The 72,089-nt window shown below is 34.0% G+C and overlaps 1 protein-coding gene, 2 non-coding genes and 1 pseudogene across 3 annotated transcripts; 3 read left to right on the forward strand and 1 right to left on the reverse strand.

Annotated features, from left to right (window-relative positions):
* The first annotated feature begins 13,612 nt into the window (after positions 1-13,612).
* Positions 13,613-13,719, forward strand: LOC148760357 (small nucleolar RNA R71). Its single transcript, XR_016023265.1, has one exon. It is a non-coding gene; the product is annotated as a small nucleolar RNA R71 (small nucleolar RNA).
* Positions 13,720-45,260: 31,541 nt separating this feature from the next.
* Positions 45,261-47,642, forward strand: LOC18586678 (pentatricopeptide repeat-containing protein At2g27610-like). The gene is made up of 2 exons (XM_088810585.1): positions 45,261-47,449; positions 47,544-47,642. The coding sequence occupies exons 1-2, from the start codon at positions 45,491-45,493 to the stop codon at positions 47,598-47,600; spliced, it is 2,016 nt and encodes a 671-aa protein (XP_088666711.1). The 5' UTR covers positions 45,261-45,490; the 3' UTR covers positions 47,601-47,642.
* Positions 47,643-65,534: 17,892 nt separating this feature from the next.
* LOC148760358 (uncharacterized) lies at positions 65,535-66,557 on the reverse strand (annotated as a pseudogene).
* Positions 66,558-67,451: 894 nt separating this feature from the next.
* On the forward strand, positions 67,452-67,558 carry LOC148760359 (small nucleolar RNA R71). The gene has a single exon (XR_016023303.1). It is a non-coding gene; the product is annotated as a small nucleolar RNA R71 (small nucleolar RNA).
* Positions 67,559-72,089: the final 4,531 nt, after the last annotated feature.

Here is a 72,089-nt window from a genome sequence, read left to right on the forward strand (position 1 = left end):
GAGATTTTTGACCAAGTTTAACTATTTGGAGCATAATTTGAAATTGTGGAGTGAAAAATTTCAATTCCAACATTTTTCGAATATAAAGGCAAAACGGTCATTTCACGTGTCCATGAGGACGTAATTGATTACTTGGTGCTGGTTGTATGCATCATGGAATGGTTGATTACTTGGCCAATATTGATGGATTTCCCTGTCATAATGGCATAGAGAAAAATCGCCCTATCCCTTGTAACACCACTAATGTGTAAACACGGGAGCATCTTTGATGCCACAAAATACCACCACACCTTCGACATTTGCTTCATGACATTGTACTTGAAAGATACTAGTTCATCCATTGATATTTTCCATTGAGAACCCTCTTCATAAAGTACCGTAATAATTTCGCTCCAATTTTGATGCTCTGCTAGATATTGTCGATAGCGATCATTCTCAATATTGGGAATTTCATAGAAAGCATTGATGGCTTGGTTGTGGAAAGACACTTGTTTACCTCGCACATAAAGCAACACCATTAATATGTTTAGGAACATTAGCATAAAATTTCCTTACCACTATGATAACGGCCGTTTCCGGTAAAGCATAGAATCTTTGCCAATGTTTTTCTTCAATTCGTGCTTGAATTCTAAGGTGTCAAACTAAAGCAACATCAAGACCTCTATCCTGAATCAAAACCTTTGTTTAGGAAGGAACTAGTGTGTTTGTCAATGACATCTACAGACACAAATTTTGTTCTATTGAAGGAACTATTTGCACTAGCCCTTAATCTCTTTGGTTGAATTTCCTGCAATATACTCACCCAAAACCAAAGCAAAGCAATCACAACAAAGCCCAAATAACAATTTCCAATAATTCCCCAATACCCAATTATCTCTCAACAATTTTCACCAAATCACAAGTAGGAATAACTTAACTTCTCAATGTATGACTAAGTTTCAACAATTAATAATATTTAAACAAGAAGTTAATTGAATTACCCGCTAATCAAATCCACAATTAAATATAGATTCTAACTATCCAACTCAAAATTTTCAATAATTTCTAGAAACCCACTATTTTCTAAACATAAATATCTTAAAAATAAAAAATTTCATCAACAACTATCAGCAAAACAAGATATCAAGATGCAGCCCAATTGTTTGTTGAAGGATTTGATAAAGTTTGAATAGGTTTTGATGGGTTTTGAAGGCAAGAAATTAAGAGAGTTTAAGTAGGTATGGAGATTTTAGAGGGAGAAGGTGTTTTCATGGAGTTGGAAGACTAGAGAGAGTTTAATTTGTTTTTGGTGGCTAGTGGGGGAGAAAATTAGGTTTAAATAAGGAGGGAAGAAGGCTAAAAATCTTGGTGTTATGTATCAGGAAGATCGAGCACGAGATAGATCCAAAAGAGAAAGAGACAAGGTTGCTAATGAGACAAGGCAAAATGAAGTTACAACCTAATTAGAAGATCTTTCTTGTGACTTAGGTTCAAATCGATTAGAAGGTAGAGGAATAGGAAATGGGAATAAAAACTGTGGTCATAGAAAGCAAAAGGCGGGAATTGGAAAACTTGGATGAAGGAAACTTTGTGCCAAAATACTCTAATCTCAACTTTCCCCATTATGATGGCTTTTATGACCCCTAAGGATGGTTGAGTCGCTACTAAAATTTCTTTCATCACTAGAGAATATTAGCAGAGGAAAAGGTGGGGGTTAGTGTCCTTCCACTTGGAAGAAGACGCTCAACTGTGGTTTTTTAAGTTGGAGAAGGACTGACCACAATTGTCTTGGGAAGATTATAAAGCCAACTACAACCTGTATTTTGGGTCCCTAATCAGAAGCAACAAACTAGGAGAGCTGTTTAAGCTTCGTCAAATAAGCATAATGGAGGATTACTAATGGCACTTTGAATAACTTGCAGCATGTGCCAACACTCTTACCCAAGAATAGGAAGTTGACATTTTCATCAGTGAATTGAAAGAGGCAATAACAATAGAGGTTAAGCTGTAACAACCTCAAGATTTATCCAGCGCTATGAGCTTAGCCTGGTTGTATGAACGCCAAGGGAATAGACATCGGGAAGAATCAAATGGCTCGTGAAGGAGCAAAACAAATGGTTCTTGTTGTTAATTTTCTTCAAGCAAGTGCATGTATCGCAACAAGTAATATAAAAGTAAGTAGAGTGTCGAATTCCACAGGGAATTGCTCCAACTAAAGCTAAGTACTAAAATTTTGGCAAACTAATCTTATCCAAGTAATGAAAATTAAAAGATTATTTAAAAGCTAAATTAAACTAACAAATTAAAACTAACAATTGAAGGCAAAAATTATTATAAAAACACTTAATTAAAGCTTAGGATTATGATATCCCTCAACACTTCATTTGAATCCTCTTTCTTTCTCAAAACTTACGTCAACAGATTGAGTTGCTAACCTAGAGTCCCAAGCTATTTACAAGTATCTATTAAGGTGCTCATAAAAATATCTATACAAGTATCTATCAAGGTGCTCATAAAAATATCTATCTTAATTAATTTACTATATGTCTATATAAATTAAACTAAAGACAAATTCATTAAGTTTGGGCTCTAATCTTGGCTATAAGCGACACATAGTTATATGTCTATCTTATATGCAAATCAAATCATCTAATCAACTAAGTGATTTTGAACACATGTTATTATGTTCATATCCTAATCTAAACTCCCTTCATCAAGTTATATTTAGATATCCAAATTAATCTAATTGGTGATCAAGCAATTAGAAGCACTAAACACAGAATTGGATTAAACAACTCATATTCCATTGAAAATAAGCAAAAGAGAAATTAAAAATCCAAATTACATGTTGAGTTCCATCATAATCTTAGAAAAAGTAAATTAGTTCATAATATTAACTAAATACATCATCCAAAGAAGATTAACTTTTGATCCAAGTCAAAGAAAATAAGAGATATACAAAAGTAGAGAGAAAAACTATATTTTGAAGCTTTGTTGATCTTAATTCTCCCTCGAATACTCTAACTTTGTTTTTGGCCTCTTTTTCTCCAGAATAATTGCTTGCTATCTCTTCTTGAAAACCTCTAAAAAGGGTCCCTTAAATAGTCCTCGAAAGTCCTAGTTTTGAAAATCCCATCAAAGAAGATTTTTGGTAACTCGTCTAACACCGAGGCGTTGCCTTGGAGTCGTGGCGCCATGGCCTCGGGTGCTTGTATGGTGCACCAACTTTAGCCAGGGCAACAGCCTCCCTTTACCAGTACCACTGTGCTGGGCTCTCTTGTGTTACTATGAGTTGCTGGTGCATCGTGGCGCTGCAGCCTTGAGCAACTCAAGGCCACGGCCTTCACTTCCATTTGCTGCCTTGTGCAGAACTACTACAGTCCAGCCTTTTCCAATGCAATTTTCACCTCAATCTGATCAGAAATGGGCAAAGTTATAAACATGAAAGTTGTATTGCTATCTCTTAGATTTCCAATCAATCAAGAATCATATCAATTTGACTACTGTAGCTCAAGTTATGATCAAAATACTACAGCATGTATGAACAAAGCCATCACCATACTTGCACTGATTTTCATCAACTAAGGTCTTTTCATCGATTTTCCTACAAAACAATGAAAGAGATAAACAATAATTAAACTTAAAATAATTTAAAGTAAAATAACATAAAATTAAACTAAACTAACTTAAACTAAACTAATTAACATATATTAAACTAAATTAAAAAAAAATAACTAAATTACTTAAATTTCGAACATAAAATCTAAAAAACTTAGCTATTTAAGCCCTCAAAATGTAACAAAATAACTCTATGTAATAGAGTTATCACACCCCCAAACTTTAGATTTTGCTAGTCCTCAAGTAAAACATAAACTAAAATTGCAATAACATAAATGAAGAAAACAACTTAACTAGAAATAGATTGCACCAACTCAATAATCACCTTTAATATCCTCATAAGTGATTCAATAATCTCAATTCTAAGCAACAAATAAATATTATTCAAGATCATGTTTCAATTCAAATGCAAGCTCATCATCAAGTAGATTTTTGTGTGTGTGTGTAATCTTTTCACCAAGAACATCATACAATCTGGATAAGTTTATAGGCATGCAAAATTCAAATTTGTACTTGAATTCCATAAGTTTTCTTTTCCTCTCTCTCTCCACTAATGTAGACTAATACTAAATTAAGGATCATTAGGTCTTTATAACACTTGTAATGTATGGCTAGGGAGGTACGATATGGGATATTATATAGCTCAAATCACTTTAAGCACATAGTCATTCTAGGACTTATAAAGAGCTTTATTTTCCTTCACCAAATACACCCTTTTTTCATCAAATTTTCCTTTTGTTCAACACTTCATTCTTTTTGTTCCCTTTTCCTTTTCCTTTTTCTTTTAATCACACCTCTAAACTTATTTCTTTTATTGGGTAGAAAAATGAATATAATCATACTTTTGATCGTTTAATCATTTTTCATCTTTATTAGGTTTCTCACTATCTAGCTTATTACATTTTCTAAATTGACTTGTGCACTTAGGAATGAGGGATGCAAAGATTAGAATTTTTTTGTGCTAGGGTTTAGGCTGATAATTAAGTGTTAAAACAAAGAAAAGGTTACCTTAGGCTCAAAAGGAAATTTTAAGGATAAATATATAAGAGGGTGGCTTGAAAGGCTTAATTGGCCCAAGGATGGCCTAAATCATTTCTTTAATTAAGTATAGCCTAGGATTTTGCCAAGAGAGAGAATCAAACAAATTCTAAAACTCAGTACATATTCAAAATTTCACATTCACATACACCTTCTCAAGATATGCACAATTTGAATCTAAGTAAAAGACACAATGCTCAAATCATAGAAATTACATCTTAACAATGAAGCTTAGCATAAGAATTTACATAATACTCAAACAAAATTCACATGTTTTAAAGAATCAAGATGAGAATATAACTAGGTTCTTATCATTGGATAGGTAACTTGAAAGAACTTGACATAATTAAATCTAACTCAAATTCTTAAAACATGCAACAAATTAAATGATCAATAACTTAACTAAACTTAAGGTTTAAAACCATAAATGCAAAATAAAGAAACAAAGCTTAAAAACTGAAAATTCTCCCCAAACTTAAAAATAACATTGTTCCCGATGTTACTAAAAGTAGGGAAAAAAATACTCCTCTTGCTTGTTCTCAACCTCTATTGGTCATCCGCCTCTTTATCTGCATTATGGTCTTCCATGGTGGGATCATTTAGCAGAGTGGGGAAAACAGCCATGTTTATGCCAACATGCTTAGCATAAGCTCTCATCATTTGCTTAATTAATTGCATATACGCCGCTTGGTGGTCCGTGTGTAGCTCAAGCCTTTCCATTCTCTAGACATGGAAAAATGTTAAGGGCACACTTGCTACGGTGGATGACATAGAGCTGATGAAGAACTTCCTCTGCCAGCTAAATGCTCACGAGCATAAAGTTGATGCATAATTCCTATATCCAAAAGAACTTTAGGATGCAAGATTTCTTCACTTTTTTCCCAAATCGCTCCCACTTTCTTGCACAAAGTCGTGATCAAGGATGGATACCAAAGTCCATCATGAGGTGAGCGAGTAGCTTGAACAATACTATTGAACACCAAATAACCCACATTGATCGACATCCTAGAAACCATTACATAAAGTAAAATGGCTGTCCCTTGTCACATCTCTAAGATGCTTCAAAGGGAGTAATCTTACAGCCAAAAAATGATACCATAACTTATAATCCTTCTTCATGGCACTAGCTTTAAAAGACAATAGCACACCTTTGTTCATTTTCCATTTTGTGCCCTCATTATAGAGCAACACGATAACTTCATGTAAATCAACATTGATAGCCAAATATTGACCATACTCATCACTTTTAATGTTAGGTAAGTTGTAGAATTGATTAATCGTCTGACTATCAAAACATACCTGACACAATCGGACAAAAACTTGCCTATTCTCATGTTCAGTAGCATTGGCATAAAATTCTTGAACTATAAGTAATACTACCACCTCAGGTTGCTCAAAAAATTTTTCCCACTTCCACTCTGTGATATTCTTATGAACAAAATCATAAAGTCTGAAATGAAGATCAATGCCTCGCTCCTGAATAAGGACTTTTGCATAAGGGACTACAAATGCCTTGTAGCTGCCTTAGCAAAAACAAACTTACTCCTATCGAAATGGGTCAGAGTTACACTACCTCTAGCTCTTTTCTTAGTTTCCATAAAAACTTAACAAATTTATAGCAATTTAAACTTAAGTGTCAACAAAAATATGCAATAACTTTCTCAATTCAATCCACGAATATTTCCACCAAATTCACTAATCCACAAATACTCCCACTACCACAAGTTACTATTTAATGCAGAATTTTTGTACTATTCACAACTTCTTAGCATCCAATTTTTCAAATAATCAATGTAGAAGCATTAATTAGCAAGCACACATACTACAATCTCAAATTAGTCACAAACCCACTAATCAACAATCACAAATTCTTCTTCAATAGCTAAATTTACCAAAAAGGAAAAATCTTCAAAGAACAAAACCACTTACATAAACTCTTTGCACTTAAATTTGTTTATTGATGTGTGGAATAAGATTTGCTTGCTTCAAAGGAGGAATTTGGTGCCAAAGTTGAATTTTGGGAGTGATTTGGAGTGGGTGGAAGGTAAAGAGAGAAAATATAGAGGTAGAAAGAGAATGAAAACCTAAAGTTGAAAAAGGATGGGAAAATAAAAAGGGGTTAGGGATTTTAAAATATGGTAGCTTGAGCTAGAGCCACGGCGTTGGCCATTGGGCATCGTTGTGTTGTGGCCTTGGGCCTTACCATGGGGGATGTGGGCACCACAACACTGCACTCCCTTGTTTTTGTATGGGAGAAGGCATCAATTGTAGCCATGGCCTTCACATTAAAGGTGCCACAATGCCATTTTGAATTTTTTTAGGATAACTACCTACAAGACAAAAATACCAAAAAGAAAAATTAGTACAAAACAATAAAATTAAAGCCTAAACTTAATAATTTCAAAGAACATAAATAAAAAAATGAGGGGAAATAATTAAGTTAAAAAAAAACTAGGGTTGCCTCCTAAGTAGCGCTTCTTTATAGTCATTAGCTTGATTCCTTTTTAACCTTATTTGGGATCGAAAGGATTAATGAAGGATCGTTAATGATCAATGTCACCTCCCCAATAGTGCTTTAACTGTTACTTGTTCACTTTGAATGTTTCATTTGTTGTACCATTCATTACCTACATTGTTCCATGTGGAACACCTTTGATACAATGAAAGGTCCCGACCATCGTGATTTCAACTTGCCCAAAAATAACTTCAAGCTCGAGTTAAACAATTGCACATGTTGACCAAGCTCAAAATGACACTCAACAATATTGAGATCATGCCATCTATTTGTCTTTTCCTTGTAAATCTTGGCATTTTCATAGGCATTAAGTTGAAATTCATCCATCTCATTTGGTTGAGATAGACGTTTCTCACTAATAGCGTCAAGATCAAAATTCAACTTCTAAATGGCCTAATACGCATTATGTTCCAACTCTAGTGGAAGATGGCATGCTTTATCAAAAACCAATCTATAAGGAGACATACTTATTGGTGTTTTGTAGGTAGTCTTATAAGCCCATAATGCATCATCTAGTCTTTTAGCCCACTCCTTTCTTGAAGGAGATACAATCTTTTCCAAATTTGCTTGATCTCTCTATTAGAGACTTCAACTTGTCCACTAGTCTGTGGATGATAGGCAATTGCAATTTTGTGTTTGACTTCATACTTAGTAAGAATTGCTTCCAAATACTTGTTGTAAAAATGGTTGCCTTCATCACTTATAATCACTCTTGGTATGCCAAATCTAGTGAATATGTTCTTTTTTTAAGAATTTTGACACCACCTTAGCATCATTTGTAGGTAAAGCTAAAGCTTCCACTCAATTGGAGACATAGTCCACTACCACCAAAATGTAATAATTGTTGAAAGAAGAGATAAATGGTCCCATGAAATCTATACCCTGAACATAAAAAATCTGCACTTCAAAGATGCTATTGAGCAATATCTCAAGTTTTTTGGAAATGTTCCCCACTCTTTGACACCTATCACAATCCAAAACAAAATTATGAGCATCCTTATAAAGTGTAGGCCAACACAAACCTGATTGAAGAACTTTTTTTCTCCTCTAAAATGGCCCCCATAGTCTAAAGAATGATAGTGCCTCAAGATGCTCCTCCTCTGGAATACACCTTCTCAAAATTTTGTTTACACATTGCTTGAACAAGAACGGTTAATCCCATACATTAAATTTAACATCATGGAAAAATTTCTTTCTTTAATGGCTATTTGAACTAGGAGGGAGAGGTTTACTTATATTGTAATTTACGTAGTCAACGTACCAAGGTAATTTTTTATTACCAACAAGCAATCATTGTTTATTGGGAAAATTTCATTAATCAAAATTGAATCCTCACCTTCGTTGTCATTTTCTAACTTGGATAGATGGTTTGTTAAATGATTTTTTATACCTTTTCTGTCTCTGATTTCAATATCAAATTCTTAAAGCACTAAAATCCATCGTATCAATCTTGGCTTAACATCTTTCTTAGCAATCAAATACTTAATTGCAGCATGATCAGTGTACACAATGCCAACCAAATTTGCACAGAATTTATTAAATGCATAAATAGCAGCTCATAATTCTTTTTAGTGGTAGTATAATGCATTCGAATTTCAGTCAAGGTCTGACTAGCATAATAAATAGAATGAAAAATTTTCATTTCCTCTAACTTAACACTGCACTTATAGTATAGTCACTAGTATCACACATAAGCTCAAATGGAAGTGTCCAATCAAGAACTATAATGATGGGTGTAGATACTAATTTCTTTTTCAAATTTACAAATGTTGTATGACATGTATCATCAAATTTAAAAGGAACATCCTTTTCCAACAAGTTACGTAAAGGTTTAGAGATTTTAGCAAAGTCCTTAATAAACTCCTATAACAACCTACATGACTAAGAAAACCTCTAATACCTTTTCCCGAAGAAGGTAGTGGAAGTTTCTCGATGGTCTCTATCTTGGCTTTATCTACCTCTAGTCCTTTGCTTGAAACCTTGTGGCCAAGTACAATGCCTTCTTGCACCATGAAATGGCATTTCTCCTAAATTCAGCACTAGGTTCATTTTTTCACACCTTCTCAAAACCCTATCAAGATTCAACAAACATTCATCAAATTTGTTACCAAATACAATGAAATTATCCATAAATACCTCTAAGATCTATTCCACCATATTAAAGAAGATGGCCATCATGTATCTTTGTAAAGCGGTTGGGGCATTGCATAATTCAAATGACATCCTTTTGAAGGCAAAAGTACAATAAAGGCATGTAATGGTGCTATTTTCTTTATCCTCCGGATCTATAGCAATTTGATTGTATCCCAAATATCCATCCAAGAAAAAATAAAATTCCTTGCCAGTCAACTTATCCAACATTTGATCAATAAACAGTAAAGAAAAAGGATCTTTCCTCATGGCCTTGTTGAGCTTCCGATAGTCCATACACACTCTCCATCCAGTCACTATCTTCTAAAGGATGAGTTCATTGTTCTCATTCTCTACCACAATCATCCCACCTTTCTTCTGAACACATTGCACCGAACTTACCCTTTCATTGTTTGATATAGGATAGATGATGCCAGCATCTAACTATTTGATGATATCTTTCTTCACCACTTCTTTCATGATTGGTTTGAGTATTCTCTGGTGTTTAATGGTGGCTCTATGGTCATCTTCCAAGGGAATGTAATGCATATATATCAAATGACTAATCCCTTTTATGTTTGTAATTGTCCATCCCAATACCTTCTTATGCTCTCATAGAACTCTCAAAAGCTTATCTTTCTGCATGTTAGTAAAAGTAAAAGAAATAATCACAAAAAGAGTAGACAAGTTACCAAGGTATGCATCCAAGTGATTTGACAAAGGTTTAAGCTCTAACTTAGGTGGCTCTTCAATAGATGGCTTTGATAATGAAGATGAAGAAGATGGGAACTCTAGTGTCTCAAATTGTGTTCTCATGACACAGGATGGGCCATCCAACAAATTCACACATTCAATGACATCTTCATCATGTCTTTTAAAATCAGTTACTAAGGAAGCTACAAGACGGTCATTAGGTTGGTTTTCCGTAAACACTTCACTTATGACTTTATCAACTACACTTACTACAAAACACTCATCATGATCATTAGTAAACTTTAAAGCTCTAAAAATATTGAAAGTTACCTCTTGATCTTACACTTTCAAGGTAAACTTTCATTTCTCCACATCAATGAATGCTCTAGCAATTCATAACAAAGGTCTTTCCAAGATGATTGGAACTTCTCTATCATCCTTTATATTAAGAACAATGAAATTGACTGGCAAGATAAACTTGTCGGCTTTCACTAGCACATCTTTGACAATACCTCTAGTATGTAAAGGTTTGATCAACAAGTTGTAAAGTCATTTTTAATAAATTGACAATGGCATCAAGGTAATACTAGCTCCCAAGTCATTCAAAGCCTTGGCAAAAAATATCGCACCAATAATGCAAGCAATGGTAAAGTTGCCAAGATCCTTAAGTTTTAGAGGAAGCTTATTTTGAATGATTGCACTGCACTCCTTAATGGATGCCATTATCTCACACTCACCCAATTTTCTTTCCTTGGTTAAAATGTTTTTCAAAAACTTTACATAAGTAGGCATTTGTTCTAAAGCTTTAGTAAAATGTATATTGATATGGAGCTTCTTAAATACCTCTACAAACTTCTGAAATTGGATGTCAAACTTTTATTTCTAGAAGCACTTAAGAAAGGGTGGTGGTGGGTTTACCTTTGCTTCCTCATCTTGACTCTACTTGTCCTCATTCACACTCATAGTCTCATTTGCCATTGACTTACCTTTCTTTTCAGCTTGCTTAGGAGTGTTTCAACCTTTTTTCTGCTCCTTAGAGTAATGGCCTTAACATGTTCCTTACCTTTTCTCATAAGATTAGTTTTTGTGTCACTCAAAAAGGTCACTTGAGCTTTGTTGTTTACTGTGCTAGCAAGTTGACCAACTTGAGTCTCAAAGCTTCTCAACGAAGTTGCCTAGCTATGAATGAAAAAGTCAGTCTTGGCCATACATTGCATAAGTAACTTCTCCATAGTTAGTTTCTTTTCTAGCATAGGAGGTTTTGCTTGCTGTTGAAAACCAAGAGGTATATTAGGCCTTGGAGATAAAGAAGACCCTTGATTACCACCCCAAGAAAAGTTTGGATGATTCCTCCACCCATGATTATAGGTGTTAAAATAGGGGTTGTTTCCTATTCCCTACAAATTGAACTGATTTTGAACTATTTGAACACTAATAACTTGAATTCCAATTTCCACAATAATCACAAGATACAAATGATAATTCTATCATATAGAGTTATTTAGCTACATTTTGGGATGATAAAATAGCTAAGTCGTCATGTTTTGAGTCAATTTTAGATAGTTTATAGGTTTTTAGTTAATTAGTTCAAAGAATGTTGGTAGACTTTAATTTTAGTAATTTAACTCAAATTCATGTTGAAAGTCTCTATTTAAGTCAATGTTGATTTGGTCTTTGATATTGTAGGTTCACATGTGCTTAAAGTTGAATGTTGGTGAACAAGGCAATGGAGACCAAGTGCAAACTTGTACTAAACATGCCTTGGTGTTTTGGTTATAACTTGAGCTACAGAGATCCAATCAACGTGATTCTTTGACCATTGCAAAGATGAGATGCAGGCCTATAACTTTCATGTTTAACATTTCAACCAGATGAACTTGAAGTTAAGAGAAAATCACATTACAATATAAGGCACTGCATCAGACTACACCAAGGCAACACAAAAGTTGGTAGCGCCATGGCCTTGTAGAGATCAAGGCCGTAATGTCCAAGGGTGCACCATGGCATCCATACAAAAACCCAAGAGCTCAACATTGTAGTGCCCAAGGAAGAGCACCGCGTCACCAATTGGAAGACAGACAAAAAAATTTTATAAGTCAGGAGCATCGCGACACCCCTAGAGCAAGGCCGTGGCACTCTAACTTGGATTAATGATATGTAGCCAATTGAGAATGAGTTTTTAAGGTTTTTTGGTGGCTATAAATAGGTCTTTTTCAAAATTTGAGGAGAAAGGTTCGGAGAAGAAAAGAACAGTGGGTTTTGAGAGAAAAAAAAAGTTTTCAATGAGAGAAACAAGAAGAAATAGAAGGAATCGAGGATCAAGAATCGAAAAAGGATTTGATATTTCTTTACTCTTCATTTCCTTCTTGTTGTTTTGCTGTAGAAATGATCTTTTATATTGATTTAATCATGCTTGCTATAAATACAATGATGAACAAATTTTGTATTCTAGAATTATGGGATATTTCATTATGTAGTTTGAATATTTGATTTTTCTTGCTAAGCATTAATGGAAATCACATGGTTTATTCATTTCTGCACTTAATGCTTTTCACTACCTGATCACCAATTGAAATGTAGTGGGTCTCTAATAACTCTATTATATAGAGTTATTTTGACACATTTTGGGGCCTTAAGTAGCTAGATCTTTGAGTTTTTTAGGTTCGATTTTAGCCTTTTTGGTGTTTTTCTAGTTTAAGTTAGATTACATGTTGATTAGTTAAATTAAGTTATTTTAGTTTAATTTTACTTTATTTTGCTTTAATTTATTTTAGAATAGACCTTATTTTTGAATAGCCTTTGTTCAATTCACTATGGAGTTAGGTGATAGCTTCATGTTTAGGATAGACATATACTTCAATATAGTTTCATGTTTAGGATAGACATATACTTCAATACCTTAGGCCACCATATTAGAACACGAACCAAATGAACTTTTTCTAATTAATTTGCATAGACATATGGGATTGGTTTTGGAAAGGTATGTGTGCATGATCTCAATAAAGACGTGTAAATAATTTGGATTCTAGGTTAGCCATGTATTCCATTAATCTAAGTTAAGGAGAATGATTTAATTCATATGAAGCTTTGAAAAACACCATAATCCTAGGTTTTGAGTAAATATTTCTTTTAGTGACATTTTATGCTTCATTAGTTATTTAATTAATTAATTATCTTTAATTTAATTAATCGTTTGAAATCAAATGCTTGGATAAGATTATTTTGTTAGAAGTTTAGTACTCAGTAAGAATAGATACAAATTTCTATGGATAACGATACTCGATTTATTTTATATTACTAATACTGCCACGTGCACTTGCATGTATAATCCAAGCAACAACGAAAGCAATTTGAATTGAATGAATTAGTTGAACTCCAAAAGAATCAAATTTCTTAGTAAATGCAGGTACTTGTGCGATTAATGCATTGATAGAATCAAGCTCATGAACATCAGCTACTCTTCTAGTCATTGTTCTTTCAAATGGCCATTGATAAGTATTTAATGCCATTTCTTCTAGAAAATCATACAACTTATCAATAGACTTAGCCATGAGAGCTCCTCAAGCTACTGTATTAATAGTAGTTCAAATATGACTAGTCAAACTATTGTAAAATGTTTGTACCTGAAGCCACTTTGATAAACCATGATAAGGGTAGCACCGAAGTAAATCCTTGTATCTTTCCTAGGCCTCATGTAATAATTCAAAGTTAAGTTGCATGAAAGAAGTAATGTCATTCCTCATCTTCGCTGTCTTGGTTGGGGGAGAGAAGTTGACTAAGAACTTCTAAGCAAGATCATCCCAAGTTGTAATGGAGCACATAAGAAGAGAATTCAACCAAACCTTCGCCTTGTTCTGCAATGAGAAAGGGAAAAGTCGTAATTTAATAGCATCATCAGTCACTCCATTATGCTTAAAGGTGTCATAGATTTCCTAAAACTTTGAAATATGAGCATCGGGGTCATCATTAGGTAGACCTCCAAATTGTACTAAAGTCTAGATCATTTGGATGATAGTTGACTTAATTTCAAAGTTGTTAGCTTGAATGGTCAGCTTCCGAATGCTCAAATGTAGTCCTTGCCTTAGCGAAACAGCGTAATCTCTCAAAGATTGATGATTTTCTACTAATTGCTCTTGAATTTGCTATTCCCTTTGTTCAGCTAGTGGTTTATATGAGTTGATGTTTGTAAATTCTCTCTTTGAAGTCTTCGAAAAGTTTTCTCGATTTTCAGATGAAGAGGTAAAAACTCCAAACTTCTTATCCGTCACTTACAATGATTCAAAGTACCCGAAATAAAGAAAAATAAAACTTGAATTAAGACTAGTTTGCTTGGTATTAACATTAGCTAAAACGAGGAAAAATACATCTCTAGCAACGGTGCCAAAAACATGTTCATTTTCTTCACGCAAGTGCACATATCGCAACAAGTAATATAAAAGTAAGTAAGGTGTTAAATCCCACAAGGAATTGGTCAAACTAAAGCTAAGTACTAAAATTATGACAAACTAATTTTATTCATGTAATCAAAATTAAAAGATTATTTAAAAGCTAAATTAAACTAACAAATTAAAACTAACAATTGAAGGCTAAAATTACTATAAAAACACTTGATTAAAAGCCTAAGATTATGATATCCCTCAACACTTCATTTGAATCCTCTTTTTCTCTTTAAAATTACTTCAACGGATTGAGTTGCTAACGTAGAGTCCCAAGCTATTTACAAGTCTCTGTTGAGGTGCTCATAAAAATATTTTTTTCAATTAAGTTACTAGATGATTATGTAAATTAAATTGAAGATAGATTCATTAAGTTTGTGCTCTAATCTTGGCTACATATGACACATAGGTATATTTCTATCCTATATGCAAATCAAATCACCTAATCAACTAAGTGATTTTGAGAACATGTTATTCTATTCATGGCTATTGTCAGTTTAATACATGCAAGTGCACGTGGCCGTACAAGTAATATAAAAGTAAGTCGAGTATTGTTTTCCACAAAGATTTGTACCTATTCTTACTAAGTACTAAATTTATAACAAAATCTATCTTATCCAAGCACTCAATTTTTGAATGATTAGTTGAACTAAAAATAATTATTAAACAAAGTAATTAAGGAAGAATAGAATTTCACTACGAAAAATATTAATTCAAAACCTAAGATTATGGTATCTTTCTAAACATCATCTTAATTTAATCATTCTCCTTAGATTAATAGGATACATGGCTAACCTAGAATCCATATTATGTACAAGTCTCTGTCGAGATCGTTCGCACATACCTTTCAAAACTAACTCCATATGTCTATGTAAATTAATTAGAAAAAGTTCATTACGTTTGTGTTGTAATTTGGCTACCTAAGGTATTTAGATATATGTCTATCCTAAATATGAAATTATCACCTAACACCAAAGTGAATTGAACATAGGCTATTCAAAACTATGGTTTATTCTAAACTCCCTTCGTCGAGTTGTATTTAGAGACCCAAGACATTTCAATTGGCAATCAAGCACCAAAAAGCAATAAATACAGAATTGAATAAACCATACATCATCCATTAATACTAAGCAAAGAGAAATCATATCTTCAAACTACATAAAATAAAATAACCCATAATTCTACAGCAGATATAATCATTTCAAAAGAGAAAAATCATTTCTACAGCAAAACAACAAGAAAGAATTAAAGAGTAATAGGAATATCAAAGCCTTTTTTAATTCTCGATCTTCGGTTGCCTTCGATTTCTTCTTGTTTCTTTTGTTGAAGAGCCTTTTTCTTTTCTCTCAAAAACTACCGTTCATTTACTCTCCAAGCCCCCCCTCTCAACTACAGAAAATAACCTATTTATAGCCACTAGAAAACCCTAGAAAATCATTTCTCGATTGGGTGCACTTTAATAATTCACATCAAAGTGCCACGACCTTGCTCCATGGGTGCCACAAAACTGTTAGACTTGTATATTTTTTCCTTGTTTTTCAATCGACATCACGGTGCTCCTCCTTGGGTGCTATGGTACTGGCCTCTCAAGTTTTTTGTATGGGAGCGACGATGCTCCCTTGGGCACTGCAGCCTTGAGTTTTGCAAGGCTGCGACATTGCTCCTTGGGCTGCCTTGTTTCAGAACTGATGAAATACCTCATCTTGCAACATTATTTTCTCCTACTTCAAAGCTGATCTCGATGAAATAGTAAACATGAAAGTTGTAGGTCTGCCTCTTAGCCTTTCAATGCTCCAAGAATCACATTAATTGGATCTCTGTAGCTCAAGTTATATAAGAATTACCGTAACATGTTAAGTTAAAATTTACACTTAGTCTCCATTGCATAGTCATCATTATTGAACTTTATGCATTTGAAAACCTACAACCATAAGAACTAAATCAGCATTAGCTTAAAATAGGACTTTCAACATGAAAATGAACTAGAATTACTTGAATTAACTAAGTTAACATGCTTTAAAACTAATTAACTAAAAACATAAAAACTATCTAAAAACTATTTATAACACAAGGACTTAGCTACATTAACATCTCAAAATGTGGCTAAATAACTTTATATAAATTTAAACTCCCTTCGTCAAGTTATATTTAGATATCTAAATTAATCTAATTGGTGATCAAGCAATTAGAAGCATTAAACACGGAATTGGAATAAACAACTCATATTCCATTGAAAATAAACAAAAGAGGAATTAAAAATCAAAATTATAGGTTGAGTTTTGTCATTGTAACGACCCCTCCTCGGTCACTATCGGCGTCCGAGACCTTCAAGAAAAACTCGTCAAGACTCAAACAAGCCTTACTCGAAATTCCCATTAGTTCACTACATACAATCACCATTCCATATTGATACTTAAAACAATATACTCTCATATCATGACTTGAACCATAACAATACTAATCGATTCAAGCTTTAAACCATTTAATCACAAGTTTATACATTAAAATCCACAATCTTCAATTATTTTCTTATATCAACATCAATATCTGTTTACAACTTAATGAACAAAGAGCTACGACTTGACCTTTAACAGCGGAGCGACTCGGGATAAAATGCTAGAAGATGCCTTTACCTATCTGCAGTGGACTGAACGCGCCGATGATTACATGCTAGGCTGATTCTAGTTTGCAAAAGGAGAAATGAAAGGGGTGTCAGTCTCATAGACTTAGTGATCATCGGCTTTGTGAGTAGGGTATAGATGGGAAACAAGCAATAAAGTAGAGATTTTGAATAATAAAAATTACAAGAGTAGATAAAAAAATTAATTCAAACGGACATTTGTGCCTTATATATATAAAAGAAAATATCAAGAATCTCTTGTAAGTCGTACTCAACCATAATGTATATCAAATCAAGTAAGTAAACTTTTGTGCATCAAGAAGGTTAATAACCATTTTCAAACTAGATCAATAAAATATCATTATAAACCTCATGTTCATAAAAGATTTCTGCAGTCAAAATTATCTCATGTAATACTCAAATCAAATTAATAAAATTGGGCAAGCTCTCACGAAACCAAATAGTAACCAGGTTTATACACAGTTCGTAAATCGCCTCTCACGTAAAGGTAAAACTCATATAACAGTAAAACTAGGGGGAGCTACAGAAAATCGTATAATTTCGTTTTCACCATGCAAGAACTAAGAGTTTGAAAACCCAAAGAGATTTTTGTCTCGAGTAAGAAATCAAATAAAATCCATGATGCTGCTACCACGTAATAACCTCCAAGAGCCTCGCTCCACCGAATCCCACAGGCCATGGCAATCTCAACGATGTTGGTTGACATCGGAGAATCAAGCGATCGCAACCCCGTAATCATCTGGTGGCCTAGCCATGCATACATATGTCAGAGGCCGTGGCCCCCACCACATGTCAAACCATGTTATATAAAATAATTACGACGTCATTTACATGCACAATAGAATGTTTGCATATTTAGGAAGTTCAAGAAATTGTTAAAAGACGATATTGCTCTTAATGGTACCACTAAGTCGATTAAGCCTCGAACTAGTTCAAATAGGAATTTTAAGGTAAAATTAAGAGTTTCATAGCCCATGAATGATTTAAAATGGTGATTTGGAGTTCGAGGATCAATTTGGAGTCAAACCGAAATTTTCAATATTTAGGGGCAAAATGGTCATTTGCACCTGGGGACAAAATGGAGATTTTAGAAAAGATTTTTTTTGGCCCCATTTGACTTATTGGAGTATGATTTGAGATTTAGAAGTGAAAAATTTTAATTTTTGGTATAATTTGGAGTATAGGGGCGAAATGGTAATTTTGCCACCCCGGGGGCAAATAGGTAAATTTTCACCCCCGACACTTGTCAAGACCAAGGAATTTTATTCATCATGGAAATGGATAAACATGAGAAATGTGTGGTGGAGAATTAAGAATTAAAAGTCAAATATTTAAAATTTGAACCAATAAGGAAATGCCATGTGTCATGCTTTTATTATTTTATTATTTCTTTATAAAAAGGTAAAAAATCAGCCCATTTCTCCCATAGTGATCAGCCAAATCAGAAGAGAAGAGAAACCAAGGAAGAATAGACCCTAGGTGGGAAAAATCAAAGAGAAAGTGTTGGAATTCAAGGATTTAATCAAGCAAAGGTAAAATTTCTTTGATTTTGCTAGTGATTTACCTTACCCATGCATTTTCCCTTAATTTCCATGGTTAAATTACATGTTTTCATGATGAATTCATGTCTGGTCAAAATGGGTATGGAGAGAGAATGATGTTAGATTGATTTGATTTTAAGTTATGTTAGTGTTTTTAGTTAGTTAAGCATGTTTAGAAATAAAACAATAAGAAAAAAATCCATTTTCCCATGAACCTTCAATGGCCGAACCCTATGTGAAGTGTAAAAGTAATGAATTGATTTTGTGATCAAGTGATTTGGTTGAAAAATTGATGAAATGATGATATTATGGTGAGAAAATTGAATGGAAAATTTTTTAGTGATAGTGCACCACAATGGTCGAAATTTTCAAGAAGAATTGTGAGGGTTGTTAGGCTGAATTTTAGATTATTGGAATTGTATTTAGTGAATTGAAATATTAGAAATGAAATGGAGCAATTTGGAGCTAATGCGGACAAAATTGTCATTTAGTAGGGTAATAGGTCGAATTAGGTCAGCATCGCATTTAAGCGGTAGTCGGATAAGTTGCATATCATATCATGCATATACACCAAGCCTGAATTGATTTTATAATGGTCAAGCATTAATGTGGTGAATTATGTATTGTACATTGTGGATAGGTGGTGAATAAATTACACTGGTAAAAGTACAAAGATTGTGCTTGAAGACTGGGATTAGGAGTACATCGACTCCTAGAACTGTGAGTAAACTTATTATCGTCTTAATTATCTAGAGTAGTTTTATACAATTGTGTGATTTTATAGAAAATGGATTTAAATAGTAAATTGCTATGTTTTAGGAGAAATTGTGATTTTATAAAATGATTTTATAAATTTTCTGAAAAATTGAATACTGATTTTGAAAAAAGAGTAATTGGAGACTGCCTGCTTGTGTTATAAATTGTGTTTTAAATTATATGGCTTATAGCAATATGTGAGCATGAATGGCAAAGTTGGTATTTGTATCAAAATTATATATATACTATGTATTCAGCCTTGAGAGGCTAGATTGCGATAAATTACCATATCATGCAGATAAAGATTTTATAAATCAGGTGGTATATAAAATAATCCATAATCTCTACAGTGGAGGTTCTGTGGACCAGCCTAAGAGAGGGGGCACAGAATCAGATATACCTTACCTCGATCGGAGAGCTGTGTGGAGGGTTCCTCTGGAGGTAAAGATTTGAGTGCACTTCACGTGGACCACCGCGTGAGAGTGAGACTCAGCCAACGCCAAGGCATGGCTAGAATTTCGGATGTAAAGATATTTAATAGCCTTGGTGATCTCGGTCAGATGCCTAGGCCAAGACATCCCCGGGAATGATTTTGGCAAGAGCTAAGGTTTGTGAGATATATAAGCCATGTTGATTAATTGAGTAAACTGAATATTCATGTTATGAAACATATATTGGAAAAGAATATTTTAATTCGTCTCCATTTACTCGCCTTTAGATGGTTTAGATGGTGTCTGCTTACTCACTGGGATTTTATAATCTCACCACTCTCATTTTCTCATATTTCAAGCTCAGGGAATTCCATAGTTAGCTGACTTTGACAAGGACCTTCATTTGGACTTAAATCAGTAAAAGTTGTAGGTTTTCAGCTTCCGATGCATTTTGATCAGTTGGGGGCCCACGTGTCACTGTAAAAGTAATTTTATACTTCAGTTATCTGATTTAAAGTATGTATGAACATATTTAGCTTTTACACCATGTTTTTGACGGGTTTCAGTATTTAAAAAAAAAAAGACGAAAATGCCCCCGTGAGCTAGAAAATAATATTTTATTGTTTTGATTTGGAAACGACTTATGATTTCTTGAAATAAGAGATTTAATAATTGTCGCTCACCGGGGAGTTTCGAAAGCTGATGCTAAGCCTTGCGGGGTTCCGATCGACATTCGGGGTAATGAGTGCCTATCGAGACGTCGCGACAGTTGTCATGGGCCCGATGAGAGTTTCGGGTCGTGACAATTAAAGTGGTATCAGAGCATGGTTTAAAGATCAAAGATTTTGGTTTTAAAGCTTCGGATTTTAAAGTTTTTTGTTTTAAAGTTGTTTTAAGAAATCAACACTAACACTGCGTGGCCTCGGATTAAGTTACGTTAAGTCGAATAGAATGCATGAGTTTGCATATAGAGACCTATTTGTTTTTAGGGTATATAAGAGATTAAGTAATTGTCGTTAGACATTCTCCCCCAGGCTGTGGGAGCAATGTAAGTAAATGGCAAGAGAAGAAAAAAGGAAAACTTGAAACGGACTCGAAAAAGGATCAAGATGATAATGATCCTAAAGATGTTTAGTGCCTTGTTGAAGCTTGTAATACTGTAATCCTAGACAGATGTAGTATAAGAAGGATAATAATCCCCTGTATAAAAGGCTTAAGAATTGACTTTTGTCTTGTATAATATAAACGGATGATGGAATAGTTGTTTAAATGACAGAATGAGTATAAAAATCTTTTAGTATGACAAAGGTAGATTAGTAATATAAGTATCGATGATGAATAATTATCTTAGTGGCAAGATCGATTTTTTAAATAAGTACTGAAGGTTGAAACAGGAAGCCATTAATGGTTCCAACAATTATTAGATTTAATAACGATTAAACCTTGCAGTACTATAAATTGATCATCAGTTAACGGGGTTAAGTTAAGGATTATAAATTTGAATATAGAGGGAATTAGAAGGTGATACCGTAAAATTTTAAGATGAGAAATATAATCGGTTACGATTATGAAAATACCGGGATACTATAAATAATGAATCATTAGGCTTGTGATGAAGTTATGATCTATTAAACCATATGGGAAGACTGTCCTAAGGTGGGACATAGGGCATGAGGATTTTTGGATATGCTTATAGAGGGAGATATCAATTGTAAAGTATGTTTTCCCCCACAAGTTTTAATTTATTCAAGAAATTATCATGGTAAAGATATGTCACGACCTGGAACTCCCATCGGGCCCGTGACAATCGCCTTGACGTCTCGATAGGCACTCATTACCTCGATTGCCGATCAAAACCTCGCAAGGCTTAGTATCAGCTTCCACATCTCCTCGGTGAGTGACAGTTATTAAATCTCACATTTCAAAAAAATTATAAGTCGTTTCCAAATCAAAATAATAAAATATTTTTTTTTGGCTCACAGGGGCATTTTCGTAAGTTTTCTTCAAAAATACCAAAACCCGTCAAAAACATGGTGTAAAAGATAAATATGTTCATACATACTTTAAATCAGATAACTGAAGTATAAAATTACTTTTATAGTGACACGTGGGCCCCCAACTGACCAAGAAAGTGTAGGGCTACGAACCCTTACTTTATAGGATGAAACACCGAGATTAATTCTCGTCTTAATCAACTATCAACAAACTGTCCTGAGCCTGAAAAATGGATAGGAAGAGGGGTGGGATTATGATTACATAATCCCAGTGAGTAAACAGACACCATCTAAACTATCTAAAGGCGAGTAAATGGAGACAAGTAAGATATTCCATTTCAGTATGTTTTTCATAACATCAGTAATCAATTTACTCAAATAATCAACTTGGCTTATGTATTTCACAAAACTTGGCTCCTGCCAAAATCATTCTCGCGGGTACCTTCGTCAAGGTATCCCACTGAGACTGCCAAGGCTGTTAAATGTCCCATATCCATAAACATGTTTTTGCATCTGACACACAGTCGCTCCTTGACGTTGGCTGAGTCCCACTCTCATGCGGTGGTTAACGTGAAGTGCACTCAAAAAGCCCACCTCAGGAGATACCCTACGCGTCTCTACAACCGAGGTGAGAATATAAAAGAGTTTACCCTGCCCCTCTAATAGGCTGGTCCACGGAACCCCCCACCACTGCAGTAGCTAATCTTTAATCCATCAATTGATCAAATCTCAATGGCATAGAATGGCAATTACATTGCTAACAAATTTATCAGGGCAAAACAGACAGTTCATATTTTTCAACACAAGTATAAATTCAGCCAATCATGCCAATTTATCACAAGCCATCTAATTCAAATCATAATTTTACAACACAAGTAGGCAGTCTCCAATTACTCTATTTTCAAAACCAGTATTCGATTTTCCAGAAAATTTATAAAATCAGTTTATAAAATCACAATTTCTCCTAAAACATAGAAATTTACCATTTAAACCCATTTTCCATAAAATCACACAAGTGTATAAAACTACTCTAGATAATTAAGACGATAATAAGTTCATTCATAGTATTAAGAGTAGAAATACTCCTATTTTCAGTCTGCGGGTACAGTCTTTTACCCGTATCCAATGGCTCACCACCTAGCCATAATCCATGACACATATTCCAATTAAATTGTGTCTAACAGTCATAAGCTATTTCAGGCTCAATATATATGCATGTTATGAAATGAAAAATGCACGGGTAGCCATCTAGACTCGATATTGGCCTAAGTCAATTTTTCATCCGATAAATTGGCCAATGCGTCCAATTTCACTCCAACTTGCTCCATTTCTTTTCCAATCCCTCAATTCACCAAGCACAACTAATTAACACACAATTAGGCAAAATTTATCTTCACTTTTCTTCTTGGAACTTTTGGCCAACAATGGTACACTAACTCCGTGATTTTTCCTACTTAATTTTCTCTCCATAATTCATTAATTCCTACACCAAAAACTATTATTTCTTAATCAAATCACCTAGAATAACATCCCATTCTTCCTCATTATTCACTTAGAGAATTCGGCTATTGATGGGTTCCAAACCTTTGGTGGTTTTCTTCACTTGTTTTCATGCTACACATCATTAATCACCTAAAAACACTAACATACCTAAAAATCAAACCAATCCAAGATCATTCTCTCTCCATACCCATTTTGACCAGCCATGAATTCATCATGAAAACATGTAATTTAACCATGGAAATTAAGGAAAAATGCATGGGTAAGGTAAATCACTAGCAAAATCAAAGAAATTTTACCTTTGCTTGATCAAATCCTTGAATTCCAACACTTTCTCTTTGATTTTTCCCACCTAGGGTTTGTTCTTTCTTGGTTTCTCTTCTCTTCTGGTTTGGCTGACCACTATGGGAGAAATGGGCTGATTTTTTTCCTTTTTATAAAGAAATAATAAAATAAAAACAACATGACACATGGCATTTCCTTATTGGCTCAAATTTTAAATATTTGACTTTTAATTCTTTAATTCTCTACCACACATTTCTCATGTTTATCCATTTCCATGATGAATAAAATCCCTTGGTCTTGACAAGTGTCAAGGGTGAAAATTTACCGATTTGCCCCCAGGGTGGCAAAATTACTATTTCACCCCTATAGTCCAAATTATACCGAAATTAAAATTTTTCACTTCTAAACTTCAAATCATACTCCAATACTCAAATCATACTCCAATAAGTCAAATGGAGCCAAAAAATCTTTTCTAAAAATTTCCATTTTGTCCCCAAGTGGTAAATGACCATTTTGCCCCTAGATAGTAAAAATTTCGGTTTGACTCCAAATTGATCCTCGAACTCCGAATTACCATTTTGAGTCATCCCTGAACTGTGAAACTCTTAATTTCACCTTAAAATTCCTATTTGAACTAGCTCAAGGCTTAATCGACTTAATGGTACCATTAGGGGCAATATCATTTTTTAACGATTCCTCGAACTTCCTAAATATGCAAATATTCTATTGAGCATGTAAATGACATCGTAATTATTTTATAGAACAAGGTTTGACAAGATATGTGAATATTGATAGTGAAATATGCCCTAAGGGATAACTGTGGCATATCACATAGATAATTTAGATATGTTGGGGTCAGTGTCAGGATCATGCATCTGTGATAGAGAATTTACTTTGCTAATTGTGGTATAGACTCAAAAAGGAGTCAAGCCGTCAAGAACGACTAAGGTAGTAACTCCAAAAGTAAAAGATTTGTTTTAATTAAGTAGATTTCAACGGCTACATTGAAATAAATTACCTTGTGGAGTATTAAGATCAATAATGTATTGATCAAAGTCAAATCTTAAGAAATAAAGAGGATGAGAGATTAATGAGAAGGGGCATCAATGTTAAGTAACGAATTTGTGAATAAAGGATTACAATGGTGGCATAGAAAATAAGTATTATAAAGGATTACTGTGAGGATTTATAATTCTTGTATTAACTCAGTTGAATGAAAAGTAATTAAATGAAGCAACTCTTGTGGTAAACAGCAAAATAGTGAAGTTGACGTAGAGTCTTGTTTATAGTCAGTGACTGCAGCACCGATTATAAATAGGAGGCTGCGTAGACTCTTTATCTTGGGAAACTACCTAGTGAAATCCTAAATGACATAAAGACTCATGATTGAGAGGATTATTGCTGATCAAATTCTAAAGGGTAATAATAGATATAAGTGAAGTATTCAAGTTGAGTTGGAAATAAATACGAGGAGCAACTCAAGATTCCCTATAAATGAGATAACAGGAGAAGTTGAGCATCGAATAAAAGATAATACCCCGCCTTTTCTTTGAGTTTGATAAGTGAAATTTTGAGGACAAAATTTTATTTTAAGGGGGATAGTGTTGTCAAACCCTGTTCTATAAAATAATTACGACGTCATTTACATGCATAATAGAATGTTTTCATATTTAGAAAGTTCAAGAAATCATTAAAAGACGATATTGCTCATAATGATACCATTAAGTCGATTAAGCCTCGAACTAGTTCAAATAGGAATTTTAAGGTGAAATTAAGAGTTTCATAGTCCATGAATGATTTAAAATGGTGATTTGGAGTTCGAGGATCAATTTGGAGTCAAATCGAAATTTTCACTATCTAAGGGCAAAATGGTCATTTGCCACCTAAGGACAAAATGAGAATTTTATAAAAGATTTTATTCATCATGGAAATGGATAAACATGAGAAATGTGTAGTGGAAAATTAAAGAATTAAAAGTCAAATATTTAAAATTTGAACCAATAAGGAAATGCCATGTGTCATGCTTTTATTATTTTATTATTTCTTTATAAAAAGGCAAAAAATAAGCCCATTTCTTCCATAGTTATCAGCCAAATCAGAAGAGAAGAGAAACCAAGGAAGAACAAACCCTAGGTGGGAAAAATCAAAGAGAAAGTGTTGGAATTCAAGGATTTAATCAAGCAAAGGTAAAATTTCTTTGATTTTGCTAGTGATTTACCTTACCCATGCATTTTCCCTTAATTTTACATAGTTAAATTACATGTTTTCATGATGAATTCATGGCTGGTCAAAATGGGTATGGAGAGAGAATGATGTTAGATTGATTTGATTCTAAGTTATGTTAGTGTTTTTAGTTAGTTAAGCCTGTTTAGAAACAAAACAACAAGAAAAAAATCCATTTTCCCATGAACCTTCAATGGCCGAACCCTATGTGAAGTGCAGAAGTAATGAATTGATTTTGTGATCAAGTGAATTGGTTGAAAAATTGATGAAATGATGATTTATGGTAAGAAAATGGAATGGAAAATTTTTTAGTGATAGTGCACCGCAATGGCCGAAATTTTCAAGAAGAATTGTGAGGGTTGTTAGGCTGAATTTTAGATTATTGGAATTGTATTTAGTGAATTGAAATATTAGAAATGAAATGGAGCAATTTGGAGCTAAATCGGATACAATTGTCATTTAATCGAGTAATAGGCCGAATTAGGTCAGCACCGTGTTTAAGCGGTAGTCGGATAAGTTGCATATCATATCATGCATATACACCGAGCCTAAATTGATTTTATAATGGTCAAGCATTAATGTGGTGAATTATGTATTGTACATTGTGGATAGGTGGTGAGTAAATGACACTAGTAAAAGTACTAAGATTGTGCTTGAAGATTGGGATTAGGAGTACATCGACACTTAGAACTGTGAGTAAACTTATTATCGTCTTAATTATCTAGAGTAGTTTTACACAATTGTGTGATTTTATAGAAAGTAGGTTTAAATGGTAAATTGCTATGTTTTAGGAGAAATTGTGATTTTATAAAATGATTTTATAAATTTTTGAAAAATTGAATACTGGTTTTGAAAATAGAGTAATTGGAGACTGCCCGCTTGTGTTATAAATTGTGTATTAAATTATATGGCTTATAGCAATATGTGAGCATGAATGGCAAAGTTGGTATTTGTATCAAAATTATATATATACTATGTATTCAGCCTTGAGAGACTAGATTGCGATAAATTGCCATGTCATGCAGATAAAGATTTTATAAATCAAGTGGTAGATAAAATAATCCATAATCCCTGCAGTGGAGGTTTTGTGGATCAACCTAAGAGAGGGGGCACAGAATCAGATATACCTTACCTCGATCGGAGAGTCGTGTGGAGGGTTTCTTTGGAGGTAAAGATTTGAGTGCACTTCACGTGGACCATCGCGTGAGAGTGAGACTCAGCCAACGCCAAGGCATGGCTAGAATTTCAAATGTAAAGATATTTAATAGCCTTGGTTGTCTCGGTCAGAGGCCTAGGCTAAGGCATCCCCGAGAATGATTTTGGCAAGAGCCAAATTTTGTAAGATATATAAGCCATGTTGATTAATTGAGTAAACTGAATATTCATGTTATGAAACAATATTGGAAAAGAATATTATAATTTGTCTCCATTTACTCGTCTTTAGATGGTTTACATGGTGTCTGTTTACTCACTGGGATTTTATAATCTCACCACCCTCTTTTCCTCACATTTCAGGCTTAGGGAATTCCATAGTTAGGTGACTTTGACAAGGACCTTCATTTGGACTTGAATCAGCAAAAGCTGTAGGTTTTCAGCTTTCGATGCATTTTGTTCAGTTGGGGGCCCACGTGTCACTGTAAAAGTAATTTTATACCTCAATTATCTTATTTAAAGTATGTATGAACATATTTAGCTTTTACACCATGTTTTTGGCGGGTTTTGGTATTTTCGAAAAAAAAAATGATGAAAATACCCCTATGAGCCATAAAATAATATTTTATTATTTTGATTTGGAAACGACTTATGATTTCTTGAAATACGAGATTTAATAACTGTCGCTCACCGAAGAGATGTGGAAGCTAATGCTAAGTCTTGCGGGGTTCCGATCGACATTCGGGGTAATGAGTGCCTATCGGGAATTCGAGGCGGTTGTCATGGGCCCGATGAAAGTTTCGGGTCGTGACACCACGTCTAACCGCCCGTCGACGACCCAAGGGTTCTCTAGCTAGAGCTCATTCATGCACGAGGGTCACACTTAATCGAAGTGACAGCCGGCTTACTCTCAAATCTCTTAGTTTGTAAAACCATTTTGAAATTGTGTTATGTCCTTAAAAGCTCGTCTCAAAATTATTTCCAAAGCATTCAACATAGGGTATGATAAAATCCCTTATCATTTTCACAAAATAAAATTTGTGCATGAATTTCAAAACAACAACTCGCATGGTGAATAAGCATTATAATCATGAATGCACACTGCACAAATATATAAGGCACATTTTTTATATAAATCGTCTTGAAAAGCTTGTTTCCCGTTTAAAACACTTTACGTATAATTTATACATATATTCAAAACACATTTGAAAAATCATTGCAGTCACAAATTTCCTAGAAATCTACCAACTCATGCTTTCCACAATTTTTCATATAATATAAATCACACGTGCAGATATTTATATATATAGGCATAATTACGAAAATTTTAAAATTGACACTCCCTACTCACCTCGAAATAGCGGGATACTACGTCGCTATTTCTACTTGTCAATGACTCGTTATTTCATTCGGCACTCCTGCACAGCTCACTTCTTTTACCTTTGCATTTTCTTTTCTTCCTTGTTTTTCTCTCTTTTTCTTGCTCTTTTGGACCTATCTTTCCTTGTTGCTATTGAGCCCTTCTCATGGGCTCTCTCCACTTCTCCTTATTGGGCTATGCCTACTCTTTTTTTTCTCATTTCATTTCTTTTTTTTTCTTTTTTTTCTTTCTTTCTTTCCTGTTTCTTTCTTTCTTTCTTCTGTTCCTCTTCTTTCTTACCATATTTGTAGCCACCATCATTCCTCCTTCACTCTCAACGTCGGCCATATTTTCCTCATTTCTCTCTCACCGTCGGTAACACCCTAAAAACCCAACTTCCTCTCTTTTCCTTCCTCAAAAATCCAGTAGCATAAAGCCTCTCTTTGCTCTCAAAAACTGACAACACAAAGTCCGTCTTTCCTTTCAAAAACCAACAGCACAAGGCCTCCCTTTCCTCTCTCAAAAATCAGCTCCTTTCCCCTTTTATTTTTCTCCATAAAAGGCTTCCTCTCTTCTCTATTTCTCCCTTCAAGACCGGCTACAACCACCCAAGAACTTCTCTCCTCAAAACCGGGTACAACCACCCTAAAAACTTCTCCCCTCAACCAGCGACACTTCCTCCTTTCTCTCACATATTTCGACTCTTTCTCCCTTTCTCTTTTTCTCCCTAAATGGCTGATGATAAAATGAAAAAGACAAAGAAAGGTTGTATTTGACATGGCTTCATGGTGGGGCCAATGATGACAAGTTTCTTGTCAATGTTCCCCCACCCCTTTTTTCTTTCCTCTTCTTTCTTTCTCTCTAAAGTTCGGCAACTCCTCCTTTATATGGCTTTGACTTTTCTTTGCCTTTCTCTCTTTCATCTCTTGATTATCACTTGGTCGACCCTTCCTTTTTTTTTCTTGTTCTTTCTCTTTTGTGTCCTTAGACGGGCCTCTACCATCATTTAACTTAAAAAATATTATATTTTTGGCCTCTTTATCCCACACATGGGCAACTGAGCATGTGATCCTTTATAATAATTTTTTTATTTTTTAATTATTATTGTTAGTATTTATTTTATTATTTATTTATTTTATTTCCTTTAATTATTAAAATTTACGTGTAAATCCCCAATTTCATTTTATTTACTACACGACCCTCTAACTTTCGTATTTTAAAATTCGATCTTTTCGATGCTTTTAAAAATTCTAATTTTCATCTATCTCTCTTCCTTTACACACGTACAATCAAAATATCGAAATTGTAGTTCAACGCGGTGTCACCATAATATTTTAAATATTTACTTACCCAAGCTAACTCAATTTAATAAAATTACGCAGGCACAATTATCATTGTTTTTTCTTCAAAATTTTTTTTTATTTCTTCTCCCCCACTTAGATTAGTCATATAATCTTTTTTCATGACTAATTTCGATAACAAATAAAATATTAATATTTTAATATTATTTTATTCATAAAGTAATATTTTATTCCAAAATATTCTTCTTACCCATAACTGCTTTTCGACCTTTAATTTACATCAAGTGACTCATCGTTTTATCGATAAGGTCTTATTGAAGACGAAACGAGGGTACGGGATGGTATAGTCATAATCCTAGAAAAAGTAAATTAATTTATAATATTAACGAAAGACATCATCCAAAGACAATTAATAATTGATCCAAGTTAAAGAAAATAAGAGAAACACAAAAGTAAAGAGAGAAACTATATTTTGAAGCTTTGTTGATCTCAATTGTCCTTTGAATATTGTTGCTTTATTTTTGGCCTCTTTTTCTCTAGAATAATTGCTTGTTAGCTCCTATTAAAAACTTTTGAAAAGGTCCTTTAAATAGTCCTTAAAAGCCCTAGTTTTGAAAATCCCATCAAAGTGGACTTTGGGTAACTCGTTTGGCATCATGGCGCTACTTTCCTTGGTTCCGCAACGCCGTGGCCTCAAGTGCTTGTATGGTGCACCAACTTTAACCAATGTCACGGCCTCTCTTTACCAGTGCCGCAATGGTGAGCTCTCTGGTGTTACTATGGTGTGTTGGTGCATCTTGGCGCCACAACCTTGAGCAACTCAAGGTCACAGCCTTCATTTCCATATATTGCCTTGTGTAAAACTATAGCAATATAGTCTCTTCCAGCACAATTTTCATCTCTATCTGATTGGAACTGGGAAAAGTGCTAAGCATGAAAGTTGTAGCCCTATCTCTTAGCTTTCCAATGAATGAAGAATCGCATTCATTGGACTACTGTATCTTATGTTATGCTCAAATACCTCAAAAAGTATGAACAAAGCCATCACCATATTTGCAATGATTTTCATCACCTAAGGTCTTTTCATTTCCTACAAAACAATGAAAAGGATCTACAATAATTAACCTTAAAATAATATAAATCAAAACAACATAAAATTAAACTAAACTAATTAACATATATTAAACTAAATTAAGAAAAAAAACTAAAATACTTAAATTTTGAATATAAAATCTTAAAAACTTAGCTACTTAAGCCCTCAAAATGTCACAAAATAATGCTTTATAGTAGAGTTATCAATGCTCCATGAACACCATTTGTGAAGCGGCTAAGTAGGGTAGAGATGGAGGAAAGGAGGGCGAAGGGGCTTTGTTACAATTGTGATGAGCCTTACATGGTGGGGCGTTAATGTAAAAGGCTTTTTTGGCTTGAAAGAATTGATGACTTGCAACCTAAACCAGAAATTCTGGTAGAAGAAACAAAAGAGCTAGAAATATCAATTCATGCGATAACAGGAATGCAAAAATCATAAACAATCCAAGTGAAGGGATTTGTCAACGGAAAGCCCTATTGATCTTGATTGATTTTGGAAGCACACACATCTTCGTGGATGAAGCCTTGGTGGATCGGATGAAAATACCAACTAAACCAAAGGCTGAATTGTGAGTAATAATGGCAAATGGGGAAAGGTTGTGCAGCCTAAGAGTATGTCAGTCACTTCCAATATAGCTAGGTCCTCAAACCTTTTGCTTTGATTTATTTTTACTGCCTTTTGTGGGTTTAGTGTAGTGCTAAGGGTGAACTGGTTAAGGACACTTAGTCCTATTTGTTGGGACTTTATGACTATGAAGATGCAGTTTTGGTGGTAAAATTAAAAAGTAGAGCTATATAGAATTAATAACTCCAATTCACTTACAACTTCTTATTTTTCAATAACACTAGTTGAAGTGGACATGGAATCAGAGCTCAAAAGAGTCCTCACAAAATTCCAAGACTCATTTAAGGCACCAAAAAGGCTGCCTCCTTCTTGTTAATGTGATCATCGAATTATTCTTGAACCAAGAGTAAAGCCTGTAATAGTCAGCCCTTATTGTTATCCTCATGGGCAAAAAGATGAGATTGAAAAGTAGTGTAAGAAGATGCTAAAAAGAGGAATTATCTGCCATAGTTAATCCCTTTTTCTTCTCCAATTCTTTTGGTTAAAAAGGCAGATAATTCTTCGAGGTTTTGTGTCGATTATCGCTTATTGAATGCCCTGACTATCAAAGATAAATTTCCAATTCCAGTAATCGATGAACTATTAGAAGAATTACATTTGGCTCACTATTTCTTAAACCTGGATTTATGCTTTAGGTATCACCAAGTTAGGATGCGTGAGACAAATGTAGAGAAGACAACTTTTCATACTCACCATGGTCACTTTGAATTTTTAGTCATGCCCTTTGTTTTCACCAACGCTCCTTCCACCTTCCAAGCCCCCATGAATATTGTATTCAAACAATTCCTGCACAAGTTCATCTTGGTATTCTTCGATGACTTGTTGATTTATAGTCATACTTGGGCAAAACATATCCAGCAACTTCAAATTATGTTCACCTTATTGAGACAACATTACTTGTTCTTAAAACACTCTAAAAGTTTGTTTGCATAAATTCAAGTATCTTATTTGGGGCATGTGATTTCATCTCGTGGAGTGGAAGCAAACCCTCAAAAGGTGGCAGTAATGCTTCAATGGCCATAACCAAATACCATTCGAGCATTACTAGGCTTCCTTGGTCTCACAAGGTACTATAGAAAATTCATGAAAAATTATGAAAAAATTGTTGGCCCATTAACAACTATGTTACAAAAGAATGCCTTTGTTTGGACTTACGACTCATTGGCTGCTTTTGAAGCATTAAAATTAGCCATGACCAAAACACTAGTTTTAGAATTTCTAGATTTTGAAAACATCTTTGTAGTAGAATGCAATGCCTCATATTATGGAATAAGAGTTGTCCTATAGCAAGCAGGTCGACCAATTGCTTTCTTTAGTTGTACATTAGCCAAGCATCATCAACATATACCTGTATATGAGAAAAAACTGATTGGCTTAGCTAAAGCCGTGTGCCATTAGAGGTCCTACGTGTGGGGAGGACCCTTCCTAATATGAAAAGACCATTACAACCTTTAAGTTCTTTTTGGAGCAATGCATTATTACTTCTCCACAACAACACCGAGTTAGCAAGCTAATGGGTTTTGACTTTACAGTGGAATGTCGAGTTGGGGGAGAAAATGTGGTTGCTGATGCACTATCCCACATAGATGAAGATGTGGGAATCTCAATGCCACAATTAGGATTTTTTTATGCAATCTAGGCAAAAGTTTCCAACTCACAAGAGTTACAATAACTTGTGGGACATATCATCACAACTAAGGATGGCAATCATTGGACATATCTTAACCAGCTAATCTTTTTCAAGAACAAGATTTATTTGCCAATTTCTTCTTCCTTTCTTCAAGCAATAATTTCAACAATTCATGCTCAATGTAATGAAGGGTACCAAAAACACTCCAACGGGTTTCAACAGATTTTTTCTGGATAAAAATTAAGCGTCAGGCTCAAGACAGGGTCAAAACTTATGAAATTTGCCAAAAAGAATAAGTCAAACCACTTACATCTTGTAGGGTTATTGCAACTTCTCCCAATTCCTACACAAGTATAGTCAGATATTTCCATGGATTTCATATATAGACTTTCCCCTTCAAATAGGAAAATTGTTTTATTGGTAGTAGTAGATCACTCCTCAAATGCACACACTTCCTGCCTCTAACACACCCTTGTTCAATTGTCACAGTGGCTTAACTCTTCTTTGAGCATATTTTTAAATTACATGGGCTACCAAAAACCATTATTAGTGACCAAGATGTCACATTCACAAGTTCCTTCTAGTCTGATCTTGTTAGGTTAAGTGGCTCCAAATTATCATTCAATTTAGCTTATCATCCCTAAAGTGATGGGCAAACAGAAGTAATTAACTGTGTTATCGAGATGTATCTTCCATGTTTTACAAGAGACCATCCACGTCAGTGGATGAATTAGGTATCTTAGGCTGAATATTACTACAACACTAGTTACCATTCTTCTTTGAAAACCACTCCCTTTAAAGTAATTTATAGCCATTCCCCACCTCGCTTGCTCTTTTATTGTCTAGGTTTCGCATGGATGGCAATTGTTGATATTGAATTGTAGAATAGAAACCTATTTTTGCACGATTTTTGAGAATATTTCTTACAAGCTTAGATTATCATGAAGAATGCTTACGACACTCGACATAAAGAAATCCACTTTTGAGGAAGGTGATATGGTCTTTTTAAAACTTTCACCTTATAGCCAACTGTCCCTTACCTCCAAAAGTAATTGCAAATTATCTCCCTGTTTATATGACCCCTTTCCTATCACAACTAAAATTGGCTATGTGGCTTATAGCCTCTTTCTTCCACTCGAAACTACAATACACCTAGTATTTCATGTATCCTATTTAAAGAAATTCCACGGCCCCAACACCAATACACCACGGTTGCCTATAGTTTACAAAGGTGAAATACAACTCACACCTAAAGCCATCTTAAACTCACGTGCTTTAGCTGGCACTTCATAAGTCTTCATTTACCGGGATGGCCTTTCCTCGACTGAGGCATCATGGGAGCTTGTTCTACTATTCTGAGTCACTATCCATCTTTTATGCTCAAGGTTATTCGTATTCTTGATAGGGAAAGTAATGTTAAGGGCCAACAGCAAGACTAGCAACTAAGTGAGCCTAACTCAATCAAAATGGTTCCCTTTGACTAGATTTACAAACATTTCACACATAGAAAAAAGAAGAGAAAAGAATAGTTGTCATTCTATTTTAAATTATTGTGGAGTCAGTTTTGCATTATCCATCATTATATTTTAAATTATTGTGGAGTTAGTTTTGCATTATCTACAGGTTCCAAGTAGTTGGAGTCAGTCGTTTTTTAATAAAAGTAAATTGCTTTTAATAGGAGTCAGTTATGATCAGTCATGCTTGTAATCTAGTTTGAGATGGGAATTATGAGGAGGAATAAAGCAAACATTATTTTCTAATCAAATTTTCAGTTCTAAGATCGAATAGTTTTTTCTAACGAACTCTTATTTTCTAATTTTTCAAGATAGGTCAAAAAGGTAGAAAAACTCATAAACATAATTTGCAAGCTGAGTTGCTTTTTGATTTCAAATTACAAGGTCCCATAACTAGATCACAATCAAGGGCCTATAACAGAGGTTTCACAAAATCCTTGTTATGATTATGCTGAGCAAACCATTTCTTCAGCGTTTCCCGTATCTCAAAAGCAATATCCATAAAGAAGACAAATGATGATCAAAGTGGTGAAGGTAATAAAGAGAATAAGGATCTTCAAGTGATGATAGTGAAGATCTTGATCTTGAGGAAATTGACACTGTAGAGAAAATTTAGAATTGAAAAAATGAATTCAGATTTCTATCCAGTGAATTAAGTAAGAAAATCAAGCAATCGAACCAAAAAATCATAAGAAAGAATCTACTATTATGGCTCAAATACCATATTGAAATCTTGGAAGAAAAATAGGATTTCGATGATTCAAGAATTAAGAAGAAGAAAGATAGTTCTAAAAATTTGGTTGTATTTTTGTCATATGAAAAACTTTGTTATAAAGGTTATTATATACACTTCCAAAAAAGGCATAAAGAGTAAGTCTAATTACAAGAAAACCTACCAACTAAGTAATTGACTACTACAAACATAATTACAAAATTAACCCTGTAACTAATGAATAATTACATGCTCATGATACGTAAACCCGTGCCTTGCTCTTCAACTCAAGTAACACTGTCACAGCCCAATTTTCGGGCCATGACTAGCACAAGGACCCAATAGGCATAGCCCACTAGGCCCTAGCAAGCCTTCCTGTATGAACCTGTACATTAGTCCATGTATCATCCATACTCCCTTTTTAAGATTTATAAATCATAATGTTCAAATAATAACTTCATTGAAATCAATTCATAAAATCCAAGTATATACTCATAATGGCATTCATTAATTGGAATATACATAAATAGTTTGCCAAACGATTCTTAGCAAGTTACATCGAGTTTACATGTACACATCCAAAGACTTTGAGCATAAGCGGATTGACTCTAGGCGTGGGTGTTAACACTTAGTATCATGACAAACCTACTGAGCAATGGATAGGGAGGAACACCTCATCCTAGGATCCAATCACCTTTAACTTAGAGAACCTAAAACATGAAGTTTAAAAACGTGAGTATAAACCCAGTGAGTGAACATAAGAAGGGAACAAGCAGTGACAAGGAAAGGTTTTATCAGTTAAAATCCTACTACGCAAGTATACATATCGAATAGATAGTATATTAGCAAGCAGGGTATCGATCCCATAAGGAATTGATCTAAAACCTTACTAAGTACTAAAATTAAAACAATTCAATCTTATCCAAACAATCAAAATTTATTAATTAACTAAAACTAATTAACTAAAATTAAAACCAACAAGAAAATCAAAATAATAATAACTTGAAAAAAATATCAAATCAACAAACCTAGGATTACAATATCCCTCATACTTCATCTAAATCTTACCTCTCTTCCTTAACTTATTTCAATGGGTTGAATTGCTAACCTAGAGTCCTAAATTATTTATAAGGGTCTCCCAACTCATCTTATAAAAATATCTCTTTTAACCAAAACACTATATCCTTATGTGAATTGAAATTAAAACAGACTCATTAAGTTCATGCTCTAATCTAGCTACATATGGCCTATAGGTATATCTTTATCCTATACGCAAATCAATTAATATGATTATATGCTATCCCAATTTTGGTCTACACTAAACTCCCTTTCCCAAGTTTGTTTAGGTTCCTAGATCAATTTAATTGGTGGCTAGGCAATTAAAAAGCATTAAGAACAAATTGGAATAAACAATTCAAATCCCATTAAAGATAAGTAAGAAAGAGATTAAAAATTTAGACTACATGTGGGTTCAATTGCAATCCTAGAAAAAGAAATTTAGCTACTCATAATTGCAAAATAAAATAACATTATAATAAATTTAACCATTGAAAGTAACAAGAAAATTAAAAGCTAAGAAAGAACACAAAACAATTATTGCCGACTTGATCTCCAAGTTTCAGCCTCAACTTCTAGTTTCTTGAATCTCTTAAAGGTTCTCCCCTTTAATGTTGTTAAACATATCCTATTTATACTAATAGATTTAACCTAAAGTTCCTTAAGCTGACCTAGGGTTTAATTGGGCTTAAAAGTGTAATGAAATGCCCAAAAATCAATTATCAGTCTTTACAAATTTTTATTCCAGGCACAATACGTCTAGCCATTTTCCAACGTGATTTTTTCTATCTTCGAGGCAGAACTGGCAAAGTAATCCTATGAAAGTTATAGCTCTGTCTCTTAGCTTTCCACTGGTCCAAGAATCACATCATGTGGAGTTTTGTAGCTCGAGATATGGCCAAAATACCGAAGTATATGCAAGCAGATTTTGGGTCTGTCTACACCTTACTTTCCAAAATTAAGCCCAATAACCTTTAATCTTACAAAAGAAATAAAAACCAATAAATAATAACCAAATTAACAAGAAAAACATAAAATTAAAATAACTAACTTAAAGTACCCTAATTATAAAAACTACTAAAACTAAATAAAATAAAAATTGAAAATTGAGGACTTAGCTAATATTAAATAACAAAATTAGAGTAAAATAATTCTATAAAATAGAATTATCAGGTTTAGAAAACATGATGCATTTATTTAAAAAAAAAAAAGCCATTTAGTTCAAGTTCTTATTAAAATCCCTCCATTAAACCTTTGGTTGTAAATCATTTAATGATGAAGGAACCGTATTCAGCATGAAATTGGAAAGAAAGGAAATTTTCAACAATTATCCAAGTAAGGCAGTATAAACAGAATGTTTCTCGTTGCAATAAAGTCAATTTACAAATAATGGCAAATTTTCAAGATTCATCATGTGCATTTCACCCAGCTCATGTGCATCCTACCACATCGTGCACATACCCGAACATCCCATCACACCCAGCTTATGTGCATCCTACCACATCGTGCACATATCCGGACATCCCATCACACCTAGCTCATGTGCATCCCACCACATCGTGCACATAGTCGGACAGTATCACCATCCATCTCCCTCACCACCGTCATCATCGGCAAGTGCACACTCACCCCGCACATGCACGGTTGCATTTGTCACACAATGGTACCATTTATGACATAGTATATATATATATATATATATCAACATTATACAAAAACATATGGATTAATCCTTTTACACATTTCACATTTGACATTTCACAACATCAAACATTTTATCAAGGGCTTGTTCCCAGGAAATTTTGAAGCAAAAACCGATAAAATTCCCAAATGATTCATTGAAGCACGTAAACATTTCCCTAAAACATTTTGAATTGCAAGTTCACTCACCGATATTTGTTGAACCTTTAATCAACTCTAACCTCTCTAATGGTCTAAATGGGGCTGAGGGGCCTTGTTGGAACCTATCACGCACAAAAACATCACAGCCAATCCAATTTACATTAATATCACTCCAAAAGTTGTTTCCCAAATCAAGCTTCAATAGCCCTTCCTATCTATCTTCCAATTACCATTTGATTAGCTATTTCATTTCTCTACTTTAGTAACACTAGAGATAGATAAACAATTTCAGCAAATAACATAACTCATAACTCTAATTACTAGCCATCATCAATAGCTTAAAACCAGTCCTAATTCATCACTCACCTTGGTGATTGTAATGAAATTTCTTCCCAAGAGTCCTCAAGCTAACATGAAACCTCTCTTTCTCTCTCTACAAAGTTTAGTTGGTGAGAGAAAGTATTGAAGAAAGACTTTTAAGGCTTTGTTTAAGGTGAAGGAGTAAAAGAGTATGAAAAACCCTACAATAGGGTGTGTAAAGCATGAAAACTAAGGTTAGTTTGAGAGAGTGATGGAAGCTTGAGAGAAGCTTTCATGGAAGAGGAGAGAAACGTAACATGGGAAGAGGATGAAGAAGAAGTTACTGAAGAAATGTAGAAGCTGCTGGAATAGATGAGATTTTTATAGTTAAAGCTTATCTAATTTCTCATGCAATTACAATAATGTTGGTTCCTATAATATGTGCTAAAGGGGGGGTGAATAGCACAATTTGGCTCTTAACAATATTGGAAATTAATTTTCAGAACTTAAGAAAATAAAAATAGAGTATAAGAAGCACAACAATTTAGAGTGGTTTGGTCCAAGACCTACATCCACTACCTTGATTATCCAACCAAGGATTTTCCCACAAATCCACTATGAACCAATGAAATTCACAAGCTTTCACCAAGTTTTACAATGGTTTTTACCAAGCTCAGCCAAAACCTTTTTGAAATGCCCCATACTTTGATATGGTGATAAATAAAGTTGGTCGGATGCGAATTGAGGCATAATAAGGAACTTTGGGAACCAAAGAGACAAGATAAAATTTTTAGAATAAAATAATATTTTATTAATGAAATAATATTAGAATATTAATATTTAACCGGATGTTGAAATCAGTCATGAAGAAGGATCATATGGTTGATCCAAGTGGGGGAGAAGATGTCAAACCTGACTCTGTAAAATACTTGTCATGACCTGCATGTGATTGACTGAATGTTTACATACTAGGAGAGCCCCAAAAAATCGACAAAAGTCGGTACTGTACCTAGAGGTACAACAAAATTGATTTAAGCCTCGAACTAGATCAAATAGAGAATTTAAGAGGAAATTAAGAATTTTAAAATCCCAGAATGGTTTAATATGGTGATTTGGAGTTCGATGATCAATTTGGAGTCAAATCGAAAATTTCACTATCTAGGGGCAAAATGGTAATTTTGCCACTCGAGGACAAAAGGAGGATTTTTTTCAAAGATTTTGATCATATTTGACTTATTGGATCGTGATTTGAGGTTGAAAAGTGAAAATTTGTAATTTCGGTATTTTTTAGAATATAGGGGTAAAATGGTAATTTTACCACCCAAGGGGCAAAACAGTAATTTTTCACCACCAGAACACTTGTCCAGCATATGGATTTTATCCAATTTTATCATGAATAATTGAAGAAATTTATATGGTGGAGAGAGAAAGCTTAATGTTAAGAAATAAAAATGGACCAATGAAATGGTGACACATGGCATATTCATAACCATTAAAGATTTAGCTTTAAAATTAATACAAAATCAGCCCATTTCTCATTGATATGGCCGGCCAAAGAACAAAAAAGGAGGAAAGGAAAAAAACAAGAACCCTAAGTGGGAAAATTGAAGAAAAAATGTGGGATTTCAAGGGATTAAGCTAATAAAGGTAAAATTTCTTGATTTTGACTTGTGATTTGCACTACTCATGCTTTCTTTTTCAATTTCCATGGTTAGATTTCATGTTTTAATGGTGAATTCATGGCTGGTTGGAATGGGTATGGAGAGAGAATGAAGTTGGATTGATTTGTTTCTAAGTTATGTTAGTGTTTTTAGTTAGTTTATCATGTCTAGAAACAAACCAACAAGAAAAATTCATTTTCTCCCATTACCCATCATTGGCCAAATTTTCTCGAGAGGATATTGTGGCTGAAATTGATGATATTTCATGATATTTTGGTGATATTTGATGTTTGGTGAGGCTAGAAATTAAATGGTAAATTTTGGTGTGAAAATTTGAATTTTTACTTAACGTATAGACATGTGTGATTATTGACCCGGGACTGATAAATTGAATCTCATTCACAGTCACTGAGGTAATTTAGGTATAATTGGAGTGTAGAAAGTGAGAAGAATTGATTTGGAGTTAAATTGGAGATTTTAGCCTATTAGACCGAGTATAGTGTGACTTAGGTCGAATATCACATTTAAGTGATTAATCGAATATTTTGCATCCCATCGCATGCATTCATTTAGATTTAGAGAGCCAGAAATAGTTTTTGATAAATTGACACAATTTATTGAAATTCGCGTCACATATGATGTATAGGTGGTGAGCCCTCTAACAAGGGTAAAGAGATTGTGCTCGAAGACCGGGAATAAGAGTATATCGAACTCCTAATACAGTGAGTAAACTTATTATCGTCTTAATTATCTAGAGTAGTTTTATACAATTCTGTGATTTTATAGAAATGGGTTTAAATGGTAAATTGCTATATTTTAGGAGAAATTGTGATTTTATAAAATGATTTTATAAATTTTCTGAAAAATTAAATACTGGTTTTGAAAATAGAGTAATTGGAGACTGCCTGCTTGTGTTGTAAATTTATGGTTTTAAATTGAATGGCTTATGACAATATATGAGCATGAATGGCTAAATTGATTTTTGGTGTTAGAATTATTTGTACTGCGTATTCAGCCTTGAGAGGCTAGATTGCGATAAATTGTCATGTCATGCAGAAAAAGATTTTATAAATCAGATGGTAGATAATATAATCCATAGTCACTGCAGTGGTGGGGGTTTTCGTGGACTACCTATGAGAGGGGCACGGTAACCCAATTATATATTTACCTCCAGGGGGAGATGTTGGATGAAGTATGTCCTGAGGTAAAGATTTGAGTGCACTTCACGTGGACCACCGCGTTAGAGTAGGACTCAGCCAATGCCAAGGTATGGCTAAAATTTCGGATGTAAAGACATTTAACAACTTTGGCGGACTTGGTTGGGATAACCCTCGATCAAGGTATCCTTGATAACTGAGTATAAGAATGATTTTTGGCACGAGCCAAGCTTTTCAGGAAATCATAAGCCTAGTTGTTTATTTGGTTGAAATAAGTTGAAAGGTAATGAAATTACAGTATGATGATTTATTTTAATTGTCTCCATTTACTCGACTTTAGATATTTTAGATGGTATTTGTTTACTCACTGGGATTATATAATCTCACCACCCTTCTTTCCACCCATTTCAGGCTCAGGATAGTGTGTAGATAGCTGATATCATCAAAGGCTATAGTCGGCTTTACTACTCCAAAAATTGTAGGTTTACTGCCTTTGTGCACTTTTGTTCCTTGTGGGCCCACGAGTCACTGTAAAGTAAAATTCATATCCCGGTTATCTGTATTGTAGTACGTATGAATTTATTTAGCTTTTACAGTACAAAAAAAAATTAATTACCGATGACTCTATAAATATTGTTTTACAAGAAATTAGAATATTTTATTGAATATTTTTATTTTATTCAAGTGGTTGCAATATCATTTTTAATAAATGTTTTAGACATTCAAATTTATTTTAAATCATGAAATATGTGTTTTCCACTCATCTACTACATTTTTAGTCGGGTTCAGAAAATTTTGAGAAAAAATGACGAAAGCGCCCTTTGAGACGAAAATTATTTTTCCACGGTTTTGAAAGGGAAAAAGCATAAAATTCTTTAAAAACAAGGTTTGGCGATGATTACTCACAGGGGAGATGAGAAAACTTGTTCTAAAGCCTTACAGGGTTCTGGTTGGCACTCTGGGTAATGAATGTTTACTTGGACGTCGCGGCGGTTGTCACGGGCTCGAAGGGAGTACCGGGTCGTGACACTTTTATACTAGTTTTTCACGGGCTCAACTAAAATCCAAAGTGGTTTTCCAAGGCTCAACCACAACCTTCAACAATCAAGTTATCCCAAGCTTGAATAACCCCCTTAGAGTGACTCCCTCACTCTAAGAATACAAGAAAAGTAGTGAAAGAATACAATAAAAGTAGTGAAAGAAAGTACCTATGATCATTGTTTGATCTGAGTGGTACAAGATTGAATGCTAAATACAAATACAAAGAGTAGGTGTTTGAGTGCAGACAAGTGCAGTGAAGCTTTTCTGGTTTTTCTACTTTCTATAGCTCAAATCTCATTCAAGGCTTCTCAAAAACTTGTTTCTAATTGTTGGAAGACTCTTTTATACTTAGAGATGCAACTCTGATGGCAGTTTGACAGTTTATGACCGTTGATAACAGTTGAGGATGAGCTCTAGCCGTTAATATGTCTTGTAGTGCTCTAGCTCAAATTACAGACAGAGAGCTCTTAGTCGACTGACTTGGTCGACTAAGTTGATTCTGTTTTTGGTTTGTAGATCTTGGCAGAGAGCACTTAGTCGACTGACTTGGTCGACTAAATTGGTTCTGTTTCTCAAAATTTCAGTCCGCCATATCTCCAATTTGAAACTTGGTCAACCAACGTTCTTCCTTGTTTCACCAATAAGCGTCATTCTTGTTAGACAGTTGCATCTTATTATTTTTATCCCTCTTTTTCTTTTGATATACTCTTTGAAGAATTAAATTAATTAATTTCATATATTAATTTCCTACACACTCAAGTAAAGGTATTAGACACAAATAAATGAGAATGTTTTATTATCATCAAAAACTAATTGAGCCAACAAATAATGCCCTTAACAAAGACACTTGTCTTCCTCCTTTTCTTGTGTAATCTTTTTACTCTTTTGACACTGGGAAAAGGTCCAAAATCCTCTGAAAGAGGTCCCTTAAATAGCCCTCAAAAGTCCTAGCTTCAAAAATCCCATAAACTTGTTATTTGTAGAAATTACAATGAGGGCCGCAACGCTCAAAGGTTCTGCCAAATTCTGTTCCTCTAGCGTAGTACTTTCACTTCAACAAATATTTTGACCACTTTCCCTCCAAAACTTGGAAAAGTGGTAAACATCAAAGTTGTAGCCCTGCCTTTTAGCTTTCTAATGGTATAAAAATCATGTTATTTGGACTTATGTAGTGGGAGATATACTTGAAAACCGAAATATATGCCAATAGAGCAACAGTCCATTGTGCACCTTTCTTCACCAATTGAAATTATTTTTGATCCTACTCCTATAAAAATATAAATAAATATAAATAACATAAAACTAGTATTGTTAGCCACCATATCAAGGTACGAGGTACTACAAACACATACTCAACTAGACTCTTGTAATAGGAGCCAACTAACTAAATTAATATTATTTTTTTTTGTTTTTTAGTTTCTCCAAAAGTAAAATAAATATCATGTGATATCCATATGACTTCATTAATAGAAAAAGAAATAATGACTTAACAGGACGAAGAGAGTCGGTGTGCAACAAAGACTATCATAGAATTGGTGGTTGTTTGAATTTAATCTCTCTCGAAAATAACGAGTCAAGAAAAAAGTATAAATAAAATTCTCAATGTCAAATGTTAATAATCAAAACCTATATAATATATAGTTTCATCGACTTAAGTTTTAAGCTCATAAACAATAAAAACTCATGTAAGTAACAAATACTCTAAATCCTATTTCATTCCTTCCAAAAACTTACTAGAATGTTGTCCATCACTAAATCTACAACCTCTACTTAAATTACATCACCTTTATTACATAAGTTAAGAGCTTGTTTGGCCTAACTTATTTTTAACTTAAAAGCTATTATTAAGCTCTTATGAAAAATAAGAATTTTTAAAATTAAGTTAAAACTGTTTGGTAAACTATTTAACAAAATAAATTATATAAGTTCTAATTTTGGTTAAAATTACCATAAAGGATATTTGTATCATCTTCAATCACCTAATAAGCTATAATGTAATACTTCAAGTTTATATATAATTTCATATGTTAAAATCAAAGAAATCAATAAAGAAACAGAACAATTCTCACTTGTATGGTAGCAATAATATTAGATTTTGTTGATCTAGCAAGCAATCGAACCATGATGCCTTAAATTGCCAAAAAAAAAAATAGAAAAGAAAAAATGATATATTTAACATTAAAATCCTTTTCGGTGAAAAAGAGAGAAAACCTTTCAATAGAATTTGAATGTAGTTTTGAATTTTTTATTTTTTTTTCTCTTAATCTTTGTAAGAACAAAAAAATTCTACATTTTGATATTCCGTTGTTGGGTCTTTTGTTTTTTTTTAGTAGTTTTTGTAGAGAGAGATAAAGGAGAGGGAAATCATGATTTACGTTGAAGAATGGTAGTTTGCAGAGAGAATGAGAGGATCGAGAAATTGATTGAGAGAGGGATATTTTCTGAAAAATTAATATGTTTTTACAAAAAGATAAGAGAAAGCTCCTCCCTCGAGCTTTTCTTTAAGCTTTTTTTTTTTAAATTTTGTTTTTAAAAAAAAGTTACTTTTTTTTTAAGAATTTTTCAAAAAATTAAATTTGGCCTGACTTTTGCTTTTAAGAGGTAGATAAACAAAAAAAAAACCAAGTCAAACAGGCACTAAGTCCAAGTAGCAATATCATACTATTATACAAATACTACCTTTTCATCTTAAATTAACTTCAACATAAATTTAAATATAAGGATAATTTTCCATTTTCTTTAGAGTGATGGCCAAATTTACCATTTATTTTTGAACAATTGTAATTTTAAAATTATATTTTTTAAATTTTGTTAAGAAATGGTCAAATTTTAATGGTAAAAGAATATTTGGTAAGGAAATGAAGGAATTTTTCACAAAATATTATAACTTTTAACCATATTTGAACTAAATTAATAAAATGCAAGGGTAAAACTGCATTCATTGAAAAATATATGGCACATTTGATATATTACCTTAATTAAAATGGCAAATTCAGATTTTATACAAAATTAATTTGGACTTACTAACTCTGCCCGTTACTAAGCTCTACCTGAGCCAGCCTAAGCGTAGCCCATGGAAAAAGTCCTTGAAATTGCGGAGTTGATGCATAACGGTAGCTCGAGGCATTCACAAGATAAGAACATGGAAACACACAACCGCAGCAAAGAACCAGACTGCCAAACCTTCCATTCGTAACTCGAACAATGCTTTCCTTCCATCTGTAGAAATGTTCATCCATCCAATGCCCTTCTCAGGAGTCCCTCTTAATGTCATCATTCTCTCGCCTTTTCCGCCTTTTGGGCGACACCCGAAGCATTCGCAATGGCATAGCACTCCACGCCAAGATCATCACGTCGCAAATATCACGAGATATTTACACAAACAATCATTTGCTGGCAATGTACGTAAAATTCAACCGCATTGTTGATGCACGTAAAGTATTTGATGGAATGCCCGAAAGAAACGTCATTTCGTGGACGGCGTTGATTTCGGGATATTCTCAAATGGGTATGGCGGAAAAGGCCCTGGATTGCTTGAGTTTGATGGTTAGTGATGGTTTGGAGCCAAACTATTATACTTTTGTCAGTGCTGTTTCGGCTTGTGCTAGTTTAGGTGATGGTAGCGTTGGTAAGGAAGTTCATGGACGGATTTATCGGAGTGGGGTGGATTTTAGTACACCTGTTTGTAACAGTTTGATTAATATGTATGGAAAATGTGGGTTGTTGAAGTCAGCTCAGCTGGTATTTGATGCTATGTTGGAGCCGAATTTGATTTCTTGGACTTCACTTCTTTCTTGTTACTGTCAACAGGGAGAAAACATGGAAAGTTTGAAGATTTTCGTGCAGTCAAGAAGGGTGGGTGTGAGAGTTAATGAGTTTACTTGTGCAAGTGTGTTGAGTGTGTGTGCAGGGTTGGAAGACTTGAAGGTTGGAATGCAAATACATGGCTTGGTGGTCAAATGTGGACTTGAGTTTGACAAATTTGTTGAGACGGGATTGATAAGTTTTTATACGAAGTGTGGAGAGTTGATTTTGGCTGGTCAGGTGTTTTTGGAGGTAAATCAGTCAAACGTGGCAGCTTGGACTTCATTAATTGGAGGGTATGTCCAACAAGGCAGGAGAGAAGAAGCTATTGATCTTTTTCTTAAGCTACACTCTTCAGGGATCAGGCCTAGTGAAAGAACATTCTCTTCTGTACTTGGAGCTTGTGCTGATGCAGAAGTTATTGAAGTTGGGAAGCAGTTTCACTCTTTGATCGCTAAAATGGGATATGTTTCATTTATATATGTCGGAAATGCAGTTCTGGATTTTTACTCAAAATGTGGGCTTCTTCAGGAAGCATTGAGAACTTTTGAAGATATGGATGGGCATGATATGGTCTCATGGAATTCTTTGATCTCTGGGCATGTTGGGTCAGGTCAATATGAGGATGCCATTGAACTCCTAAAAGAAATGTTATTTCAAGGATATAAACCCAATCTTTACACATATTCTAGCATTTTGAATATCTGTAGTGATCTCCCAGCTATCGAATGGGGAAAGCAGACACATTGCTGTATTATAAAACCTGCATTTGATTCTAATGTCGTTGTTGGAAGTGCCCTCATAGATATGTATGCAAAGTGTGGGGTACTGAATGCTGCTCGAAAAGTTTTTGATTATCTAACTTCAAAAAATTTGGTTTCTTGGAATACTATGCTTGTAGGATATGCTCAACATGGATTTGCGAGAGAAGCACTGGAGATCTATTGCATGATGCAGAGAGATGATGTCAAACCTAATGATGTTACATTCGTTGGGGTATTATCTGCCTGTGCACATGCAGGTCTCTCAGAGGAGGGATTGCACTACTATAATTCCATGATCAGGGATCACAGTATTGCTCCAAAGATGGAGCATCTAGCTTCTATTGTCAACCTTCTTGCTCGTAAAGGGGCAACTAGAAGAGCTTATGATTTTATAAGGAGTTTCCCTACCGAGCCAAGCAAGGTGGTCTGGCGATGTCTTTTGTCAGGCTGCAAATCTCACAAGGACCTAGTCTTAGGAAGATTTGCCGCGGAGAAAATTTTGAGTATTGATCCGGAAGATACTTCAGCTTATATTATGCTATCAAACATTTATGCAGAGGCCAAAATGTGGGATGAAACAGCACAATTGAGAAAAATTATGAAGGAGAAAGCAATGAAGAAAGATACAGGATATACCTGGATTGAATTGAAGAACAAGGTGTATTCTTTTTCTGCAAGTCATTTTACAAAATTTCAAAGAATTGACCTAACTGAAGTTTTGAACCAATTGACACTCCATTCGTTCAATGCAGGATATTTGCCTGATGACTTGTTATGTTTTCACAGTGAGAAGTGAACTGAGAATGTGAATGGATAATAGTTTGTTGTAACAGCATTATTTCGTTCTGTCAGCTGTATGTTATTTGTGGTATATGTGGATGCATGCGAGTCATATATCAGGAAAAGAGGGCAAAACACCTGAAAGCTGAGATCTTTCATGAATTATAGCTTCAAACAATATTAATACAAGAATTCTGAACTAGACAAAAAATTGACTTATCAGAAGCAAAAAAAATTGCCCAAATCTGGTGTCATCATTCCATACAGAATGATGTAAATGAAGTGACAGAACGGAGTCCGTAAATTTTGCATAATATGCCATGGTAATTGAATATGAAGTTTCACTGGCGAGAAGTTTTGAAGTTGAGGGCAGCAGCATCACTGGGTATGAGATTAATATACTCTTAGTTTCAAGGGGTAGTCTTCATTGCACCCAATTCTTGGTCCTGCACCTGTTGTCCATTTTGAAGATAGTTGGTGCTGTAACTAGCACGAACTTGCTTCCTTTTTTTATTTGATCCTCTGAATGATCTCTTTCTTTGGAGCACTTGGGCTTTGGAGATTTATGGATAGTGTTCACTTATAATTTCATGTTCTTTCAATCTGAGATAAAAGTGATGATTCAAACTGTTGCTTTTTTCTCATTTTTTCTGCAAGCTCACTGTTTGGGTGGTTCAGAAGAATTTGGTCTGCTGAATGTGCTTCGTTGAACTGTTTTACTCTTTTCATAGCTCTCATGACCTTCTGTTGGGACGGTACCTGAGTAAAGTAGGAACACTTAGAAGATAGACTAGAAGCAGAGTATTTGGCAAATTTTGGTTACACCAATACGCAGTGTTAAAATAAGTCTGAACACGAATATATATAGATAAATTTTCATAAAAATCAAAGCCCCATCTCAGCTTTCGCTCCTCCAATTTATTTATTCCCTGGACCCAGTTGCTCTTTCTCATTGTAGAATAGTCACTCTGGCCATCTATTTTATGTGACCATATGACATATAAGTTGCATGCCTGAACTTCATCAAGGTTTTCTCCACTCTCCTTCAAGAAGTTTAAGCAGCTGCTGAGATTTTGACTATTAGGGCAATAATATCCACTATGTGCTTTCAAGGACTGAACAGTCACAACATAAACATGTAAGAGATACTTGCCTCTAAAGCAACCCTACTTAGACTTCTTGTTTATACACTGTGTATTGATATACTGTCACCTACATTCAAAATAAAGTTGAATCTTCTTGGTTTTTATACACACAACTTTTATTTTCTTTTGCACATTCATATTTCTAAATATGGTTTTGTATTCTAAGTGTTGCTGTTCATTCACTTTTATTACTGAGAAAAGGTTTTGGGCTTCAGGTGAGATCAGGAAGCTAAGCAACCAAATATATTCTTGGGTTTTATAGGATCTTGAGAATGTGATTTTGTGACTTCAATGATGAATGGTTCACAATGATCTCATTCTACATAATCAGGTAATTATGGCTCCATGTTTGAGTTTGCATTCTTTTTAGGTCATTTAAAAGCACATTTTAAGGTTGAGGGTTGTCAGGCTTCTTTTATGTACTAGAAATTTGTATCATATTTGGTTGCATGGTTAACATAACAAAGCTATACAAGTGCAGCATGCAGATAAATAACTATTTCAAACTAAACCGAGCCAAATGCCTCTTCCAGAAGCAGATGATATGGCACCTGTTCTGCAAGCATCTATTTTGAGAATAGTTACTGCCACATAACTCCCAGGTTGCCTTATTTTTCATAATCTGATAGTAATTTTTCATAAATATTACTAGGTGCACTTTGTTTCTTTAATCAATTAGAAGGTAAAAACAGAAGATACATTATAAATTTCAATGGATAAAAGCTATGTGTTCTAGGTCTAAGAATGTGTATTCTTTTAGTTTGCTAATTAATTACCATGAAGGTTGGGTATCAGAATCAAGGTATCACTTATAACTAGTCTTCATAAGCTAGAGTGGTTATGATCTAGTGCTAATGCATTTTCAGTTCCAGCTAAATGTGTAGGTATTGCCTCATAACTGGAGCTTCCCATCTTCTGCCGTAAGGCTTCCAGCAGCCAAATTGGCCCCTCCAGCTAGGAAGCTGGAATGAGGGAAGATCCCCTTCCTTTTCTGATTATAAAAGTAAAGCATCAGCCTTAAGATATTTAAAGGTTAAGCAGTGCTGCAACTTAAACAAATTTGTTGGACTAGGTTCAGTACCCATTTCAACTCTCACCTCTCCAGCATAAAGTTTTTTGGAGGTATTCATCACGCATATCTATTTTAATCTTTGCAATCCTTGGTTTGTATTGAGAAGATTTCTGGGTTTTTTGTGCAGCATTGCCCCTGTAACCCTTACATATTTATAGTTTTCCCTCTCTTGCTTATTTCGTGACAACTACCTTACAGAAATAAAACAATGGATCAAAGCTTTCATCAATAGGCTCAATGCGGAGGTACACAATTGAAAGTGGTCAAACTTGGAAATTTTCATAAGATTTGACTTTTGTAAATTTAGAATCATTTTCTCCAAACCCCACAAAATACATGGTGCTTGTGCTGCCTCATTTGTTGCAACGCTCAACCAAAATCCACATTGCTCTTTTCATGCTTCTATTCCATTATATTTTTTGGACTATACCTTGCAATGTTTCTAATTCCATATGCAAAATAAGATTCTTTTCCTGTTTCTAGGATCATATCTTTCTCTATGGACTAGCTATTTATTCATTATCTTGTGCTGTATAAATAATTCAATGTAGAATAGTTCTTATTTTTCTCACTTATATGCCTTTTTTACATTGCAAAGGATATTCTCTTTTTTCTTTTCTTTTGTTCAATCTTCACTTGTTGACTTTGTCTATATAAGATGGACCCTGATCTGAATCAAATATTTTATGATATATAAGCAACTACTAAACAACAATATTGTTATACGTTCTGGAAATGTGAAACCAGCACCCAATGGCCCATGCCCGATCAGAATGTTAGTATTAAAGCAAATGAAGTCAAGGGAGCCACATGATGAATCCCCTTCTACGGTTTCAGCCTCAATCATGCATAACAAGCAGTAACTTGTTATGGGGGAAAAGCCTTTGGGTAAGTTACCTTCTGCCTTCTGGGTCAGCTCATACTCATCATCTGGACAGTCAGCGGCCTAGAAGGGTGAGAGCTTCTTATAAATGCTTTATATCTGTTATCAATAGATTGATGGTAGGATGTGAATTTAAGAATAAAACAGACCTTACCTTATGAAATTAGCTCAAGTTATAATTACAAATTTTAGTTGAAGTAAATTTATATTTCAACAGGAAGAGTAAGAATATATTTATAATATATATAAAACAGAATTAGCTATTCTTGAAACCATCAGCTGCTATAGTTTGAGACAAAGCAGAAGCACTTTAAACCTTCTTAATTATGTTGCTTGAATCTTGATAATCTCTGGCTTCTTTCTTTTTCCAAATATGTAGAAAGAACCTCTCCAACACCATTTAATTCGAGCCTCAAATTTTCAATAATGAGAAGTAATGACTCAATGCAGGAAATTCTGCTTCACACTCGAGCTTTCATACTCAATCCAATGCTTCCAGCATGGTGCGAACTTTTTCTTTGTAGTTAGCACATGCCTCTGAACAGTTCATATATTAACAAAATTAAAAATTATATATATCGAGAGTGATAAATCAAGCAATCTGCAAAGGTGATGAAAATAAATCTTATAATTTGTGTTAGATTTGGGGTTTTGCAGGACCTTATAACATTAGAGAGAGTACCACTTATACCTTGAATACTACACTCTCACCAGAATTTACAGTTTAAAGGGCTAACTTTTCTTGATGTAGGGAAGTGTTTCAAGTTTCATTTCCAACACCTCATACGCCCTATGGACCCAAGCTAATGCTTCCAGCATGTTGGGAGTTTCTTTTTTGTTGCCCATGGCTCCAACTAGTGTTAGAATATGAACAATCACAAAAGAAATGATATTTTTTTTATGGAAAGGTCCAGGACAGAAGAACCTTAAGAAAAAGAACTTTGAATACTCCATTGTCGCCATCACTTTATAACAACAATTACTAATTTGACTTGATACAATGAAATCTTTCACATACAGGAACTTGTGAGTTGCTTCCAAGCTCTAGAACAAAACATCTTTGACTCTGGATCAAATGCTTCCAGCTCAATTGCAACTGTACATTGGCTTTCGTGCTGTGCACTTCCACGTTGTAGAACCAACACCTCTGGCTCCTGACCAAATGCTTCAAGCTCAATAACAACTGCTGAATTGCTTTTACATTGTGCAATCCAGAGTGTGAGTTCTATATCCAATCTCTCCACATCAGTCAGTTTCTGTCTTCAAGTCTTCATTAACAGTAAGTACATTCCAAGTTTCTGTTTTCACCTAGATCATTGATATTAAGGTGACCTGATGCTGGAGTATACTTTCAGGTCGAACATGATTATCAAGCAAACTGACACCTTCCCCTCCATGAATGGCTTAGGGTAATGATATGCATTTGCTCAATTAGTGCTAAATAGAGGATATGTTTTGCTGCTTTTGTTTTTTAATGGAAAAACTTTCCCAATACAAACTACAAAAAGAAATGGTGGCATTCACACCCTTCAAATTGTCATTTTAATCCCGGAATCAACAGGGACAGAAATTTATAGATTAGTGCATATAAAGACTTTCACTAGTTCTTATAGCACAAAACCACACAAAAACACAGTGAGTTATTGATAGAGGTTGCAATTGGATTTCAAATTTATTAGAGCAATGCATCTGCTAAAGTTCTTTGAGCTATATTACTGAGCGATATCTGTGACCCCTCACTGTCCATATATGATAGACACGACCCACCCTGTATTCAGAAAATGGCTTTGAAACATCTCGCGTCAAAAATTAATTTCATGGAATCAAATTTTGCTCCAGTCAGCGATAATTGTACTCTTATCTGATGGTGCAGCACAAGTGTCCAACTGTCTTGAATATCGATGTTATTAACAAACAAATAATTCCTTGATTAATAAGCTCTAGGACTTAGGAAACATTATAAAGACAGCCTGGACCCCAATTTCTGCTTGAATCACTAATAGCAAGCACTGAACTGATTCAATGCAGTCAAATACTTCAAATGCTGTAGCTTCTGGATCACAGGATGTTCAAGTGAATAGGCAGCATAGAATGGTGAGAACTACATATTGTTCTTAAATTTTTCTTCATATGCAAAGAAGATGATGAGATGATTTATCCATACAATAGATTAATAATGGAATGCAATTGTATGAATTTAATGATCAAACATATTCTACCCTTTCAAATGATTCCTGGTTAAGTATGCATGGTACTGATGCTTCGATTTCTTTATATATTATCTCCATTTCTGTCTTTAATGTAAGGCATGCTGTGAGGTCTTGAGATTCCTCCTTTTTTTTTTTTTTGTAGGATTTAGGTGTTGGTAGTTTAGAATGTTGGTGGATTTTTTTATCCCACATTAGAATAAAAAAGTTCTTTTGAAATAATTTTGGTAGACTAAGTACTAGATGTTGGTGACCAACTATTATAGTTTTTTTTTTTTTTAAATAACTATTATAGTTTTAATTAATTAAATAAATATAAATTGTGAAAAGTTGCATTTATTCACCAAGAGTTTCTTATGAAAAGACATGTTTACATCAAGTATATAAAGAACTCTTCTATTGAAGCATTTTGTCTGGTCTTGATTGGAAAGTTTTGAGGCTTTGTTATGTTCTAATGGCATAGTGAAATTAATAACCTTTAAGAAAGTGTTCTACGTGCCTCAAAGCCAATTTCTTCTTGTTTCTTTAATCTCAATTTTCTAACAGTAGGACTTTAGAATATTTCACTGGCCCCCGGGAGCTATTGCCTCAAACCGTACAGCCTCTTATGAGACATTGCTTACTTCAAATTTTGCTCCCATGCAACTTTATGGTCCTGATACCTTTCCATTATTTCCATTGGCGGGGCTTGAAACATTTGATGATTTGTGCTAATGGGGGCATTAATTTAAGTGTTCCATGTAAAAGTTGCACCGTGTGGTAATCTTTTTGTGCTTTGTGGTAACTTGTATCCTTGATTTGTGCTTCTGGATTTTTCTTGGTGAATACTAGTAGCCTTGTTCTCTAACTCTCTTTCAACCAATAAATTGATTTTAACCAAATTGGACAGTTACAGCACGTTTCTGTTTTTGATTTTACAGATGCCATTTTATCTAAGAACCAGTTTGGATCATTATAACATCACTTTCAGGGTATTAGTCTCCTCCAGCTGCGATTCTCAAGATTAATTGTGCTCAAACCCAAAATTTTGGTCACTCTTTCTTCAATTCTTTCCCTTTAGATTCTAAATTTTATCTCGGACACACAAACGTAAGGTTATGAAAAACTAACCCTAAACCAATCAAATCACCCCTCTAATAAAAAATATGGTGGAGTTTTCTCTGGATTCCAAAATTCTTTGGATTTCTGATTTTTGGCTTTCTCTCTCCTTTCCTCTGGATGCAACCTCACAAGTCACAACAAACCTAGAAACAAATGATCAAGTTCTTTCTGAACATCCCTGGATATTTTCTTGGGTCTTCTTGTTAAGTTTATACTTGCATGATAATGTACACTTGTCAAGCTTTTGTTATACTTTGCTTCGTTGTGCTGGTCATTAGTCATGCATGTTTTCTTTTAATTCGATCTCCTATGTGTATTGCTGCATGAGTTTGTTGTCTTTATGCCATAACACTTGTGTTTATAGTATGTTACAAGTGTTAATCATTCCTGCTGCATATTTAACTTGTACTTTAATCTGATCAATGAAGTATGTTGCAGTTTCTTGTAATCATCAACTGTCTTTCTTTCAAGTTTAGTGAGCCTCTGTTCTTTAGTTTTATAACAGAGCGTCTTTGCAACCTTATTCTCTTTTATAAACTAGAAATATAACACTTCTCACCAACTTCTTCTGTGTCAAATTTGAGATAGCAAAAAGGTCCTTTTCAATCTCTTTCCTGGACAGCGTAATGGAGAAACACTGCTTCTTTGCAGCAGCTCTTACGGCTACTTTCCTCGACTCATCTCCCGACTGATCTGTTGTAACGAGATTCTTAGGCTGATTCGTAGACATTTTCTGAGGCGGTTTACTTTCGATCCTCAACTCATTCAAAGAAGATGCTTTGGAAGTAGTTGAGGGTTGATCACTTCCTTTGTCCGAGCCATGATCCGTCGTTGCCTTTGCATGAGATAAACGAGACTGATAAGTTGGAACTGTCGAGGACTTGGGAACCCTCGTACAGATCAGATGCTCCTTAAATATTTAAGGAGATTTAATCCCGAAGCTTTATTTCTGATGGAGACTAGAAAGAATAGATTTGAGATGGAGATGTTAAGATTGAGGTTTGGTTTTGATAGTTGTTTAACAGTAGACTCCATTGGGCAAACTGGTGGTTTATCTTTTCTATGGAAAAAGGAAATTTTCATCACAGTAAAATCTTTTTCTGAATCATATTGATGCGGATGTTATGATCAGAAATGAAAACGGGAGGTTGACAGGCTTCTATGGTTTCTTCAATAGCTCAGATAGGCCATTAAGTTAGGATTTACTCAAAACGCTGAAAATGCAATCTCAGTGTCCATGGCTATGTGTGGGGGACTTTAATGAAATATTTTATGAGAGCGAAAAGATTGGAGGGACTGATAGAAATGAAAGTTCGATGAGAGCTTTTAGAGAAACCTGTACTGATTGTGTGTTACGAGATTTGGGGTATAGGGGACCCAGGTTTACATGGTGGAATAACGGAGATGAGGAAGCACGCATAAGATGTAGATTAGACAGAGCAATGGCTACACAAGATTGGTCTGCAAAATTTCCGAGAATGGTCGTTTTCACTGAATCTTTGGGAGCTTTGGATCATCTAGTTTTGAGGGTGGATTTATATTATCAAAAACAAGTTCATTGGAAACGCAGATCCCACTTTGAGTCAATTTGGTTGAATGATGAAGCATGTGTGCGAGAGTAACTAAAGAATGGAGTAACCTAGAAGCATCTTCCAGGGAATTTCTTGTTAAACTTCGTGATGTTAAATTAATATTTAATTCTATTCAGTCTATTCCTTTGAAAGATGTACAGGATAGAATTAAAGAAAAGCAAAAAGAATTGCAAGATGCTTATGTGGAAGAAGTTTCATTGTTGGCCAATCAACGAATTAAAGTCTTACAGAAAGAGGTGCAAAGGTTAGCAAGAGAAAAAGAGGTTATGTGGCAACAACGATCAAGGGTTGCATGGTTAAAGGATGGCGATAAAAATTCAAGGTTTTTTCACCAAAGAGCAACAGAGAGGAGGAAGAAGAATATGATATGGGCTTGAAAAAAAATGAATAGTGAATGGGTTGACTCGCATGCTGCTGTTTCTTATGAGATATATGAATTTTTGTCACATCTTGTCACTACTTCTAACCCATCAAGGATATAGTTGGTTTTGGCTCATATCCAACCGTGTATTACAGTGGACATGAATGAGGTCTTAGCTGCTGATATTACACTTGAAGAGGTTCGGTTGGTGCTATTTTAGATGGCTCCATTAAGGTCCCTTGGCTTGGATGGATTCTCTGGCTTATTTTTTCAAAGATTCTGCGATGTTATGGGTCTTAGTATTCACTGTTTTGTAAAGGAAATTCTCGCTGGATGTTCAAGCTTTGAAGGTATGAACTACACACTAGTAGCTTTGATTCCAAAAGTTCCTCATCCAGAGTTGGTAAGTCAATTCAGACCAATAAGCTTATGCAATGTTCTCTGTAAGATAGCCTCTAAGGTCTTAATTAATAGATTGAAGTCGATTATGCTTGTCATAATTTCTGAAAATCAGAGGGCGTTTGTACCTGACAAACTAATTATAGATAATGTTAAAGTGGCTCATGAGGTTGTTCACTTTTTGCATAATAAGAGGTAGGGACGGATGGGAAATTTTGCCCTCAAGCTGGATATGCGTAAGGCATATGATTGGGTTGAATGGCTGTTTGTTCAAGGTATTTTGCACAAGATGGGTTCTAATGCTAAATTTGTAGATATGGTTATGTAATGCATTTCAGCAGTTACTTATTCAGTGCTTGTTAATGGAGTCTTGGGAAATATGATTAAGCCTACTAGAGGGTTAAGACAAGGTGATCCTTTGTCCCCTTTTCCTTTGGTAATTATTTTTGAAGCTTTATCTTCCTTATTGTCAGCATAGAAGGAAAGTAAAAGAATTTCTAGATTGCAAGTGAATAGGGGTGGTCCCAATATTACAAATCTTTTCTTTGCGGATGACAGTATGATTTTTGGGAAGACACAAATTCAAGAGCTGATGTATATAAAAAACTTATTTACAATTTACGGACATGCATCAGGCCAAAAGATCAATTTTGAAAAGTCTTCTATCCTTTTTAGTAAGTGCATCAGTTGTAGCTGCAGCTTGTTAAATATTGGGAGTACGGAGGGATTAATAGGGTGGTTATTATCTTGCTATGCCGCTCATTTGTGAAGGTTTGAAGAAATAGATATTTAATTAAGTGAAGAAGAGAATCTTAAAAAGAATTTTCAATTGTAAAAGTAAACTACTCTCGATAGTTGGTAAGGAAGTCTTAATCAAGGCAGTGGCACAAGCAATACTTACTTACGTAATGAGCTACCTTAAATTACTGGATGGATTATGTAGGGATATTGATTCAACGATCGCTAAATTTTGGTGGGGAGGTAATGCTACAGGCTCAAAAATTCATTGGAAGGCCTGGCGTTTTATGTGTCTTTCAAAACATTATGGAGGAATGGGCTTTCGAGACACTAGCAATTTTAATTTGGCCTTGTTGTCAAAGCAAGGTTGGAGGTTGCAAATGGAGAATCCTACCATTGCCTATAAGATGTTAAAAGCCAGGTATTTCCCTAATGTAAATTTTTTGGAGGCTCTAGTGGGATCCAATCCAAGTTATTTATGGAGGAGCATAAAAAAAAGTCAGTCTTATTAAAAGTGGCTCCTATTGCAGGGTTGGTGCTGGACAAAATATTCTTGCTAGAAAGAGTAACTGGATACCGTATGACACACCACGCCCAGTTGTATCTTGTGCAGAAATTGTGTCAAATTCGACAAAGGTCAGTGAGTTTATAGTGCATGAGCAAATGGTTTGGGATTAAGAAGAGATAAGAGCCTATGTTCCACCTTATGAATGCAACCTAATCTTATCATTACCTATGAGTTTATGAAGGCTAGAAGATTGTTTAGTTTGGCAGCATAGTACGGCTGGCGAGTTTACAGTTAAATTGGGATATGAAGTGTTGAACCGGGATTCAATGGTAGTTGGAAATACTACAAGTTCATCTGAGAGTATGACAACTGCATGGAAGAAGATTTGGAGCCTAAACATTCCTAGGAGAATCCTTTTATTTGTTTAGCACGTTCTTCATGGATGTCTCCCAACACGAGATGTGCTCACGAGAAAGAACATTATCGTTGATGCTGGTTGTCCGCTATGTGATGCAAACTTGGAAACAGATTTTCATATCCTGTGTGCTTGTTATTTTGCCAAGACTGCTTGGTTGGTTACCAAATGGGGTTTCCAGGACATCTCATATAATTTTTTCTCCATAAAAAAATGGGTCAATATGCTCCTACAATATTTAGATAAAAGAAGTATGGAGGAGGTTTGCTGTGTTACATGGGTTTTATTGAAGGGTTGTAACCCAACTACATTCAAGAATGAGAGATTGAATCCGCTTCAAGTTGTTCAGATGGGGATAGATATGTACACTCAATACAGGACTGCAGTTGTGATAGAAAGACTACCTTAACTAAATGCTGAATTGAGTTGTAGTCGGTGGAAGTGTCCATCTATTACTAAACTAAATTATGATGCTGCTCTTTTCGATTTTAATGGGGTGGGTTTCATAGTTAGAGGGTTTGCTGGCGAGTTGCTAATCACTAGAAGAAAGAGATTTAAAATTGTTAGAAACGCTGCTATTGCTAAACTAAGATCCTTGCTTTAGGCTTTAATGGTTTGCTCGCGGGAACAACTTGTAATTCATGAAGTAGAGATGGATTGTTTACAAGTGGTTGCCTGGATTAAGGATAGAAAATTTACTTGTGAAGTGGGGCATGTTGTTGAAGATTGCTGCATGCTTTTACACCAGCTTTTAACTCATTTGAGATTTTGCACTGCAAAAGAGAGGCCAACATGGTAGCTCACAAGATTGCCAAGTCATCAATGACTGCCGAAATGATCAAACCATTTGAAGACATAGTCCTTCATTACCAGTAGGAGCTCAACAAACTTTACAGAAGTATTGTCTTACTTAGTTATGGAGGTAGCAATGTACGGGCATGGTAGTGGAGCACTCTTTTTTCCTTTTCATGGTATTTATCCCAATGGGTTTTTCAATGAGAAGGTTTTTAGTGAGGCATTTCTCCATGCAATAAAACAAGTTACAATATGGGGGCTTGAATTGTTATTTTTGCTTTAATACATATTGAAATGGCTGAGTATTCTGATATGGAATGCAATATTTTTATTCAAAACAAATAAATAAATAAATAATGCAATTTATGTTATTTTTCTTTTAAAAAATTATAAAAGTCGGGGAAAAGGCTTTTCGGGCTTGATTTTGGGTTGCTATATCCTTTTAACACACGCATGACGCATACCAACACAAAAGGAAGCAAAAAGCAACCTCTATGCAACCATGAGTTTGTATACAAAAGAACAAAAACAATTGCCCTCTGTACATCCCATATACACAAACATATATGCAAATACCAGTCCTGAAGCCCAGGCACTCCAATCGTAGCAGATAAAGACTTTGCTCTATGAAAAGAATTGATTAGAACAAGCATACAAAACTTATCAACATATACAGGAATCTCAAGAAAGAAGCAGCTCCTCAAGGGCACCAACCATGCAAGGACAGTGAGCAACACAGATCTAAGGGCTTCATTAGCCTAAACAACAAACAGTAAACCCTAGGAAAACACAAAAAAATAGCAGAGCCTTAAGCTTAGCATCCGATGCCACAAAAGTAGCTAGCAAAACAAAACATGGAACTCTAGAAAACCTCCAAAACTAGCATCAACATGACCAAAGAAACAAAAATGGGGGAAATTCCACCGCAATAGAAGTAAAAAATCTCAATGGTCTTAACAGTCAAAACAAGAGCAATCCACAAAATTAGGAGGTGGGCCTTCCTTTTCAGATAAATATTCCACTCTTTTTTTTATTGAAGAAATTTGCCTTACAAATCCTCCCTCATGCACACAATGATCTCTTCACTTTCATTGTTAAAGAGTGGCTACTAGAGTCCTTTACAAGGATTTACATGTTCCAAAACCCTGTGGCCTTTGATGGTGCATCAATAATGAAAAGAAAAAAATAAAGAGAAAGGAGTTTTTAGTTTTTTTGACTTACAAAACAACTCGCGTGCACTCTTGGTTGTGTGAAAAAACCAATACGTCTATTTATTATTTATAGACGTATTAGGGATATAGAGATACGATATTACTTTAAAATTTAAATAAATTAAATTTAAATGTAATTAATCTTTATTTAAATTTAAACATAATGAATAGATAATTCTTATTTAAATTTAAACAAATTAACTTTAAATTTATATCCTATCTAAAATGGTTTTTCAAATTATTCAATTAAGAAATATCATAATAATATCCAACATTAATTAATTGAATATTTGTTAATTATCCACAAATAATTAACCAAGTTGCATGCCATGTGGACGGATTATATTTAAATGCAATATCTCCCACTCGTACACATTGGCACCAACTTATACCATTCTCAATTTAACTTATTCTCCATTCATTTTCATACAAGGAAAATGGAATGTCAACCCCAAACTTAATATTTTGCTAGTCCTCGAGCAAAACATAGAAAAGAACCTAACTTACCAAATCAAATTCAGTTAATGAAAACTAAAATAAATATAGTTACTCCTACTACTACTACTTGATAAAGATAAAGGGTATCAACTCAATGATTCCTTTATAATTTCCTCAAAAGTATGTATATCAATCATTAACTTAAGGAAACATATAGGCCTCATTCAAATTCATGTTTCAACACTAATGCAAGCACATTCTCGAATGGATTTTTGTGTGTGTGTGTGTAAAGCCTTTTACTAAGAATATCATGATATCCGGATGAGTTTATGCCAACACAAATTTCAAATTAGTATTAGAACTCAATATGTTTACTTTTCATTTCTCTCTTCACTAATGTAGACAAATACAAAGCTAGGGATCAACAAGATTTTATAAAGCTTGTAATGTATGGCTAGGGTCAAGGTATGATAAAGGATTAATGTGCCTCAAATCACCTTAAGCACATAATTATTCTAGGACCTATATAAAGCTCTATTTTCCTTATCCAAGTGCACATATTCTTCCACATTTGAATTTTTCTTTCATTCAACACAATTTTTGTTTTCACAATTTCACACCCTAAAACTTATTTTCTTTGTATTGTAGGTGGTGAGGTTATTTTGCGTATTTTGAACTTTGTTTTTTACAACAACATCACATTTCCATCTTTTTCAACATTTAGCTCAATTTATATTTCCCAAAACAATATACATGCTTAGGAGTGAGGGTTGCAAAATTGAAAAATTAATTTTAAAGCTAGGCTCAATATTATGTAGTTAAACAAAGAAAAGGGAAATTAGGCTCAAAAGGGGTATACTAGGGATAAAATTTAATAAGGTTGGCTTTTTAGGCTCAAACAGTCCAAAGATAGCCTAGATCATCTCCTTAACTAAGTATTGCCTAAGATTTCGCCTCGAGAGAAAATTAAGCAAATTTTAGAATTCATTACATAATCTAAAATTTACATCAATATAAACCTTCTCTAAATATTCATAATAATTCAAAGTAAAAGATTTAGTGCTCAAAATTGTGGAAATCACATCCTAACAATGATACTTAACAAAAAACTTTAGCATGAATCCAAACAAAAACCTTATTCACCAAAAGTTAAGACTTCAAGACAATTAGTTATCATCATTGGATAGAGAAATAGAAAATTAAAACAACTTTACTCTAGATTCCTAAAATTCAAACAAGAAATAAATTCATTTACCAACTAATCCTAAATTATTTATGACTATGCATGCAAATTAAATCTAAACTTCCACAAAATATTCATCACCAAAAAAATAAATTCACCCCCTTACTTAAGCTAAACATTGTCCTCAATGTTAGAGAAAATAAAAGAAAGGGAAAGAATACTCCCCTGATGATTAGATGAATTTTGTAGAAGCTTTAATCCTTCTCCTCCTTATTGTCATCTTTGTCATTCTCACCTTTTTAGGAGGATTTTTTTTACTACAAAAGATAATAAATAAAGATTAATGTAGAAATAAATAAAAAAATATCACTTAAAAGAAAAGAGGAGTTTTATTGGGTTATGGGTTGGCAAAACTTTTGAAGGGGGTGATGGGGTAGTGGGCTTTCTCTCTCTTTTTTTTTTTTTTTTTTTGCAGCCCAAAACTTGGGGTCGCGGTGTCACAGCCCAATTCCTGGGCCATGACCGGTGCAAGGACCCAATGGGCTCAGCTTACTAAGCCCAAGCAAGCCTACTAAATTGATCTTATACATTAATCCCTATTCCTTTAAAATCTGAAATTTCATAATGTTCAAATACCGTTCCTTTGAAAACAATTCATAAAACCCAATCATGCATTCATAATGGTATCATCAACCATTATATTCATATATAAATTAACAAATGATTCTTAGTATTTCACACCAAGTACTCATATACACATGATTAAACCTTGATTGTCAACAGAGTAACTTTGGGCACGGTTGCTAACATTTAGTGCCACGTTAAACCTACTGAGTAATGGATAGGGAGGAGCACTTCGCCCTAGGATCCAATCACCTTTAACTCAGGAAATCTAAAACATGAATTTTTAAAAACGTGAGTATAAACTCAGTGAGTGAACATAGGAAGGGAACAAACAACGTTAAGGAAGGTTTAGAAATCATGATGCACATATTTGAAAACAATGTAACTTAGTTCACGTTCTTATTAAAATCCTTCCATCAAACCTCTGGTTATTAAATCATTTCATAATGAAGGAACCATATTTAGCATGAAATTGGAAAGAGAGAGAATTTTCAGCAATCATCCAAGCAAGGTAGTATAAACAGAATGTTTCTTGCTGCAATAAAATCAATTCATAAGAAAATGAAAAATTTTCAAGATTCATCATGCCATATAATCACATATTATAATCATAATCTTTCTATTGTATATACATATACTTAAGCATATATTAATTAGTATACCACCACATCTCATCCAGCTCATGTGCATCCCCTCACATCGTGCACATAGCCAGACACCCCATCTCACCCAGCTCATGTGCTCATCACCGGCATGTGTACTGCCCACTCTGCATATGCGCGGTTGTAAATATAACGACAACATCATTACCGGCATGTGCACTGCCCACTCCGCACCTACACAGTTGTAAATATCACCATAGCATCATTACTGGCATGTGCACTGCCCACTCCGCACATGTACGGTTGTAATTATCACGACATTGTCATTCAACCGGCATGTGCACTGCCCACTCCGCACATGCACGGTCACACCAATTATATAAAATTACTTAACAATATATCTATGTATCATATATCTTTATATACATATCAACGTCATATAGAAGTACATAGATTCATCACAATCATGTTTCACATCACAAAAACATTTCACTAAAGGTTTGTTCCCGTGCAAGTTTTTGAAGAAAAACCAATAAAACATTTTAGGGGATTCAATCAAACATAAATGTATATATCCCAAAACATTTTAATTCAAGTTCACTCACCTGGAAACAATGAGATATTAAGTCACTATTTGTTTGGAGGTGTCTCTAACTATTTTCACTGGCCGGTCACTCATTATTTACTCTGGCACGCCACCACATCTCTAACCTTATCCTTGCACTTCCTAACAATAATACGAACTCAATATATTTAATTACATACGTATACGGGCAGCACTTCAATCAATTAATCCTTACTCAAATTTATATTTTTCATCATATTATGAAACCATCTTCAATTAACTTACCTCTTAATACATTTTTACTAAAATTACTTATATCCATTGCGTACGTAATTCCTTAGATTATATCACCGGTAACTTATTTATGATGCCACGTGCCTACTTCAACATTTCTAAATAATTTTTGCCCAAATCCATCTTATATTTTCACACATAATCCACATATGTGGCGGCAACAATCATTCTCACTTTCACTTGATCATTTCCTAGTTTATATGCATCGTTATCTATCTAACTTTCAATAATTTGTTTCTTAATCCTCCATCCACAATATTCCTTTTTCATTTCTTTCAAACAACATGCCATACAATCTTAATAATTTTTAACTAGCTTAGGCAAATAGATTCTTTCAACAACCATAATTCCTCACAATATTCAACTAACCGTAAGCTTTAAAACATAGTGTTAAGCTTACCATTTTCCTTTTTCACTTTGAGTCCTTCATATACCCATTGGTTTATTGGCTTACATGTTACCAATTTTTCTCCAATCAAGCCAATCTTTGCTGCCACAAGACATTTCTCTAAGTCACTGACTCATTTTCAAAGACTACTCGAGCCAAAAACATGAATTCTTACCGTTCCTTGCTTGAATCACCAAAACCAAGCTTTTTCTTCCTTTCTCTTTTTTTCTTTCTTCTCCTCCTAGGGTTTAGATGTGCTGGAAATTGGGGTTAAAGGTTGTAAATTTAGTGCTCAAGAAGTTTGGAGAAGAAAGGAAAGGAAAAGAAAACATGGAAAGGAAAGTGAAGAAAACTTGATTTCATGGTGGATAAAGAGAAAATGGCATGGAAGCTTCAAGAATGGTGTGGAGCATGGATGAAGAAGAAGAAAAATATGGTGGGAGAGGATAAGGATGGTCTTGGTTAAAAAAAATCAGAGTCAAAGCTTCGACGAAACTTCACATAAAATTACCGTTTTGCCCTTTTTGTTTCCTTCCATTTTAATTTAGTCCTCCCAAAACTTATTTAACTCAAATTTCCTTCCATTACCTTCTTCTACACATGTAAAAACAAAGTATGAAGTTTGTACTCCAACGCGGTGTCCCCATAATATTTAAAAATATTTATTTACTCGCGCTATCTTTACTTAATAAAGACACGCGGCCCCATTAACGTCATTTTTCTCCAAAATTCTCTCATTCTTCTTCACCCCCACTTTGATTGATCATGTACTCCTTCTTCATGAAAAATTTTGACATTGAATAAAATATTAATATTTTAATATTATTTTATTTCAAAAATTTTCTCTTGTCTCCTCTTGTCCCCTTGGTATCCAAAATACCTTATTATGCCTTAATTGATTTCCAAATCACTTTTTATCTCACAAATTCTTTTTCGATAAAAATATTATTATTTTATTATTATTTCCTCGTATGCGGAATATTTTATCCCAAACTATTCCTTTCATCTTTCATCATTTCTAAATATTATAATTAACCTCAATTGGCATCTAGTAAGCTTTATTAGTCACCATATCAATATATGGGGTATTATAATGGCTTCACCTTTGTGGGCCCTATGCCCCTCGTGGGTAATTGCCGTGAGGTTGCGACCTCGCTTAGGAGGTGTCGCGGCCCACGTTGAGGGGGCTTCGTTACGCTGCGGCCTTCCCTTTATGGAGCCTCGGCTTAACCCCTTCCTAAAAAAAAAATTTATTTTTAAATTACTCTCTTTTTTTGTTTTTGTTTTTTTTACATGTTCCTGTAAAACTAAAAGAGAGTGTTAATAATTTAATTAAATAAATAAATAAAGATAAAAAAATAAAAGAAAGTAAGTTACAATGCTTGGGTTGCCTCCCAAGAAACGCTATTTTATAGTCACTAGCTTGACTATGGTACCCCTTTCTACACTACTTTATATGACTGGAGATTTTCTTTATTGACCTTGACTGCTCTGGTAAGTCGACTATAAATCTCGATAACATCATAAGGATGAATCTTTACTACCTTAAACTTGTTCTCCCAATATGGTCTAAGATTCCATGGCAAAAGATGAAGTTGTGAATTAGAAAATACTACTCGCTGTCCAACCACAAAATCAAGATAGCTGGAAAGTGGTGGTGGTTTTGTCTCAAGAATTGGAGCCTGCTTCATTGAAGGTGGTGGAATAGGCTTACCTTTACCATCATTAACTAAATCCACTTTATAGCAACTATCTGTATAAAGATACTGAGTTGCATTGAACAAATTAAATACCATTTCCTTCTCTCCAACTCTGAAAGTTATTTTGCCATTCTTCACATCAATAATTGCTCCAAAAGTAGCTAAGAATGGTCTTCCAAAAATAAGAGGAATTTCAACGTCATCTTCAATCTCGAGCATAATGAAGTCTACTAGAATGTATAAATGCCCAACTTTACGCAAAACATCCTCTATAATCCTAACTGGGTGTCTGATTATTCTATCTGCTAATTGCAAGGTAACTGTAGTAGGTTGTATCTCTTGAAATCGAAGTTTCTTGACAATAGACAAAGGCATTATTGAAACACTAGCACCTAAATCACATAAAGCTTTAGAAAATTTTAAACTACCAATAATGCATGGAATAGAAAAACTCCTTGGATCTTTAAGCTTTGATGGAAGCTTATTCTGGATTATAGCACTGCATTCTTCAGTAAGTGCAACTGTCTCAAACTCTTCCAATTTTCTCTTTTTGGTCAGGATGTCTTTCAAGAATTTAAGATAACTTAGCATTTATTCTAAAGCTTCAGCAAAAGGAATATTAATGTGCAGTTTTTTAAATACGTCAAGAAATCTCTAGAATTGTTTGTCAAGTTTTTGCTTTTGAAAACGTTGAGGAAAAGGTGGTGGAGGTGGTGGAGCAGATTGTGATTTTTCTTTTGAATTTTTAGCAGATTTTTCAACCATAATATCTTTTTCAGCATCTTTTTCAATTTCTTTCTCATCAGATTGAATTGAAATCTCAAGATTTAATGCTTGATTACTTACCTCTTTACATACCTCTTTTCCATTGCGGAGAGTAATTGTCATACAATGTTCCTTAGTTTCTCTTCTTAGGTTTGGTTCAATATCACTTGGTAAGGTACCGTGAGGTTTAGTATTTAAAGCACTGGCAAGTTGGCCTACTTGTATCTCAAGATTTCTAATGGAAGCTGCTTGATTTTGAATGGAGGCATTAGTTCTTATCATAAATGCATAGTTTTTGTTATAAATGCATCGGTCTTTGTCATGAATGCATCATCTTTGTCATGAATTGCATGAACATATCCTCCATTGAAGCTTTTTCTCTCGCATAGGTCTCTAGATGGAAATCCAGGGGGAAAGTTTGACTTAGCCGTTGATGTAGACCCTTGGTTGTTATTCCATGAAAAATCAGGATGATTCCTCCAACTAAGATTATAAGTGTTGGTATAAGGATTGTTCTGTTGCCTATTTCCAACAAATTGACAAAGCTCAAAATAAATGGGACAATTGTCATTGGAATGTCCTTCCCCACAAAATTCACATGTCATAAAGGAGTTCTGAATAGCATTAACACTCAGTTTATCTATTTTCTTTGCGAAAGAGGCCGATTGTTTAGAAACAATGTTTATCACATCTAATTCATGAATTTCAGCAATTTTTCTTGTACCTAATCTTTCATATGGCCATTGATAATTACTAGAAGCTATCTCTTCAAGAAAATCATAAGCATCATCAATGGATTTACTCATGAGTGCACCTACAGCGGCAGCATCAATGGTAGTTCTAAAAAGTCCCATCAAACCATTATAAAAGGTCTAAACTTGCAGCCACTTAGGTAATCCATGGTGAGGACATCTTCTCATCAAATCCTTATACCTCTCCCAAGCCTCATATAATGATTCAGAATCAAATTGCATGAAAGAAGTGACATCATTCCACATCTTTGCTGACTTTGTAGGTGGGAAGAATTTTGCTAAGAATTTTTGAGCCAAATCATCCCAAGTATTAATAGAACCAGTAGGAAGTGAATTTAACCAACTCTTTGCTTTATCTCTCAATGAAAAAAGGAAAAGCCTTAATCTTATGTTATCATCAGTAACACCATTAGCCTTGAATGTATAACAGATTTCCAAGAAATTTATAATATGAGCATTCGGATCATCATTAGGCAAAATCCCAAATTGAACAACAGTCTGAATGATTGATAGCTTAATTTCAAAATTGTTGGCTTGAATAGGAGGTCTTCAGATACTAGAGTGGAGATTTTGTAGTTGTGGGACTTCATAATCCCTTATAGGCTTGGTCTTTTCCTTTTGTTGATCAGCCATTGTTTTACTTGAAGCAAATTTTTTTTTTATTTTTCTTCTATAGTGTATGAAAAGTTTTTTTTTTTTTTGATTTCTGGATCAAAAGGAACAATTTTTAAATTTCGAGCTTGTCGCATACAACAACCAAAAGTACCTGAAAAAAGAAAAAATTTTAAAAAAATCTAAATTAAAATTAAGAATGCTTGGTATTAATATTAACAAAAAAGAATTAAAAATCAATTTCTCGACAACAGTGCCAAAAATTTGTTCAATTTTCTACACATGCAAGTGTACGTATCGCAAAGATAATATAGAGATAAGTGGAGTGTCGATCCCACAGAGAATTGAATTAATCTTTACAGTTAACTATTAAAATTAATACACCTTAATTTTATCTAAACAATTAAAATTAAAAAGAAAAATTTAAATTAAGAAACTAATAACGAAAACTAATCTATGCAAATTTACTTTATTAAATATGAATGACTACCAGACCTAAGATTATGATATCTCTCAAAACGTTATCTGATTATTGTCTCTCTCCCTTAACTCAGTTTAATGGATTAAGTTGGTAACCTAAAGTCCTAAATTATTTACAAGTCTTTGTCGAGTTTCTCATAAAATACCTTTCTCAATTAATTTACTATATGTCTATGCAAATTATATTGAAGAAAGATTCATTAAGTTTGTGCTCTAATCTTGGCTATGTATGGCTTATAGGTGTATATCTGCCCTATATGCAAATCAAACCACTTAATCAACTAAGTGCATTCGATCATACACTAATTTATTCAAGGTCTACCTAAATCTCCTTCGTTAAAGTTTAACCTAGGTTTCCAATTCAATCTAATTGGTGATCAGGCAATTGAAGCATTGAGAACAGAATAAAATAAACAACTTAAATCTATCAAACATAAGTAAAAGAGAGATAAATAATTTAGACCACATAATGAGTTCAACCATAATCTTAGATTAAAAATTTAGTTCACCATCAAGTCACACATTATCATTGAATAAAATCTAAACATTAAAAACAAAATCAAGAAAATAAGAGAATAAAAGAAAATATAGAAAAACTTAAGAATTGTATTCTTGATCTTCAAATCTCTTTGAATTCTGTAAATTCTTCTTAGCTTCAATGACTCTGTGGCTTGACTCTCCGATGTCAATTTGGTGTTTCTTCATTCTCTTTAAGTCCTCTGAAAGGTTGTTTTTATAGGCTTTGAAGTTAAGCCAAGTTGGGTGAAGAAAGAAGTCAATTTCAGTTGAAATTTTCTCATCAGACTATGTAAGTCGCAACTTTGCCAAATCAATTAACAGATATCGTAATTGCTCTAGGATTGCTGTAGTATGTCAACTTCGACAAGATTTTTGACCATCTTTCAGGCCAAACTAGGTGAAGTGGTAAACATGAAAGTTGTATATTTTTCTCTTATCTTTCCAATGGTCTAAGAAAGTTATGGCCAAAATACCGAAACATATGCATTGAAAGTCTGCACCTTGAAATTACTTTTCTTCTTTCACTAAAATTCTTCTTTCAAACACCTACAAAAGCACAAATAAATTAATAACAATCTATCTTAACCACATTAACACCAAATTAAGCATAAAATTAACTAAGATTAGATTGACTCATCTAAAATAACTAATTTAAAATAATTAAATAAAATCTACTAATTTTTATTCATTACTACAAAAACTAAGCCCAATTATTATTAAAATTAAGCTCGAATAACTCTATATTATAGAGTTATCAGCCACCGACGAGAAAATAAAGGTACCGGTGAGTAGTAAGATATTAAATTACCATCTTACTAACATAACACCACTCGAGGTCTCGTCATACCCCAAATTAATCACACAAGATTTTACATATTTGATCTTTCCAACATGTAAGAGCCATGTAAAATCTCTTTATGTGTCTAAACTCATGGTTATATCTAGCAACTAATATTTTTATAATTGCCCATGCAATGAGTTATAGACCATGTATGTGAGATGTATAATAACTCTTCCTTGGATACTCATGTCAATCCATTAAATTTGACTGTTTTCCTAGTCATGTTTCGCTAGATCACATCATTGTTGACCTTTGGCAATCATGCTAAAGTAGCAACACTAAATCTCAACTTCATATCATTGATCTAAGTCCCAAAGGGCCTAAAGCTTAAGGCTTTCTTTAACTTTACCTATGGTTGGAAAGTCATCTTCTAGAAAATCAACATCACGAGATTCCATCTCAGTTAGCCATCCATCAGGGTGTTCCCCATACATTATGTAGCTTTTAGAATGTTTTGAGTATCTAATAAATACACACTTAATAGCTTTAGATGTTAGGAATTTTGAGAATATGGTGCCTTGGAAAGCAAGTATATTCTTATTTTCATTAAATTTATTTGCAATAAAAGTACATTTTGATAATAAGACGAAGTGTTTGTTTTAAGTAAGCATTCATTATCTAGTTATTAAGGTACCATGATTCTATTAAGATATTAAAATACATTTGTATGAAGAGTCATACATAAGATACATGTATTTTAATTGAATATAAAAATTGTTCACAACCATATAATAAAACTGGTCACTTTATTGTGTTAAGGCTGTAGCATCCAAATTACTTCCAAAGAAATGAATGTGATTCCCTTCAAATGAATGATGAGTTTCAAATCATCAAAATGGTTGACTTTGAGTAATGACACTATAACATGAACTAGAATCATGTGAGAATCAAATTTTAGTTTAATCGTTACTTAAATCTTGATCTCACATTTATGCATTTGCTTATAGTAGAACCAAAATCCTAACAAATAACGGAATCATGTTTAATCTCTTTATAATCTTTGATTTACCATGAGCATGAGCATGATCATCATAAAGTGTTGATCTAGACTTCGTATTTTGAGATTATAATCGAGATGAACATTTAGGAACATATATTGAAATAATGGAGTTCATAGCATTAACTTCACTTTTAGTGATTTCAGGAAGATTGGTGATTAATTTAGGCCTAATGGACTGATGAATTAGCTATTCATCACATCTAAATACTCAAAGATTAGATCTAGAGTATTGAATCACTAATTGGATGAAATTTGAGGCTAGGGGATGAAATTGACATAAAGGGTATAACAGTAATTTCACCTTTTGTCATTGGATGGTTATGAGGTTCACAATATAAGGTTTGAAATTGGACAAGTAATAATTAATATCTAGTATTGAATTGTTTCTTATAATTATAGTTAATCGAAAAGTGCAACCATGAATCTATGGTGGAGTGATTTCATGGTTAATAAGGTTGCATTATTTTCAATGAGATTAAGGATAATTCTAAGTTTACTAGGGCTTGGAATATCTATGTCCAAATAGATTCCCCACTTAGTTTCATAGAATTCAACTTGTTTAAGTTGGAATGCATGTATTAATTTGATTAATTAAATTATGTACAAAACTGGCAGTTTTAACATGTTTGTCTTAATTTAGACAAGAAAACATCTTTGGTCTTAATTTAGACAAGAAAATATGTTTGTCTTAATTTAAGACAAGAAAAATATTTTTTGTCTTAATCTAGACAAGAAAACATATTTGTCTCAATTTAAACAAGACAAAATATTTTTTTCTTAATTAAAGACAAGAGTTGTCTTAAATTAAGATAATATTAGAAGGATTCTTGCAAAACGAATCTAGACATCCATGTTGATAAAAAAGGGACTCCATATTTGACTATCACTCTTTTATTTACTATTAATTCTTTTTAAATAAAGATGGATAATAATAAAATAAGGGTTATTATTCAATAAGAAGTTTTATTTTATCCAAAACTCTAAATGATAATTAAAGAATTAAAATATTTTTTCTTTAATTTTAATTTTCATAATTATGGAGCATGTTTGATGATTCCATAAGTCTAAATGGATAGTCAAGATTGGTTCAAAGGTGTTTGATTTTGATTAAACTTTTGAGGCAAGAGTTTTAATAAAAAGAGAAGAGATTGGAAGAAAAGAAAGTACGTATTCTTTTTCTTGAAAAAAGTTTTAGTCATCACTTATATTCTATTCCTCTAAACTTTGTTGTTTCTTTCTTCCTCTCTCCCATTCTTGGGTGAATTTTTTGAAAGAAAAATAGCCATCAATTTTAGGAAGAAAAGAGAGATAAAACTAGTTGCCATCTT

The sequence above is a fragment of the Theobroma cacao genome, chromosome 10 (genome assembly GCF_053813885.1).
Source record: "Theobroma cacao isolate CCN51 chromosome 10, ASM5381388v1, whole genome shotgun sequence".
Classification (NCBI taxonomy): domain Eukaryota; kingdom Viridiplantae; phylum Streptophyta; class Magnoliopsida; order Malvales; family Malvaceae; genus Theobroma; species Theobroma cacao.

Excerpts from the sequence above, each read along its gene's own strand:
- LOC18586678 (XM_088810585.1), top strand. The coding sequence starts at position 45,491 with ATGTCATCATTCTCTCGCCTTTTCCGCCTTTTGGGCGACACCCGAAGC. Across the intron at positions 47,450-47,543 it reads GGATTGAATTGAAGAACAAG|GATATTTGCCTGATGACTTG; the intron begins GTGTATTCTTTT and ends CGTTCAATGCAG.